Source organism: Aedes albopictus, chromosome 2 (assembly GCF_035046485.1).
Source record: "Aedes albopictus strain Foshan chromosome 2, AalbF5, whole genome shotgun sequence".
NCBI lineage: Eukaryota > Metazoa > Arthropoda > Insecta > Diptera > Culicidae > Aedes > Aedes albopictus.
In genome coordinates this window covers 278,613,863-278,672,373 of record NC_085137.1, presented here as the reverse complement: position 1 = coordinate 278,672,373, position 58,511 = coordinate 278,613,863, and the positions used below count along the sequence as shown (strand labels likewise).

General features: G+C 39.6%; 3 protein-coding genes across 3 annotated transcripts; 1 reads left to right on the top strand and 2 right to left on the bottom strand.

Moving 5' to 3' along the window:
- Nucleotides 1-8,467: 8,467 nt before the first annotated feature.
- On the bottom strand, nt 8,468-26,106 carry LOC109415842 (uncharacterized). The gene is made up of 4 exons (XM_062851866.1): nt 25,976-26,106; nt 11,428-11,904; nt 10,030-10,446; nt 8,468-9,974 (listed from the first exon to the last, which is right to left on the bottom strand). The coding sequence occupies exons 2-4, from the start codon at nt 11,648-11,650 to the stop codon at nt 9,886-9,888; spliced, it is 729 nt and encodes a 242-aa protein (XP_062707850.1). The 5' UTR covers nt 11,651-11,904; nt 25,976-26,106; the 3' UTR covers nt 8,468-9,885.
- Nucleotides 26,107-28,507: 2,401 nt separating this feature from the next.
- LOC134286586 (uncharacterized protein K02A2.6-like) lies at nt 28,508-30,361 on the bottom strand. The gene has a single exon (XM_062848220.1). It carries the CDS (start codon nt 30,359-30,361, stop codon nt 28,508-28,510), a length of 1,854 nt encoding a protein of 617 aa, XP_062704204.1.
- Nucleotides 30,362-32,129: 1,768 nt separating this feature from the next.
- Nucleotides 32,130-40,291, top strand: LOC134288116 (uncharacterized protein K02A2.6-like). Its single transcript, XM_062851865.1, has 2 exons — nt 32,130-34,419; nt 35,773-40,291. The coding sequence occupies exon 2, from the start codon at nt 35,773-35,775 to the stop codon at nt 37,756-37,758; it is 1,986 nt and encodes a 661-aa protein (XP_062707849.1). The 5' UTR covers nt 32,130-34,419; the 3' UTR covers nt 37,759-40,291.
- Nucleotides 40,292-58,511: the final 18,220 nt, after the last annotated feature.

Genomic DNA, 58,511 nt, shown 5'->3' with positions numbered 1-58,511 from the left:
ATTTTTTCCAACAAAAATTTTCGAACATACTACATTATAGAACTATGATAGAAAGACTGAAACTATTGTGCAATTTAACAGACAATCGCTTGCTGTCCGAACTCGCTAACGCTCGTCGGACTTAAAAAAGGGATAACATCTCTGTTCGCATTATACCGGGCAAATTCTTGGATCTGTGGATTGCCTAGAACCGAATCGACGCAGTTACGGCGCATCGGATTTCGGAAACATCGGCGGCCTTGTGCCGCCTCAGTTCCTCAATCCTCTATGCGGCTTCGCCGCATGGCTCAGCCGGTACTTTTACCTTGCCCATCAGTTCCTATTTATTGCTAAATTTTCAATTGCTTTTTTGATGTTTTTCAATTGGGAATTTTTAAATTATTTATGGAAAAATCAGATTTATTTATGGAAAATTTTAACTGTTTTGGTGGAAAAAATGTAGTTATTTATTGCAATTATTGAATTATTCGTGGAAATTTCGACGTTTTTTATTGCTCGAAAATCAATTATTTATGGGAAATTTTGATTTATTTATGCACTTTTTGATTTGTTTATGGAAATTTTATAGTTTATTATTGCTCCCACCCCTACTTCTTTATTGGCAATTTCTGATTTTGTTACGGAAAATGATCACTTTTTTATGAGTCGTTTATATTTTAGCCTATTATTAACGGCGAAGAACGTCCAGTTTTGTTTGCATCCAGTACCTTGTCTTCAGCTGAACAAAACTACTCCCAACTACATCGTGAAGCTCTTGCTATTATTTTTGCAGTAACTCGTTTCCATAAATACCTATATGGGAAGAAATTCAAACTTTGTTCCGATTCTGAAGCGCTCAAACAGATTTTTAATCCAACTAAAGGTACCTCAGTGGTGTCTGCTTCTAGACTACAAAGGTGGTCTGTGATATTGTCCATGTATAGTTATACCTTTCAACATCGTCCTGCAAAGCAATTGCGACATGTTGATGCACTTTCGAGAATGCCACTCCCTGAATCAACTGAAATTGATGATGAACCTATCAATCGCATAGGAAATGATTGTCCGTTGAATTTCGAAGAAGTAAAATTCGCTCAAAAAGTCGATGAGTTGGTGAGTACGTTGTTCGGTTTCGTTCACAGTGGTTGGCCAAAAAAGTTATCGATGACATTAAAATCCTATTATATACTTCGAAACGATTTTAGTATTGACAATGGGGCACTTTTCTATTGTGATCGAGTTGTCATCCCTAAGAAATTACAGGGTCAAGTGCTTGAAGTACTGCATGACACGCATACTGGTATTGTTCGCATGAAGATGTGTGCTAGATCCTATGTTTGGTGGAAGTCCATTAATCAAGACATTGAAAACTATGTTGCCTCTTGTTTACTGTGTCAAAAAACCCAGAACATCAGAAACGCGAAAGAAACAGTAGAATGGCCCAGTTGGCAACGACCGTTCGAACGAATTCATCTTGATTTCTTTCATTTTGAGAACCAATCGTTTCTAGTAATAGTTGAATCGTTTTCCAAATTCATAGATGTAAAACGTATGAACAAGACGAACGCAAAGAGCTTAATTACTTCGATGAGACAATTTTTCGCATACTTCGGACTACCAGATCAAATGGTGTCTGATAATGGGCCCCCCTTTGGATCAAAAGAGTTTGTTCAGTTCATGGAAATGAATGGAATAAAAATGATACGTATACCCCCTTACCACCCCCAAAGTAATGGGTTACCCGAGCAGAGGGGAATATCAAATTAATAACTACGAAATTACAAAACCTGTTTTTATATCTCGTTATGTTATTATTGTATTATCAAGGCATTACGCTTCTATAACATGTTATGTTGGACAATCTTATTTTGTTATGACCAAGCTATTGGTATACAGCCATTAAATAACATTTCAATATTACATTTTGTTGTAGAACAAATTTGGTTATTATTGTGTTATTGAAAGTGTACAATTACTATCAAAACTAAAACAAGTTTTGAAATAAATCCTACGTCATTCAACAACGTTATTTACAGTATTTCGCGAGCTGTAAGCATAGCTTACCGTATACGGTAGTTGTAGCTGAAAAGTTCCCAAAATATCAGCCACTGCCCAAGCGGCGCAGCACCCTACATACATCAAAACGAGGCAGACGATATTGAAGGTGGGGTTTGAAAGGGACGTTCCAGATTCCGCCTTTGACATGAGAATTTCAATGATAAAAATGTCAAACTTATTGAGTAAACGTGTTTGAACGAAGCTTATACAGACAGCTGAATCCAAAATTGTAGATGGTTTTGAATGGGATTTTTCAGAAATATTTAGTATTTTCACATGTTTTCCCTGTCGTTCCAGAGGATGAAGTCGGATCTACCTATTTGTGGTAAAAGATTACATGAATGTGTAGTTGAACATACGCATATGAGGGAAGAGAGAAACTGAAGTTCGCAATGATTGTTCCGCCATTCTCACATGCTGGTTTAAATATGTATAGCATTCTCAGCCAACACGAAGTCATATATGATGTAGAAAAGGATGCTAATGTGGAGGCCACATGCGTACATGCTTTCATTTAACCACGGATAAAGCGTATGCATATCGCCTCCACTTTAGCATCCTATTCAACAGCATGTGCGATTGTTTGATATCATAACTAATTTTGCTTTCGGAATGTTATCAATAACTCTTTAATATCAAAATTTGTTATGGAAATATTTCCCAAATTCACTGTTATTAAGTTGTTATTGACACTAACAAAACATGTTATTAAATTGATTTTCCAGGAACAAATTTTGGTTATGTGACTTGTTATTTTGCCGCTTATGACAGACAAGTTTATAACTCAATATGTTATGTTGATAACATAAAAATAACTAATTCCATTATGCAGTAATTTTGCCAAAATAACGCATTTTGTTATGCTGTTGTTATTCTCTTCTGCTCGGGTGATTATAAAGATTCATCATTCGATTTAAAGGACCAAATTTCGCATAATCTGTTCGATGACTGTTAAGAGCAAATAGATTACGACCTCTTAATGGTCTAACTGCAGTATAGAAATTGATGTTTGATAATAGATTAGCAGAGTCAATGCGATGAGATACTAAATCATTTAGAAATGATACCATGGATAATTCGCGACGCTCTTTCAAAGTTTGGATATCTATGAGCATGCATCGAGCCTCATAAGAAGGCAGTGGAAAAGTGGTCCAACCTAACTTTCGCAAAGCATATAGGAGGAACTGTTTTTGTATTGATTCGATTCGATCCTCGTGAGTTATCATGTAGGGAGACCATACAATGCTACAGTATTCTAGAACTGATCTTACATAAGCAACGTATAATGTTTTTATTGTGTATGGGTCCTGAAAGTTGTAGCCAAAACGCTTAATGAAGCCTAGTACATTAGTTGCTTTGTGAGTGATAGCGTTATAATGATCAGTGAAAGTTAGCTTCGAATCTAAGATAACTCCTAAATCTCTAATTCTATTACATTTTACAACTTCTTGATTTCCTAAAAATATAGTAATTGGTGGTGTGCTATGTTTTCTGCTGAAAGTTATTGAATTACATTTTTTCACGTTTAACTGCAGTAGGCTTTTTCTACACCATTGATCAAATATGCTTATTTCTCTTAAAAAACATTCTCTGTCTTCTACATTTTTTATTTCCATAAAAAGCTTGATATCGTCAGCATATATGACGATCTTGTAACTAGTGGGCGATCCCTGCCCAGCACTGGTGAGACCCCCTTCCTTCAACTGCCTCAGGGTCGGCGTACGCGCTTGACTATCGCGGCCAAGGAAAACACTTAAACACTTCACGTGACACAAAACCCACTTTATTCAACTTCTTGACACAAACAAGGTACCTTTATTGACTACTTTTCACCCACTTTCTTACTGTCTAGCTCCTACCTCACTTTTCCTTCTTCTTCTATGCAGTCGGCGGGGCCCCTTCTTCTCGCTCCGCTACTTCACCTTCTCCTTCGTATTTCCTTCGGTGTCCTTCGCTGTCGCTTTCCGTTGGGTTGGACGGCCGTTCGGTGCAGTCCGAGTCGCGACGGTTGGTTGAGCGCGTGAACTCCAGGACACGCTTCCAAAATGGCCGCGCCTCTATTGTGTGGCGTCTGAATGGCCAACGATGGTCTATTCGGTCGACGGAGTGGCGTTCTTGACGATTGGGCCAATCTCCGGACCACGATTGGTTCTCACAGGGTTCAGGCGTACTTACGGCAATCTTCCGGGTAAACTTGGAAGAATACGCGGGTAAGTAGGCACAGCGCTATTCGCAGGTAAGCACTGGCTTTTAAACTTTAGCACAGGTAAGTACTAGGCTTTCAAAACTTAAGCCCAGGGGTCCTATAGGGGGGGGGATTTTGGCGGTTAATGATGGGCTTGGTCGGAATTAATGTCGGCTTTGGGTTACCTGGATGCTTTTTCCTAATCGCTTCTTCCACTTGACTTATGTGACAAAATCACTTTCACGAACTTATTTTAAGAATCGTTTTAATTTTTGGCTTTTGCTTGGTTAGCTCACGTCTTGCTTTCTCGAGATTAGCAACGTTATTGCTGGATTAGCGATGGCGGTTCATGTTCCAAGCCTCCGACCGTGCTGTAATCCGCCCATCATTTTCGCCCCATCATGGCCCCCTTTACACCACCCATCATGGCCGCCCAACATGTCCTTCTGCGACGCCTGGTGGTGAGTAGCGGAACTATTTGCTACGTTACATCACAGTGGGTGTTGGGTAGTGTCCAGATGTAATATTTAAGCACTTCCTTGGATATATTTTACACAACAACGATACACAAAATCACGACAATCTCACAAATCTTGGACACTTCACACACCACTGGTTACAATCTTGATGTGCTTAAGAATATACGTGATATCGTTTACAAACAATATAAAAAGCAAAGGTCCTAAATGTGAGCCTTGAGGAACTCCCGATGATACTTTGATAGGTTTTGAATTTTTTCCATCAAATCTTACAATCTGTAAACGGTCAGTTAAATACGATTCGATCCATTTCAGAAATTTTGACTCGATTCCCATTTTATCAAGCTTGAAAATCAACATTGGAATGTCTAGTTTGTCGAACGCTTTACTAAAATCGGTGTAAAGTGATTCAACATAGTTACCTCCGTCCATTGCACATAAGGTGTAATTAACAAATTCTAACAAGTTTGTCGTAGTTGAACGACCTTTGAAAAATCCATGTTGCGCATTAGTTATTCTTTGTTTTATTTGATTAAACGCACTTTTGTTTATAATAGATTCGAATAGTTTTGGTATGCATGAGATAATAGCAATTCCACGATAATTACGAACGTTAGATTTTTTACCAGATTTATAGATGGGTATAAGGAAAGATTTTTTCCAACCTTGCGGAAACTTTCCACTTTCAAGCGACATATTGTAAAGCCAAAATAGTGGTGCCGCAAATTCAGTTGCCAAGTTTTTCAAAAGAACCGGTGGAATTCCATCTGGTCCTGGACCTTTGTTTGGATCTAAGCCTTTTAGACCACTTAGAATGTCCTGTAACATGATTTGATAGATTCCAATATTGTTGGTAAAATCAGGAAAATGAGAGAAGTATTCATAGTCACGATCAGAATCCAAAAATGTACCATAAGTTTCTTGGAAATAGGCCGCAAAAAGATTGCTAATTTCATCGGGATTTTCTCCTACTTCATCATCGAATGACATTTTTGATGGAAAATTGCTTGACTTTAACTTAGTTTTAGCATAAATAAAGAAATTTTTGGGGCACGATTTTATTTCATTTTCGGTTTTTATAATTTCACTTATGTTACTTACATAACTTGGTCTTAGACATAGTATAAAACCATGATAAATTTCTTCCGCAACAGTTCTGTTTGAGCTCCTGTGATAGTAGTTTTAGGTTAGAATGAGATTTTTCAATAACTTCTAACAACTTAAGCTTGGTTTCCAGCTCCCAAGTAGAGCGCTCAATTAAAATTCCTCCTTTTTCCGTAAGTAATTTTGACATTCGTTTAACTGACAGCATTTTAACGAAACGATGCTGTAAGAAGAATGTGAAAGAAAAGGGCACCAGGTTGTTTACGATTTGGACTTGAAGAAATTTCGTTCGTTTCCTCAGGAAATGTTATTGAAATTGAAATGTACTTTTCTGCGCGTTAAGGGAAAATGATTTAATTTATAACTTTTGGGTGGGCTTCTGGGAAAATCCGGACTACGGATTCGCACTACGGTGGGAGGAATTCTGCTGGGTCTCTGACGGTTACTTCATGGTGTTCTTGAAGAAATACTGGGACAAAGCTTCACAGGAAATTGAATGGAAATTTAATGAAGATCCACGAAGGATTCTTTGTGATGAATCTTCTGGCATTCCGTACGAAGGTTTTTCTTTGAGATTTCGCAGAAAATTCTCTTGAAATTTTTTCAGGTACTGCACCAGAAAATCCTCCAGTAATTCCTCCAGAAATTTCTCCGAGGATTCCTCCAGGAATTCCTTCGAGGATTCCTTCAGGAATTTCTCCGAAGATTCCTTCAGGAATTCCTCCGAGGATTCCTTCAGGAATTCTTCCGAGGAATCCTCCAGGAATTCCTCCGAGGATTCATCCAGGAATTCCTCCAAAAATTCCTCCCGGATTATCTCCGCCAATTTTTCCAGGAATTCCTCTGAGGATTCCTTCAGGAATTTCTTTTGGGATTCCTCCGGATTAACTTTGCTGATTTCTCCAGGAATTCTTCCGAAGTTTCCTCCAGGTACTCCTTCGAGGATTCCTCCAGGAATTCCTCCGGAGATCCCTCCAAAAAATATTCCGGAGATTACTCATTTGACTCCTCCGGAGATACCTCCAGAAATACCTCCTTGATTCCTCCAATAATTCCTCTAAAGATTCCTCGAGAATTTCCTACCGGAATTCCTCCAGAAATTCCTTCCGGAATTCCTCCGGAGATTTCTACAGGAATTCCACCGGAGATTCCTCCAGGAATTCCTCCGGAGATTCCTCCAGGAATTCCTCCGGAGATTCCTCCAGGAATTCCCCCAAAGATTCCTGCGGTAATTTCTGGAGGAATCTCCAGAGAAATTCCTGGAGGAATCCCCGGAGGAATTCCTAGAGGAATATCCGGAGGATTCCTGGAGAAATCTCCAGAGGAATTATTGGAGAAATCTCCGGAGGAATTATCGGAAAAATCTTAGAAGGATTTTTTGGTGATTTGCTCCAGAAGATCCTCTGGTGATTGCTCAAGAAATTGCATCGGGGATTTCTCCGGTAAATTTATCCAGGAATCCATCCGGGGATTCTCGGGGAAGTCCTGCAGGGATTCTGGAAGAATTGAACGAGAATTTCGGAGGAAGTCCTGGAAATTTTCCCGAAGAAGTCATGGTGGAATTATTGGTGAACTTCTGGTGGAATTACTGAGGTAATTTTAGATGAGTTCCTGGGAAACTCCTGGGGGAATTTCTTGGAAACTCATTGGGGAATTCCAGGGGATTTTCTGCAAGAATTCCCGGGGAACTCCTACAAAAATTCACGGGGAACTCTTGCTGAAATTCTCGAAAATCCCCTTGATGAATTTCCGAAGAACTCCTGGAAGAATTTCTGGGGAACTCCTGGATGTACTCCTTAAGAAATAAACGGGGAACTTCTGCAGGCATTCCCGGGAACTCTCGGAAGATTTATCGGGGATTTCCTAGAGGATTCACCTGGGAATTTCTGGTTGATTTCCTAGGAAATCCCTGGAGGAATTTTCGGAACACTCCTTGAGGAATTCTCGGGGAACTCCCTGGAGGAAAGGCCGGGGAACTTCTGGAGAAATTTCCAGATAGCTCCTGAAGGAACTCCCACGGGAATTCCCCGGGAAACTCCGGGGGAAATCCTGATAATCTTCTGGAGGAAGAACTGGAAGAGAACTTCTGGATGAATTCCCGTGAACTCCTCGGGGAGCATTTTGGAGGAATTATCGAGGAACTCTTGATAGAACTCTTTTAGGAATTGTCGAGAACTAGCCAGCTTGTTCTTGGAATTAAGAGCTATTTTCATGAGGAACTCAAAAACACCAGCTTTCCAAAACTCCCAGAGTCCCGAACTTTCATTTGAAATCATTAGCTTGTCTTGGACCGACAGCTTCTTTGAAGAACTTGAGGAGCTTCGCCGAATTATTAGGTTTTTTTGAATAGTATTTCCCGCTTCCTGCAGAATCTCGGACAATTGTCAATTGACAATTGACAATTAATACCCGGACTCCTATAAAATCATAACTTTCTTTTATGACAATGGAATTCTTGCAATTTCCTTTCGTATTAACTTCTTTATATCTCATGGATTGACCAGGTAGTTCGTTCTTAAAATCTTTGGATTTGTACAGCACTAATTTTCTCTCTATAACCCCATTACCGTCCCCAAGATCGTCCCACAATTACCACCGATAGAGCGAGACAGAGCAAGAGCAATGCTGCAGATTCGCACATAATTACTTTTTTCCAGGAAACAAACTAGTTCACCGAAGTGAAGTTGTTTTGAAATTAACCGCAGAAAATCCTCGCTCATTGCGTTTTGCCGCAGCGGCAGAGTTGCGGAATTTTTTTGTGTACATACCACAGTGCTTCCGCATTCCGTTGCACTTCAAACAGCCCGCATAGACAAATACAGTTTGTGGTCATCTCCATACAGTATGTCTCCTTTATATGTTACTGTTACTGTACCATGAACAGGTGCTTTTCTGTTGAAACTATGAAATTTGAAGCATTCGATCATCAAGAACCGTCTGCTTAACCCATACCAAACTATAACAATATGTCATACTGTGCAGAAATTGTCGAATTACATAGTGATACAAACTCAGAAGACATGGTGGCAATATAGAATGACCTTTTCTCATACGGTTTATGATTTTATTTGCGCAACACACTTACACATGTGCATTATACTGTATGCAACTTGAAATCAACAGTTTGCCAAATAGTAGCTTTCGTTAGTATCTGTACTGCCATCGAACTTTGCAGTTTGCATTTGAAAAAAAAAAAAACAAAACAAAATTTCCGCCCGCGACCTGATAGTCAATAACAAACGGAAAGCTTGCCTCGGTCAACAGTTCGAAGCGCTTGCAGCGGTCTGGATGAAACCTCGGATGAAACAAGGGTAAGTTTTGCTATTAAATTTGTTTTTTTGTGCTAGGTATATCTCAATGGATGCAAATTGTTTTACAGAATTCGCGAACCTAAAATCAACTGGAGGCTCGGCTGGAGGAACCTGATCCGGCCTGACTGCGACTGCGAGCAGTTCCGCACAAAAGGAGTAGCGAATTTTCCCGACTAGAGGAACATAACTAAATTATAACAAAATATGTTAGTATGTTATACCGACTTTATCTAACATATTTTGTTATAATTTAGATGCAGGATGTTGTTAAAATAACAAAAATTATAACTAAATATTATATGAATTCTATCAAAAACATAACAAAATGTGTTATGATTCTAACAAAAACATATTAAACTCCGTTATACGGTTTTGATACAATATATCAAAATTATATTACAGTTTTATATAGTATATATCTTAATTTTAACATACCGAGTTATATGCTTTTTGATATTTTAGATCAAAATTCTAACAAAGTATGATTTCATTCATAATACTGAATTTCTCGTTTGTGCAGACAAAAAAAGCAAAATAATTATGTTCAGAACAGTTTATTTTTAATATATATTAATATATATTATATATATATATATCCTTTGGAGTATCCCACACCAATAGAGATACTATTCACATAAAAGAAAACATTGGTATCAACCCATTAACTTCCGAGTTTTTAAACCTTTTAAAACAAACTTGAAATTTTCTTTGTAATTCAAAAACAAAACATGTATGCATCGAGTCATTTCTTTCCGTAGTAGACGAGAACTCATGCGATCAGTTCGCGGCACTGTCTAATTTTCACGCCAGCCACAGCCGCCGTATCGCCTTGGTAGCAGCGGTGCTCAACGAAACGCTCTGAAAAGAACAAAAGTATAAGTTTCAAGAAATGATTCATAGAATTAACATTTACCTTCGATATATTTAACTTTTGCAGGTTCGAGACGATCTTTTTCTGTTGACTCGTCAACATGAACCCGTTCGCCTCCTTTTCGTCCATTCGGGTTGTTGGTTACACGACCTGTGAGAGTCTTATTTTTCAGACCGTCCGGGAAGATGTCCAACAGCAGTAGTTTGACAAAAATGTAATCCCGACTACCGGCAACTTCAGAAAATTTCTTCAGCTTAATTTTATAAGGATATCCGTCCACCTCAGTGAAATTTTCATCGTGCGGTTTGCCCAATACTTTTGCGTACAGTGCATCCGTTAGGGTCAGGCATCGGTTTGTCATTTTTTCATTTGAACATTTCAATTTCTTATTTTCCGTAACCAACTTATCATTCTGCTGCTTAAGTTGGTCGATCTTAGGTTGCTGCCCGCATACACAAACTGTCAACAAATATAGAAAATATTTTATGCGATTAACATTTAAACTAAACATGGGTATGTGTCAAATATTGAGCATTGCAATGATTTCGCAACGATCGCGCGAATATTCAATCAATGAAAGAACAATGTTTATCCAACAACAAAGGAAACAGCGCGTAAACAAACCGATTATTCAAAACACCACTCCAAAATACGTACCCGCTGCTAAATTACTGTAGCGGCGACTGCAACCAATATATGCTGAAACCGGTGAGACAATTTTGTTTGCCTGTGCATCGTAATAGGCGCAAGATCGTCAATCACGCAGAAAAAAGCATGGTAAAATCAAAAATATTCCAGGTAAATTCAAATAAATTGTCAATTTGTTCTGGCAACAAAAATAAAACTGTTTGGAGCAAATCGAACGTCACATTTGAAGCAAATTCAATCCATTTTTGAAACAACCATGTATCTTCTGACTGGTTATGTTAGAAACAAATGTAAAAATTTTTGTTTTTTTGTGGCAGGTCGGCGGAAATATTTGTTTTCCAATTAAATTAACAAAATTATTTCCTTCTCTAGGAAAATCCACTTCCCGCGTGGCACTTTCAATGCCAACATCATGTAGATAACATACGCTCCCGAAATCAATGGGATTTCGTGGAAACTTTTGGTGAAACTTGCCTTTTTTTGCAAGAGGAAAACTTGTTTGGTGATGCAGCTGGAACTTGAGAGTTTTGTTTATGTTCTCGACGGCGGAACGGGGGGGCTCTTCAATGGGTATTGGAGAAATCAATATGTAATTGAGTTTGTTTTAAAAATTAATATTTTAGTTTTAAATATTTTATCAGTTTACTGAATAAACATGAATATTTTTGTTTCAAACGAACGAAATTTGTCTCCGTGTATGGAAGCCACAACTATGAAGATTTAAAATGATAGTTAAATCGTGGTCGATGAAAATTTCGTCTGTGACTCTATCATAGGAATATGTTTACTTACCTGAATGAGCGTTGTTTTCGGCTGCTGGTGTTGGTGACGATGTTCCGGCACGTGAAGGAGAAGCAGGATGCATTGCACGCGCATATGTCCTTTTGAGGGTAGATGATTTTCTGACAGTACTCAAGTTCAGATCATCTGTTGAATCAGATACAGATGTTGAACGCCCCTCTTCGTCGTATGGTGGTTCATAATCGATGTTGACGTTTTCATCCAAATCTTGCATATCCGCCAAGAAGTCCTCGTTAGTATCTCCTGTTTCTGACAACCAATCGTTGAGAATATCTGCTCTCACGTCTTCCAATCGTCCATCTGTTGGCAAATGTGCTTCGACGACATGTTGTTTCGCAAGTGGAACTGAAGAATTGGTTCGATGTAGGGTTGAATTTGCTGCCGGTACTTTTCGGTTGTGCTGTTGCTGTGGAACTGCTGTTGACTTCGACGGTTTATCCAAGTTTCGCTTTGGAACCGAAACCCAACCTGTACGTTTTTTTTTTAATTTGTTTGTTTTGTTTTTATAAATTTCTAGTTGAATTTTGTTAATTAGAATATAGGGAAATCAAATCGAAATTATTGTACCGGTGAGTCATTTGTCCCCAATCTCCCACCCCATTTGCACACATCGACGCAGCAACAGCAGCAGAAGAATCGTTTGCGGTGTGTGGCTGTTTTGTTTTGATTGGAGAAAAAGTGTCGAACCACGAAACGCGACGGACGCAAGTTTAACTCCGCGAAAGACGTGCCGGAACAATTAATTAGTGCCGTTTTCGCGTTGTCCGTAGGCTGGATGGTTGTGCCTAGCCTCGTCGGGAGTGAAAAGTTAATAGTATTCCCCCCGAACTTTTGTGCCGGCCCGTGGTTCGGGCACAGTGAAGTGCCAGTGAGTAGTGCTTCAGGGTATAGTGGATCGCCGCCATCGCGGGAAGCTAAACGTAAAGGAGACATTCGCTTCCCGGCGGTTTAGCAAAGTATCCCAAAACCCACCGTTCTCGCTACACGGGCTCAGCCAGTTGAGCCAGTCTCGCCCGTGTAGCTAACCGACAAGGAGAACGAAGACAGGTAGGTGAAAAGGGGCTCACCACCTGTGGTAGTACTTTGCGGAGACTACCAGGGCTAGTCACGGCAAGTGGCTTGCCCGGCGTATTTGCGCCACCGTCGCTAGGGGGATCCGACAAAGGAGCCCGCTCTTCCTCCTAGCTAAACGCAAAGGACGACTGCTCTGCAGTCTGAAAGTGCCCAAAGAAGAATAAATCGAAGAAGAAAGAAGAATAAGAAGAAGCTCCGCATAATCCGTGCGGGAGCGAAGCCAACGACGACCATCACCACCGCTGCTGTTCATCGAAGGGCCCCAACGAGTCGACCGAAGCCGAAGTGCCAAAGGGGAAAACGGGGTAAAAGGTCAGATTAGAATATAAGTATTTGAAATTGCACAATTATACAGGGTGTTAGGTTCATGAGTGCAAACTTTTTAAAGGGTGATAGAGGACCATAAATGGTGAAAAAAATTGTTCTACGCATATGGTCAAATCTCAACCGTTACGTAGTTATTGAACTCCCCATGTTTTTGGCTCTTATTGCCTTAACTGGCTATAACTTTAAAATGGTCAAACTTATCGCAGTTTTTTTACTCTTATTCGAAAGATTATTGAATTTTCTATCAAATGGCATCTTTGAACCGATTGATTTTGCTAAATAACTAAGTTTTCTAGAGCAAAATAGCTAAAAATAGCGTGTTTTTATTTGTTTATGTCCATTATCTTTAAAACATGCGTAATAAATTAAAATTCTTTCTTTGGGAAAGTTCTGGCCCCTGTTCCACTCTACAATTTGTTCTTTGACGCCAAACTTCTAACTCTTATCGTTTTCTTGCAATTTTTATTTTAATGTTCAGCACAGTGCGCAAAAAAGTGCTTACCATGAGGATTGCAAATTTCTGATCTGAAATGTGACGTTTAAATCAAAATTGCAAGGAAACGATAAGAGATAGAAGTTTGATGTCAAAGAACAAATTGTAGAGTAAAACAGGGACCACAACTTTGCCAAAGAGAGAATTTTAAGTTATTACGCATTTTTCAAAGATAATTGACAAAAACAAATTAAAACACTCAACTTTCAGGCTATTTGATCTAGAAAACAATCGGTTCAAAGATGCCATTTGATAGAAAATTCAATAATCTTTCGAATAAGGTTTGAAAAAGTGCGATAAGTTTGACCGTTTTAAAGTTATAGCCAGGTAATGCAATAAGAGTCAAAAACATGGGGAGTTCAATAACTACGTAACGGTTGAGATTTGACCATATGCGTAGAACAATTTTTTGCACCATTTATGGTCCTCTATCACCCTTTAAAAAGTTTGCACTCAGGAACCTAACACCCTGTATATTTTATCGATTAATTTCATCCGAAATCCAAGATTTAGTGGAGGTACCCTGCTTTAGCCGCCCTGCCGGGTAACAGCGGGTAAGGGCTGAAAGCCTCTCCTTACAAGTGCTTGGGGAATCCATAATATGCTCTAGCCCATATAACGGAGCTTCGTAGTCACCGTCCTTCGTTTTATGCTCCCGAGCCGACTGTGCTCCTCTTTCCGGGTTCCGCTGAATGGGTCCCTTTGGACGACTTGTGTAGTCTGACATCTCGTGACCGCCATTGTTCTTTTCATGAGTGTTCTTTGTTTGCACCTTCAAGTCCTGACGTTCGTTCGCCTGGTTATACCAAAGCAGCCGAATAACTGGTTTCCGGATGTCTGGTGGAGCAGGTACTTTCTTGTTCTCCTCAGTCCGAGCCAAAGAATCGCGAGTAATAAGGACTGACTTTTCTGTTGGCTGATTTCCATCGCGCTGTTTTACGGAATTACGGTTATGTGCCTCCGTACCGTGTTTTTTCTTCTGCAAAAGGAAAACCAGATTTTAGAAAAATCAATTGTTTTCAGTTCATGTGTGTACATTACCTCTTCGGGAACGAGCAAAAAGTCGAGATTTTTCGTTTTAGCTTCGATACGAACATTTTGATTTGTTTTTCTCGATTTTTTCTCGCCTTTCTTTGCTGTTTTAACCATTTTTATTGCACATAAATTAAAGATTTTTTTTCGGTTCAATTCAATACGAGCACGACAAATGACTTTTCAATACGCGCACGAGCAAATGACAGTTCAACGGTAGCCGGCTATAGACACTATAGGGCAGTGCATGAAATTATCACCTTCTCTTTCACTCTAACAGATATTTTGTAAACAACAAGGCCACGAAACGTCAAAATCCCATACAAAATCAAAACAGTGCAGTGCCCTATAGATATCATAGACTCGCGGAGGCGAAGACAAATGCAGCCAAACGAACAGCCAATCGAACATGACGTTACGATTTCAATATATTGCGCATTGCGCCGTTAAAAGTGTGACGAGAAAGTGCGGAATCTTAAATAAAAGTGCGATTTGGTGTCAGATCGTTTCGATGTCTTCACCGCACTTATTCTTTAGCTCATGATGAATAAGTGCGGTGAAGACACCAGAACGATTTGATGCAATATCGCACTTTTATTTAAGATTCCGCACTCTGTCGCAGTCCAGTTAGCAATGCAATAAACTATAAAAGTCCACAGCACGAATTTATGCTGACTTGCTTACTACTCTCACCAGACGCGCCAATTTGGTCAAATTATTGGGGGGGGGGGGGGCAAAGCCTGGTTTTTCGGATTTTATGTATGGGAAAATCGAAAAATCAATAAAAATCATCAAATATTGGGGGGGCAAAACCATGCTTGCCCCCCCTAAGTTGGCGCCTATGACTCTCACTGAAAATTTGTCGTTTTGGTGGTGCCGCAACGTAAAATTTCGTGTGAGAGTAAGCAGGCCAGTATTAATTCGTGCAGTAATCCATAGCGGCAATGGATTGCATAACGCCATATTCGCTCGGCAAACAGTAAAATTATATATCGCATTTAGTTCACCTCTTGACTAGCGCACGAGTTTTCAAGAGTGCGAAAACTTAAATAAAAGTGCGCGATAGCAACAAAACAACTCGGTGGCAGGGATGCCACATATACAGATTTTTCTGTAATCATGCAGATTTTCTAGCAGCTTTTCATACAGAATTCTGTATACCAATATTACAGATTTTTGGAAATGATACAGATTATACAGATTTTTCAGAAACTTACAGAGTTTTAAACAGATTTTTCGGGAAATAGGGTATGTGTACCATTCCTTGGCCTAATATGCCAGCCGCCTTGACAATTTTGACCATAACTCGTGAATTCATAGCACTAGAAATGATGTGTTGACCCTATCACACACTCTAGGCAGTGCATGTTTCTCCAACTGGAAGAATACTTACGTAAATATTCAAGAACTTACTTAATTACGTTGAAAAGATTCGATGCGATGGTATGCAACGTTGGTCTACGGTACAAAAATTGGCCTATTAGGGGATACAACGTTGGCCTATTGCTTTCCAAGCGCTAGAATCACATATTCTCTCATTTTTTAATAATTCAACTGAAGTATTATCACTGTTTGTTCACCAATCTAGCTTTCAAATTACATTTTCGGACCAAATTTTCAAATAACTATAAATAAACCACTTAAACTAAAGCTCTTTCCTAATTTAGTAACGAATAGAAAGCAATTTTATTATTGTGTTATATTTTTACAATCTCCGCACACAAAACCTTTCTTCCTGTTCGTTCTTTCTGCTTCATACGCAAGCAATGTTGTTGACGTCACTTTTTCGGTGTTGTTGACGTCTATGTACTGATGGGCCAAGATTTGGGTACATAGTGAAAAAAATGTCCTCAATATTCGGCCCACATTTAATTCGTAAAATAGTTATTTTTCGTTGAAAACAAATATACAAGTTCAAAATGGCGTCTTTGACCGTCGCATAAAATGTTCAGTTATCGATAAGTCAATTCGAAATATTCCAGAATCATGACATTTATGATCATGTGTATAGACTACCCACTAAGCCGAAAAATCATGGCGTCTACAAAAGCTAAACAAAGTTACATTTTCATTCAATTTTAATGCTCCAAAGTGCTAAAATTGAAACGAAATGTTGAAGTTGTTTGGCGCATTGCTTTTCCGATCTCCAGCTATGCGTGTTTGTTTTAGTTTTTGATTAACGTTAAGATAGGCCGAACGAGGGGACTATGCCAACGAAGCATCCCGATACCCTATTACAGATTTGATACAGATTTTTGACAAAAAATTGTGATACAGATTATAAAGATTTTTGAAAGGCAAAATACAGATTTAAATGTGGCAACACTGCTCGGTGGGTGTGTTAAGAGCACTTATCCAGTATAATTCAAAGAAATAGTGCGCCGAAGACACCAACTGGGTTTGATGCAATCGCGCACTTTTATTAACGTTTTCGCACTTATGAAGACTGAGTGCGCAGTCCAGTGCTGAACAGAATGCGCAATATTGTTCAACAATATCTGCGCATATCTATGGTATCTATAGGGCACTGCACTGTTTTGATTTTGTATGGGATTTTGACGTTTCGTGGCCTTGTTGTTTACAAAATTTCTCTAAGAGTGAAAAAGAAGGAGATAATTTCATGCACTGCCCTATAGTGTCTATACGATAACATCATGCAAATTTGCAGGGCTGTCACAATCACAAATCTTGAGCAATTTCAGGAAAGGGCTCAACATCATTGAAAACATGTTTTCAATGATGTTGAGTCCTTTCCTGAAATTGCTCAAGATTTCCATCAAGTCCATGGACATTTGACACCGTGCCACTCCTGGTGTTTTTGTTTACGAAAGTAAAAGGCGAAACTGAAATCACAACGTAAACACGGCGATAGTGAAAGGCGAATCTGAAATCAAAACATAAACACGGCGATAGTGAAAGGTGAAACTGAAATCAAAACGTAAACACAGCGAAAGCAAACGGCGAAATCCTGTCAAAATCAAAATCAAGGCGAATAGTAAAGGGCGATTCTGAAATTGATATCGATTCAAGGCGCATAGTATTGGGCGTATTTAGCATTATCTGGCATCAATTTGGGCGTAATTAAATAAATGCAAATTTTAGTGCAAAAATTAACAAATTCGTACTGTTTTATTAGAAAATCAAGAAAATGTGTCAGAATTGTGTCATTTAAGCTTGTTCATGTTGAATTAGTCTGAATTACTACTAAATAGGAATTGCAACTGTATCAGCAAAATTCGGTTGTTGTTTTCACAATGTTATTGCTTTGTCAGTTACGCCCTATTCGCGAATTATTCCGGAATTCGAATTGATTTGTTTGCCAACCCTTATTTCAATTGTCAAATTTAATTATGAGTGAATGCATGCGGAATTAGAGTAAGTTTTGTCTTATTTAATTTATAATATTTAGTGCGAAAAAAGAAACTTTGAGTTCGCCTCTAAAATGAGCGATAAGCGGAGGCCCAATCATTATTGGTTAATGAATCCGTGGTACAACCAGAAATACATAAAAAGGTATGTAATAGGGGAACTTACGTATTCTCGGCAGTTTTGTTCTCTTCATCATGCGGGGTTTTTTGAAACCTGTAGCTCTCCGAGTTGGCCTCAAATCCTTCCCAACTAAGCTGAGTTATATTCCCAAATTTCAGGCAATTTGGCCCACAAAAACTCCCCATGACGAAGCGAACAAACCTGCCGATAATACCCATCATCACCCTACATTAAATTTTCATTAAAAACAAATTGCTAATTGAACCATTTGTAGCGAATAAGAACAAACCAGTCCCAGGTCACCACTAACGAGATTGTTTGCTGCAAGGATGTCCATAATATTCGCGCTGAATCTTTGGAAAATGCTGAGACAGGTATAAATATGAAGAAAACAATACACGAAAAAAAATTTCCATATGGAATATATAAGAAAATGTTATACATTTTTGCCATTTCGTTTTCCTAATAAAGCTCATTTGAGTGCGTTATATGAAACATAACATACACCGAGTACAAAGTATAAGTTTTAACTTATGAATGCCATTTGCTCTTTGTAATAATTTATATTAGAATTTCCTCATAGTATGTATGCATCAAACCTAATAAAATATATTTCTGTATATTTTGTTTGAAATTCCTAATATTTTACTTTTTTCCTTATTTTTACTAAAACAATGAAATTTTTTTCTTCAGACTCTAGTTTGACTTAAAAACACTTCACTAATACTTCACTTTTGCAAAAGAAAATAAAAAATGAATAACTCTTTTAAAGAAAAACTAGAAAGGACGAGCAAATTCCTTTTAATTCTACTACTGTGCTTATCTTCGGACAGATATGCCTATTTCGTCTGTGACTTACAGACTTCTTCAGTGTCAAGTGCTCGACTAGTTCTACTAAAAGCTCTAAAGTAATAGTAAAATGAAATTTTGTTTACGCTTCGTACATAATTTATTTATTCATTTAATAAAATCAACAAGGCTACAGAGCATACTACAAACTATAGTATACTGTCAACTCAAGACCTCACTCAAAATCGAAAATGCCATCCGGAATCGCTGTTCCGGTAACGGGTTTCGCCACCTTTTGCCAGCCGGTACGCCGGCGGAGCCAACCAGAATTTCCGCTCCGGCAGGAAACAAGCGGGTTGCAGTGCCTAAGTTATTCAGAGTGTCGAAGGGCAGTGGAGCAAGCAGGGATCCTTGATCCGCCCTCGGTTCCGACAATGGGTGCTGCAGCCGGATCATCAAGGTGTAGCAGTGCCAGCTGCGCTCCGGCACCAAAGAAGCTATTGGCAGTGCTCTCAGTTTGCTGGAGTACAATTGAGGAGAAGCGGAATCAGCTAGGATCTCCTTTTCGGCAGCGCGTGACACCGCCCTTTGCCAGTTGGAACGCCGGGGAATAGTGAAACCTGAGCCGTAATCTGCACTCCGTGAAACAAGCCAGAATCTGCACTCCAGCTGCGACCAAGTGAGTGACTCCGTCGTTTGCCTGCCAGAGTGTTGGGGTATTGGCCGGGAGGGAATCTGTTAGCATTCTGGCTGAGGTTAGTCACGGCAATGGAACCTATCCTGTTGAAAATAAAAATGCCGATTAATCTATTAGCACAAAAAGTAAGTAGTAAAACACCTACCGTGATTTTCGAGCGTTGTTTCGCAGGTTTACAATACTTCTTTTTATTGCTAGTAATGTTGCTGGTGGCGAAATAAAACGTGTCACGATGGCCTACGTTGAATAATATCTGGCGCCGTTTTTTGTTTGTCTTTCAAAACAAAACCTTAGAGAAATTATTAGTTGAAATTTATACTTCTCTAGCCATAACACAAAACTTATACATGGTATAAGGAAATGTTATGGCTATTATTGGGTCATTGTATGAACACAATTAGTTGACTTTTTATATTCAATAAGGTCGTTTCTAATGAAAAACATAAATCAATCTTCATAAATAAAATCATTAAATTATTTTTCGTGTACTTACAGTATATACAAATATGCAGTTTTTTTTAAATAAACTATATTTTGTTCCATTGTTTCAGATACTATTCCAGATATTTCAGATGAAAACAATTTAGTTGATCCACCAGAAGAAGGCAACAGTTCCTATTCAGTAACATCATAAATGGAGCTCGAATTTCGGGATTATCAACTAAATGATTCCAATGAATGCTATGAAAACCCAGATTCGCAATCTGAGCATAGCTGTTCAATTGCATGTGATGCATCGGAAACCGCCATAGGTTTTGAAGATGAGAGCAATGAAAGAACGATGGAATGGGTAAGATGATTTAATTAAGCTGTTTTGTTTTGGTGTGAACGGCATTAACAACCGTCAGTGTCAAGGTTTTTGATAATCAAATATCCACTTATCCGCGATCGGTAATGGCGGCGGCGGGCATATCAAGCCGGTTCGGAATTTGACGTTTCTCGGGGGAAAATCAAAACAGTTTCATTCTCCTCCTCACCCCTTCACCCACCGATCGGTGGCGCCAACCGATTGCGATCCCCACGAAACGTCAAAATTCGAATCGGTTGGTTGTGCCCGCCGCCGCCATTACCGCTCGCGGATAAGCGGATAACATCATCATCAGTCGGTTAATCGAGTTTGGCCTGTTATATGATTACCTGCGTATTGATATTTGCTATCTTTTCTTTATTCTAGGAGCATATTGACGCAAACAGTGAATTTATCTAGTTCAAGAATGATATTCTAGTAAATGATGTGCTACTTATGATGCTTATCATTTACATTAAGTATAAACTACCACAGCAGGGAGTTGAGCATATTTTACGAATGTTCAATGTGATCTCCATGGATAAAACCTTTCCAGAGACCTTCGAGTCTTTTAAACGCATATTCCCAAATAATTATGAATTAGAGCGGATATGTTTTTGTAAAAATTGTCAATATGGGTAAGAATTTTTAATTTATGTATTATAAACATCACACAATTCATTTAAAATCTAATGCATTTCAGATACACTGGCACACCCAATGCAGGAACTCGGTGTCCAATAACAAATTGTAAATCTAACGAAAAAGACTTTTTTGTAGTCTTTTCTTTGGAGCAGTAAATTCGGGAAACGGTACTGAAATACTCCGAACAGATCAAATATTACGAGAAGCACGTTATTGACAATGATTTGCGTGATATCAACGGAGGACTTCTAGCGCAGGAAACGATGTCACGTCAAGAAGGCAAATTCATAACACTTTCGGCAAATGAGGACAGCGCGACACCATACAAGAGCACAACCAAAAAACCGTTATATCCTCTTTTCCTTACAATCAATAATCTGCCGCCTCGATTAAGATTTGACAAAAACAAAAAACAAATACACGGTCGGACAAATTTTTTGCCCAGCTCTAAATTTCACCTTTTCTGATTGCTCCCGACTAGAAACTCATAAATCCGAAGTTTTGACCCTCCCCCTCCTGGGAGAGGGGAGGGGCATTGATTTGAAATTTTGAAAAATCGAAAAATTTCGAGGTTTTTCGATCGCCATTTCGGCTAAATGCACGATGTCAAAAAAGGAAAAGGTTGACCACGGAGCTTTAGGGGTTGTACAACTATCAACAAAATTTCACGAAGATCCATCAAGCCATTCTCGAGAAACGGTGTTTTTACGAAATGATGTTTTAAAGATTTCTTATATTGCACTCAAAGAATCCAACTACTATATGGCACAATTGTTGATTTAACCATGTCGTTTAGCATCATAGTGTCTTCGAGGAAGTTTTTCACTACAATAACGTGCTTCTTTTAACCTGTTGGTAAAAATGATCAATCCCCCTGAAAGTGAGATAGAAAATTTACTTTTTTAATTTTTCAAGATACATGGTTGATGTCTTCACAAGAGTTGTAGAAAATGCTGTTCTGAATAACTTTGTCGAAGACGCCAAATTCGTAACTCCGTTAGTTTTCAAGATACGTTACGTTTTCATTACCGGCGGTCTTTTGAAAGTGTTTTTTCCTCAATAACTTTTTTCACTTTTGATTCCACAATTCTATTCTCACAGTCTCCAATAGGTCAATCATTTTGACTTTCTAAAGGAGACAATTACTTGTACTTTCGCATTTGTATGAGGTAATTTGCTTACTATTGCCTATAAAGTAGTGTGGAGCAAAAGTTCGCACCTAACAGTCTCCACGAAATAACGGAAAGACAATAATTTCGTTTTTCATTGCTTAACGATTCCCTAAAAAAGCGCTAGATTTTATCGAGATCTTTCTGTAGCTCTAGTAATAAAACTTTTAATGCAAGTACTTCAATGCGAACATTTGCCCCATACTTGGGGTAAAAGTTCGCACATGATAAAAGATAGTTTGATGGTACAAAGTTCCAAGTTAATTCATGTTTATCCTTTCACTATAGCCACGAAATGTGTTTATTTCTATTTATAGCATTACATCCCAACAGGAATACGGCTTGGTTCTCAGTTTTTGTATACAATGTATTTAATGAATACTTCCAAATACTATAATATAATAGTTGTTACCCAGACAACCAGTCATCGTATAAGATGTTGCATCATAAGGTGATAAAGTGGAGGCCATATACGTGCATGTCTCCATTTTTTTTTTTCCTTCTAAACCATAGGGGGATAAATCTGCTCATCAGACACCCTAAAAGGAAGGTTAGGGTAGTGTGGGGTTAAGGCCGTCTTTTACAACGCCAGTAGCAGCCAGGACTACTCTCTCCTCGACCCACTAAAACACATTCCTATGGTCGCCAAACCCTACGTCTCTCCGGAACCACCAAGAAGGTATTGCTTCAGAGAGGGGCTAGTGCATATCGCACCCTCAAGGTTAGCTGCCGTAGCCTAGCAGCAACGAACATCGATGACTCAATCAATGCATGTCTCCATTTAGGTACATGTAAAATGTACGCATATCGCCTCCATTTCAACATCTTATACGATGACTGGTTGACTGGGTAATAACCCTAGTGTGGCCAACATGGTCCTGGCTAGCTTTTTCGACTTCAATTTTCAATTTTTTTTTTTTTGACGGTTAATCTAAAAACACGTGAATATATACTAGAGTGCTTGACCAAATATCAAAGCGAGGAGGTGCGGGAAAAGAGGTATTCTAAACATAATACCCTACATATCATACCCATTGACACATGGGCCGGGACGCACAGCTAGACTTTCCTTCCAAAGTAAGACGTGATAAGAAATTTTTGTCTCACCGACTGAGGTGAGAGGTAACCAATCATGCTCACCCCTATACGCGACGGCCAAATGATAAGTTTTTAATTCATGCAAGAATGTAGAAGTTTCTTCAAATTTTTAATGCTTTTTTTAATATTGGAGGTCTAAGTTTTTCTTAAGATCAAATTATCAACTTGTTATTTTTTTATATAAAGCAATGAATGTCCACAAATCTCTGAATGCTTTTTTTACTTGTAATATCATACATTTGTGTTTAAGACTAAAATCTCGTATCCTTTTATTTTTTCGTAATTATGGCCGTTTTTATATGAAAATACCATATTTTCAAAATTTACTTAATCACCTTAAACAAAAAACCCGATTTAATCCACCTATGGTGAACAGAACCCTTCCTACACTTATTAAAAATATTATTGTATTATGCGTATTAAGCAAATTTATTTTGTGTGATTGACCAAAAGCTCTAGAAAATATTGTGAATTTGACATCTAGTGAATTGGTTCCCAAAATAGCATCAGACCATGGACTAAAATAAATTCCCATAGACTGGTGAAAAACTAATGCAAGATAACAAGTGAATATAATAATAAAAAAGAATTTATTGAAATACTCTTCGTAAGATATCTCAGTAATCAAATGTCGAATCGTAATAAAATTTCAGGGCCTTATACAAGGATATTGTAGCTTTCATTTGGTGCTTAGAGAACCCGAATCGGTTGACAGATGGCTGAGATATTTATTATGGTACCCTCGGTCCAAAATCTTTCAAAAAGTTAACCTGTATTACTCCCAAGTACTCTTTGAAAGATATCTCTGTAACCAAATGTCCAATCGAAATAAAATTTCTGGGTGATCTACTAGGATGCTGTAGCTTTCATTTGGTGCCAAGAGAACTTAAATCGATTGACAAACGGCCGAAATATTTATTATGATACACTTGGTGAAAAATCTTAAAAAGTTTAGAAGTATGACTCATAAGTACTCTTCGAGAGATATCTCGGTAACCAAACGTCCAATCGAAAAAAAAATTCAATTGCGTTCTACTAGGATGTATGTAGTAGCTTTCATTTGCTTCCAAGAGAACTCAAATCGGTTGGCAGACGGCTGAGAAACGTGCGTGACTTTTTTTGTAACGCACATACACACACACATACACACATACACACACACACACATACAGACATTTGCTCAGTTCGTCGAGCTGAGTTCATTGGTATATGAGACTCGGCCCTCCGGGCCTCGGATCGAAAGTCGGTTTTTCGAGCGATATTTATACCCTTCTTATGGGTGTAAGAAGGGTAAAAAACATTTTTTAGTTTCTTCGTCATTAAAAAATGAAAATTAGAAATTTTGAACAATACTAATAAATTGAAAATCAACTAGAACCATCATAAGATAAGAAGTGCCAAAAAGAAGAAACCCAAGGATAACTTTCTTAAATTGGATAATTAAAAACTCTTCAATTTTACATAATATTGACAACATAGCTAAATCTAATAGTTTAGATGTAAAGCTTTTAGTTAAGGTATAGATACGGCACTGAACCATTGTGTAGTGGTTCATTGTTTCATGGTAAAAAAGAAGAAGAATGTGGATTAATGCACGTGTTCAATCGATTGACCTTTGTGCGGAGCCGTGTTATCTAGGTGGCCATGAAAACAAGTACATTCTGTGTAAACATGGCACCGCCCAATTGCCAAATAAGTGAACTTGTGCAAAAGTTCATATTTTTTTTGAAATTCAGCCATTTCATAGGAAACCACGTGGACGTGATATTTGATGGGTTTGTCGTTCTTTGGAAAATATTGGATCATATTTTATTTTTATGTTGACATAACAGTTATTAATTTCAACCCTTAGGTTAGGGAACATTTTTGTACTTTAGCCATTAGCCTAGGATTGTTTAGCATATCTGAAAATAATTTGTAATGTCTTCTGAAGCGTATTTCTTTTTTTATCATCTAAAAAATTATGTTTTCGCGACCTCTCAGCCCAACAAACATTTTTGCTCTACAAACCACTTTTAAGTGAACTTTGGCTTAAGAAACTGTTATTCAGCTAGCATTGTTTCTTGGGAGATGTAATTGTTTCTTTTGTATTAAATAGCGACTATTTACATGTAACAAAATTTTCCCCAACCATTTTATCATCGTAAAATAGTTTTGCGGAATTGAACACTAGCATTATTTTTCCAAAAGTAATATGAAAAATGAAATTTTCCTGAAGAATTTTTAAAAACCAAAACATTTCAATAGTAATCACAAAAACTCAAAATGTTTTTGACTCGAACAATGAGAACTTAAATTGGCTTTAAGCAAAAATATAGTAGTGTACGGATGTTAAAAAAATAGAAAAAAGGGAAATTCATAAAATCACGAATTAAAAAGTATTTTCAACCAAAATCACGTTTAAGTCGATTTAGAAAGACGAATAATGATGTTGAGATCCAAATAAAAAAACACATTCCGTTGCTGTAGTGAAAGGATAAACATGAATCAACTTGAAATAAATGGACTTTGTACCATTAAACTATCTTTTATCATGTGCGAACTTTTTCCCCAAGTATGGGGCAAATGTTCGCATTGAAGTACTTGCATTAAAAGTTTTATTACTAGAGCTACAGAAAGATCTCGATAAAATGCAGTGCTATTTTTTAAAGGTTACATGATAGGAAATCGTTAAGCAATGAAAAGCGAAATTATTGTCTTTCCGCTCAATAGTTATTTTGTGGAAACTGTTAGGTGCGATCTTTTGCCCCGCACTACTTTATAGGCAAATGTAAGCAAATTACCTCATACAAATGCGAAAGTACAAGTAATTGTCTCCTTTAGAAAGTCGAAATGATTAACCTATTGGAAACTGTGAGAATAGAATTGTGGGATCAAAAGTGAAAAAAGTTATTGAGGAAAAAACACTTTCAAGAGACCGCCGGTAATGAAAACGTAACTGTAGGGTTTTCTCTTGGGGGTTTCGGTATTGGTTTGGGTATTTGAAGCTTCCGCTCCGGCAATGGCTGATACACTTTTCGGCTTGGTGACGCACAAGATTACTCGCACGCGGACGCACAACGAACACACCGTTCACCACAATGGTCGCACAACTTCTGAGCTACGGTTCTCACTCAACTGAATACCGTTCGCAGTCCAGTCGTCGTCGCCGTCGTTCGTGCAGTTAAACAAGGTAAATATAGAACAAGGTTTTTACATTTCTCTCCAGACCCTACATCCCACCTCTTCTTTATTTGATCGCATAAGCAATTCCTTAACATCAATATGTAACATAATCTTTAAGTAACTTCGATTCCGTCCTGACTCTTTTTGAAGCCCTAGCTACCTCATCAGTTGAAGCACCCTCCCTAAGAAGTGGTCCTCCAGATTGCTCTACATTTTCTTCAACATGTCCACTTGGCCTTGGAGACTGATCAACAGTATTGTTTGTATTCGCCGGTATGACTTTCAAATGAGCAGCACTTCTCCTATACTCCTTTCCCGATTCAGTCGACCGAATCACTACCTCAGTACCCTTCTTGTGAATTACACTAAATTCTTCAGGACTAAATTCAGAACTCAGTTTATTGTCCTTTTTCATCCGTTTTGATAGCACATGATCCCCCACTTCGATAGAACTAGGCTTCGCTCTACGTTGATTATCCGCATACACCCTACCCTTTTCTTTTTCCAACTTGTCTCGATCACTAACTTCATCTGCATCTATTGTTGTCGCCGGAACATAGGGTAGTTTTGTTCGCATTTTGCGGCCAAACATCAGATCCGCCGGAGCTTTTCCGGTAGTTGTATGGCTAGATGAGTGGTACATCATCAGATACTTCCGTAGTTCCTGTCTCCAATCCTGGCCAAGCTCTTGAGCTATGCGCAATCGCTTCAAAATAGATCGGTTTTGGCGTTCCACCTCTCCATTCATCTGCGGCCAGTAAGGAATAGTGTTCTCCAAGTGAATACCAAACTCATCGCAAAAATTTCGGAATTCTTCCGAAGAGAACTGTGGTCCGTTGTCAGCACGAAGGATTTCGGGTATTCCGTATCGCGAAAAAATAGTCAGTAATTCTCTGATAGTAGTTGAGGTCGATATTTCTAGTATTTCTACTACCTCGAGATATCTGCTGTAGTAGTCCACACAAACCAACAAATTCTCTCCGTCTGGTAGCGGACCAAGAAAATCCACCGCAATGTGCTCCCATACTCTCGATGGTAGTTCCTTTCTCCTCATTGGTTCCGGTACGCTCGGCGCTGATACCAAAGCACACCCTCGACACGCCTTAACGAATCGTTCAACATCAAGGTCCATTTTCGGCCACCAAACGTTTGCCCGTAGATTTGCCTTCATAATCCTAATACCCGGATGACCTTCGTGGGCCAGCTGCAGAACTCTTCCACGTAGATTATTGGGAACCACAATTTTATCACCCCGCAATAGGACGTCGCTCACCATACACAGCTCAGAAGAAATGACTTTGTACGCCAACGGCAAATCTTCCAAATTACCCGAGCTTAACGCATTACTAATCTCCGAAATTTCGGGGTCATCAAGGCTCTTGTTTTTTATTTCCTCCCACTTGAGAGCAATCATCTTCGCAGCCGCTGTGACTATTTCGTTTACCATTAATTCCTCTGTTTCATCAAACGGTGTCGGAACAAACGTCGATAGGCGAGATAGAACGTCTGCAATATTAGTATGTCCTGCAATGTGTACGATTTTGTACTGAAAGCTTTGGAGACGTAGGACCCATCGTTCGATACGTGCACAAGGGCGAGACAAAGGTGTAAATAGAAAAGTCAAAGCTTTACAATCCGTTACCAGATCAAATTCTTTGCCGATCAGATATACTTGGAATCTTTCTACGCTCCAGACAAGTGCCAACGCTTCCTTTTCTGTCTGACAGTACCGTCTCTCCGTATCTGTCAGTGACTTGGAAGCATAGCAGATGACACGTGAATTCCCGTTGACATCTGTTTGGATGAGCACGCCACCTAGAGCATATGGACTCGCATCGGCTATGACAGATGTTCTGTCCATTTGCTTATAAAATCCCAACCTTTGAGCATTTGCCAAACTCTGTTTTACGACACGGAACGCGGATTCCTCTTCCTCGCCCCAATGGAACTTCACACCTTTCTTAGTTAGTCGCCTCAGAGGTTCATCTAAGGCTGCCAAATTCTGTACAAACTTCGCCATGTAGTTGGCTAGTCCGAGGAAACTTCGAACCTCACTTTCGTTTCGTGGTTGACGAAACGACATGATCGCATCCCGTTTTGAGTCCGAAGGCATAATTCCTTGTTGATTGATATTATATCCAAGGAACTCGAAATCCGTTACGCGGATCTTACACTTTTCCCAGTTGAGAATTACGCCTTTTTCCTCAAACCTGTCTAGAACCTAAATCGATATTTAAAAAAATAAAACAATAAATATAAGAAAACAGTCATTAGTTGTAAAAATCATTCTTTATTTCACGCCTTCGTTAAACAAATACCTTCTTGAGTCGCAAATCATGCTCTGCAACAGAGCTTCCTTCTACGCCGACATCGTCCAAATACCAATATGTGCCCTCGCAATCAGCCAGAATCTCATCCATTTTTCGCTGAAATATTTCCGGAGCCGTTACGAGACCAAACGGTAGACGTTTGAATCGATACAGCCCACGATGCGTAATAAAGGTTACAATGTCTCTCGATTCTTCTTCTAATTCCAATAAAAAGAACGCATCCTTAATGTCAAGGACACTCCAGACCTTTCCTTTACCGATTTTGGCCAAAACATCATCAATAACTGGCATAGGATGTCTTTCGCGGATAACAGCTTGGTTGACCCGACGTAGATCAACACACAATCGAATTGTCCCGTTCGTTTTGTTCGCCACCACCAAAGGCGACACCCACGTTGCTGGTCCGCATTTTGGTTCGATGATGTCTCTGCGCAGCAGTTCATCTAGTTTATCATTAACTGCTCCCTCCAGAGGGATTGGTATACGTCGTAGTGGCTGGAACACTGGAGTAATCGTTGGGTCCATAGAAATGCGAACTTTTGTACCGGATATCTTGGAAAACGGTGAGAATTTCCCTTCATCATCTGTTACTCGGTTTGTCTCTAGTCCAATCTTCAAAATCCCCAGCTGCTTCGAAGTCGTATCGCCTAGCAAGTTCCGCTGTCCATTGAGAATCACCAGAAACTCTGCTTCGATGGATCGTTGGCCGAGCTCAATCAGCGCTTGGAAGGTCCCCAAAATTGTCAGAGGTTGGCTTGACGCATACGCCTTCAAAATCTTGCTGCTTCCTTTCTCGCATTTGGTTACGTCAACTTTTTCGGCCTTAAGTTTTTTCCAGGTCTCCGATGTTATTAAGTTGACATCCGATCCGGAATCGACGAATACCTCGGTCTTCACTCCCCCAATCGTACAACCAAAAACATTCGTTTCGCTCCCAGCATAAAAGGTATAGTACACCTTCCTTTCAGCTGCAGTGCGATGGGGTACCGGTTGCGATGCTGGTTGCGATGCTGGTCGTGGTACTGGTTGAGGTTCCAGCTGCATAGGACCGGAAATGCCATTGTGCATGTCTTCTACTATTTGCACTTTCCTCGGAGGAATTGAAGAACTCGAATCGGAAGGATGTTTACGACAGACATTCTCGAAATGCCCTAGCTTCTTGCATGGTCGACAGACCTGATCTTTCGCAGGACACAAAGGCGATCTTGACAAGTGACCCTGTCGACCACAAGCAAAACACATCCTCATGTCCTTGCTCACATTCGCAGCAACTGACGGAAATCGGTTAACGATTCGCTCCTCTCGACGCTTCTTTCTTGATTTCATCATGTTTTGCACTTTAGAAACTTCGCCATATCCTGATTCATTTCCTTTCCTCTCAATCTTGAACTCCTGCTCTTGAACACGAACGCTCTCAATAGATTCTCCGAGTGCTTCGATATCGCACAACGATTGATCCTTTTCAAGAATTTTTCGTCGCAGCTCGTGGGAAATACAGCCTTCTACAATAACGTCAACCAACATTGTTTCCTCCAACACACTCCTAACTTCCTGAGAGTACTTCTCCAGTCCACAGTCCTTTAATTGCTGGCGCAAACGAAGCACATAATGCGCAAAACGTTCGGTAGGCCCCTGTTTCATGCTTCTAAGTCGATGCCTTTCTAGAACGTCTTGTTTGCGTGGTTTGAAATATGCATCCAAACGCTCCACTGCAACATCGTACCAACGCTTCTCCAGCAATACTAATGGGAAATCTTCGGTGCCCTCGAGTGTACTGAAAACCTTCTGTAGCTGTGGCCCACCCAGATGCAGCATCTTGGAACGCATCATTCTCTGATCACGTACTTGGCACGCCTCAAAGTAATATTCTAATGAGCTCTTCCACTCTTGCCATTCTTTGGCAAGTTTGCCACCTTCGATTTGTTCACATCTGAACATAGGGATTGGCCGGCTTTCTTCCATCTAAAAAGATAAAAGAAAAATGCGGAATCCACATTAATGTTGATAATCAACTTTTACAATTTCAAAATGCATCTTGTGATGAGAATAAATCATCATTAAAATAGATTTATCTCTTCTCTAACTTTGAAGCAGTCGTCATTAAAAGTCATACTATTCTTTGACCGTTCTTTGCAAAACAAACATCATACAGTCGTCAGAATCATTCCCAGCCCAAATCTCAGATATTCCTCCCCTAGATCCTCGTAGGCATTCCCGAATTTATTATCAGTCACTTTTAGCATATACATTCAACTTGCGATCTTAGTTCGCTTCTACAATTGACTCGCATAAGCTGATCCCCTGAGTGCACTGCCGCAATAACCTTCTCAAACTTCTTGATATCAACCGCTCAAACTGGGAACCCTTCCACAGTTTACTTCCAGGCCCTTCTGGTGCAAGGCTTCGTGGAACTTCAATCGGGCACCCTGCCACGATTAATTTCCTCAACTATTAGGACACTAGAAGCTCAAGCTGGCATTTTAGCTCAGCGCTCTATTCTAGACCCAATACTATCGTCTTGATTCTAAGAAATAAACTGGGAACCCTTCCACAGTCCATTTCTCAGGCCCTCTGACGCTAGTTTTATTAATCGGGCACCCTACCGCGGCTCACATCTTCAGGCCCCCTGGCACTGATGACTCCAAATCGAGCACCCTGCTGCGATTAATTTTCTTATCTCTTAAGGTGACTTGGTGCATCACAGAATTTTCATAGGAATCATTGACTTTTCAATTTTCAATGATTGTTTGCCTCGCGTTTTTGAAATGATAAAAACCGGGCAATTCTGCAACCACGCAGCAGAAAAAGTATCACCACACTCACCACGAGTGAGCATATGGGATGATACATTTTCATACAAATATGCACATTGGTGACTGAGTTTTATCACTTTGAAATTTTAAGCGAAATTTCAATGATGCTGATGACGCACTACGCGTCCTTAAAACACTAGAAGCTCAAGCTGGTATTATACCTAAGCGCTCTATTCTAGGCCTACTCCGGGCATTCCGCCATGCCAACGATCCAGATCCCATGATACTAGAAGCTCCAGTTAGTCACACTACAACCCTGTTCTAGGCCCCCTAGCACTAGCAACATTAACTCGAAATTCATCACAGTTTGCTCTTGATAAGGCCTCATAGCCGCCCGGTAGTCAGTAACAGATATTTTCACTACTTTCACCATTATTGTATATCTTCCTGTGCAGCTTCAACAATTGCACCAAATATAGTCCATCTGCAACGCGAATTGTACAGAAAAATCATGTTCTTTTTACACGAATGAACCAGGCATTCTGCTTCATGCAACGTAGAAACAAAAGCTGCATAAAATCTCAAGAGAAATTAGCCGGAAATTGCGCATAAATTATACCACTTTTCATTTCATTCAAGTTTTTTATACTTAACAATGGCCGACCTCGTGGCCGACACCCAACACGGTCCAAAACAATGACGCAATCACTGCACGCGGTAATTCAGCCATCTTGTTTTCCAGAAAAAAACTTATCCCCGACATTTACCAATCATAAATGTTTTTGAAATATTCTCACTATATCATGATATATCTTATAAATACCTTCTTTTCGTTCGCCGCCAAATGTAGGGTTTTCTCTTGGGGGTTTCGGTATTGATTTGGGTATTTGAAGCTTCCGCTCCGGCAATGGCTGATACACTTTTCGGCTTGGTGACGCACAAGATTACTCGCACGCGGACGCACAACGAACACACCGTTCACCACAATGGTCGCACAACTTCTGAGCTACGGTTCTCACTCAACTGAATACCGTTCGCAGTCCAGTCGTCGTCGCCGTCGTTCGTGCAGTTAAACAAGGTAAATATAGAACAAGGTTTTTACATTTCTCTCCAGACCCTACAGTAACGTATCTTGAAAACTAACGGAGTTACGAATTTGGCGTCTTCGACAAAGTTATTCAGAACAGCATTTTCTACAACTCTTGTGAAGACATCAACCATGTATCTTGAAAAATTAAAAAAGTAAATTTTCTATCTCACTTTTAGGGGGATTGATCATTTTTACCAACAGGTTAAAAGAAGCACGTTATTGTAGTGAAAAACTTCCTCGAAGACACTATGATGCTAAACGACATGGTTAAATCAACAATTGTGCCATATAGTAGTTGGATTCTTTGCGTGCAATATAAGAAATCTTTAAAACATCATTTCGTAAAAACACCGTTTCTCGAGAATGGCTTGATGGATCTTCGTTAAATTTTGTTGATAGTTGCACAACCCCTAAAGCTCCGTGGTCAACCTTTTCCTTTTTTGACATCGTGCATTTAGACGAAATGGCGATCGAAAAACCTCGAAATTTTTTGATTTTTCAAAATTTCAAATCAATGCCCCTCCCCTCTCTCAGGAGGGGGAGGGTCAAAACTTCGGATTTATGAGTTTCTAGTCGGGAGCAATCAGAAGAAGTGAAATTTAGAGCTGCGCAGAACAAAAGTTAATTTTTTGTCGGACCGTGTTATTGCTGCCTTATGGTTTAACATAGGTAAACCTGATATGGCATTGTTCCATAAAAAAATCATTCAACAAACACGGCGCCTTCGTGAGGGAATCGAAATTGGTTCTGAGCAGTACAAGGTGGTAGTTCTGCAAAACTGTTTGGACTCGGTAGGCAGATGCGAAGTTTTGTGTTCGAAGCAGTTTAATGGGAAATATGGCTGTACTGCATGTCTTCATCCGGGAAAATCCGTTAATAATCAGATCCGGTATCCTTACCAACCCTCTAAATTAAGAGATGATAAGTTAACAAGGAAGCTCATGCTGGAGGTTCATAACTCTGAAACACCAAAAGCAGTGCTTGGCATCAAAGGCTTAAGCGTTCTAACTGGCATTCCAGATTTTGATATAATCAGAGGATTGCCTCCTGATTATATGCATCTTGTGAATTTGGGCCTCATGAAGCTGATATGGGAGTTACTTCTAGAAGGCGACGCAGTGAACAAGTCCGAGTGAACAGGTCCGACAAAAAATCAACTTTTGTTCTACCCAGCTCTAAATTTCACTTTTTCTGATTGCTCCCGACTAGAAACTCATAAATCCGAAGTTTTGACCCTCCCCCTCCTGGGAGAGGGGAGGGGCATTGATTTGAAATTTTGAAAAATCAAAAAAATTCGAGGTTTTTCGATCGCCATTTCGTCTAAATGCACGATGTCAAAAAAGGAAAAGGTTGACCACGGAGCTTTAGGGGTTGTGCAACTATCAACAAAATTTAACGAAGATCCATCAAGCCATTCTCGAGAAACGGTGTTTTTACGAAATGATGTTTTAAAGATTTCTTATATTGCACGCAAAGAATCCAACTACTATATGGCACAATTGTTGATTTAACCATGTCGTTTAGCATCATAGTGTCTTCGAGGAAGTTTTTCACTACAATAACGTGCTTCTTTTAACCTGTTGGTAAAAATGATCAATCCCCCTAAAAGTGAGATAGAAAATTTACTTTTTTAATTTTTCAAGATACATGGTTGATGTCTTCACAAGAGTTGTAGAAAATGCTGTTCTGAATAACTTTGTCGAAGACGCCAAATTCGTAACTCCGTTAGTTTTCAAGATACGTTACTGTAGGGTCTGGAGAGAAATGTAAAAACCTTGTTCTATATTTACCTTGTTTAACTGCACGAACGACGGCGACGACGACTGGACTGCGAACGGTATTCAGTTGAGTGAGAACCGTAGCTCAGAAGTTGTGCGACCATTGTGGTGAACGGTGTGTTCGTTGTGCGTCCGCGTGCGAGTAATCTTGTGCGTCACCAAGCCGAAAAGTGTATCAGCCATTGCCGGAGCGGAAGCTTCAAATACCCAAATCAATACCGAAACCCCCAAGAGAAAACCCTACATTTGGCGGCGAGCGAAAAGAAGGTATTTATAAGATATATCATGATATAGTGAGAATATTTCAAAAACATTTATGATTGGTAAATGTCGGGGATAAGTTTTTTTCTGGAAAACAAGATGGCTGAATTACCGCGTGCAGTGATTGCGTCATTGTTTTGGACCGTGTTGGGTGTCGGCCACGAGGTCGGCCATTGTTAAGTATAAAAAACTTGAATGAAATGAAAAGTGGGATAATTTATGCGCAATTTCCGGCTAATTTCTCTTGAGATTTTATGCAGCTTTTGTTTCTACGTTGCATGAAGCAGAATGCCTGGTTCTTTCGTGTAAAAAGAACATGATTTTTCTGTACAATTCGCGTTGCAGATGGACTATATTTGGTGCAATTGTTGAAGCTGCACAGGAAGATATACAATAATGGTGAAAGTAGTGAAAATATCTGTTACTGACTACCGGGCGGCTATGAGGCCTTATCAAGAGCAAACTGTGATGAATTTCGAGTTAATGTTGCTAGTGCTAGGGGGCCTAGAACAGGGTTGTAGTGTGACTAACTGGAGCTTCTAGTATCATGGGATCTGGATCGTTGGCATGGCGGAATGCCCGGAGTAGGCCTAGAATAGAGCGCTTAGGTATAATACCAGCTTGAGCTTCTAGTGTTTTAAGAGATAAGAAAATTAATCGCAGCAGGGTGCTCGATTTGGAGTCATCAGTGCCAGGGGGCCTGAAGATGTGAGCCGCGGTAGGGTGCCCGATTAATAAAACTAGCGTCAGAGGGCCTGAGAAATGGACTGTGGAAGGGTTCCCAGTTTATTTCTTAGAATCAAGACGATAGTATTGGGTCTAGAATAGAGCGCTGAGCTAAAATGCCAGCTTGAGCTTCTAGTGTCCTAATAGTTGAGGAAATTAATCGTGGCAGGGTGCCCGATTGAAGTTCCACGAAGCCTTGCACCAGAAGGGCCTGGAAGTAAACTGTGGAAGGGTTCCCAGTTTGAGCGGTTGATATCAAGAAGTTTGAGAAGGTTATTGCGGCAGTGCACTCAGGGGATCAGCTTATGCGAGTCAATTGTAGAAGCGAACTAAGATCGCAAGTTGAATGTATATGCTAAAAGTGACTGATTATAAATTCGGGAATGCCTACGAGGATCTAGGGGAGGAATATCTGAGATTTGGGCTGGGAATGATTCTGACGACTGTATGATGTTTGTTTTGCAAAGAACGGTCAAAGAATAGTATGACTTTTAATGACGACTGCTTCAAAGTTAGAGAAGAGATAAATCTATTTTAATGATGATTTATTCTCATCACAAGATGCATTTTGAAATTGTAAAAGTTGATTATCAACATTAATGTGGATTCCGCATTTTTCTTTTATCTTTTTAGATGGAAGAAAGCCGGCCAATCCCTATGTTCAGATGTGAACAAATCGAAGGTGGCAAACTTGCCAAAGAATGGCAAGAGTGGAAGAGCTCATTAGAATATTACTTTGAGGCGTGCCAAGTACGTGATCAGAGAATGATGCGTTCCAAGATGCTGCATCTGGGTGGGCCACAGCTACAGAAGGTTTTCAGTACACTCGAGGGCACCGAAGATTTCCCATTAGTATTGCTGGAGAAGCGTTGGTACGATGTTGCAGTGGAGCGTTTGGATGCATATTTCAAACCACGCAAACAAGACGTTCTAGAAAGGCATCGACTTAGAAGCATGAAACAGGGGCCTACCGAACGTTTTGCGCATTATGTGCTTCGTTTGCGCCAGCAATTAAAGGACTGTGGACTGGAGAAGTACTCTCAGGAAGTTAGGAGTGTGTTGGAGGAAACAATGTTGGTTGACGTTATTGTAGAAGGCTGTATTTCCCACGAGCTGCGACGAAAAATTCTTGAAAAGGATCAATCGTTGTGCGATATCGAAGCACTCGGAGAATCTATTGAGAGCGTTCGTGTTCAAGAGCAGAAGTTCAAGATTGAGAGGAAAGGAAATGAATCAGGATATGGCGAAGTTTCTAAAGTGCAAAACATGATGAAATCAAGAAAGGAGCGTCGAGAGGAGCGAATCGTTAACCGATTTCCGTCAGTTGCTGCGAATGTGAGCAAGGACATGAGGATGTGTTTTGCTTGTGGTCGACAGGGTCACTTGTCAAGATCGCCTTTGTGTCCTGCGAAAGATCAGGTCTGTCGACCATGCAAGAAGCTAGGGCATTTCGAGAATGTCTGTCGTAAACATCCTTCCGATTCGAGTTCTTCAATTCCTCCGAGGAAAGTGCAAATAGTAGAAGACATGCACAATGGCATTTCCGGTCCTATGCAGCTGGAACCTCAACCAGTACCACGACCAGCATCGCAACCAGCATCGCAACCGGTACCCCATCGCACTGCAGCTGAAAGGAAGGTGTACTATACCTTTTATGCTGGGAGCGAAACGAATGTTTTTGGTTGTACGATTGGGGGAGTGAAGACCGAGGTATTCGTCGATTCCGGATCGGATGTCAACTTAATAACATCGGAGACCTGGGAAAAACTTAAGGCCGAAAAAGTTGACGTAACCAAATGCGAGAAAGGAAGCAGCAAGATTTTGAAGGCGTATGCGTCAAGCCAACCTCTGACAATTTTGGGGACCTTCCAAGCGCTGATTGAGCTCGGCCAACGATCCATCGAAGCAGAGTTTCTGGTGATTCTCAATGGACAGCGGAACTTGCTAGGCGATACGACTTCGAAGCAGCTGGGGATTTTGAAGATTGGACTAGAGACAAACCGAGTAACAGATGATGAAGGGAAATTCTCACCGTTTTCCAAGATATCCGGTACAAAAGTTCGCATTTCTATGGACCCAACGATTACTCCAGTGTTCCAGCCACTACGACGTATACCAATCCCTCTGGAGGGAGCAGTTAATGATAAACTAGATGAACTGCTGCGCAGAGACATCATCGAACCAAAATGCGGACCAGCAACGTGGGTGTCGCCTTTGGTGGTGGCGAACAAAACGAACGGGACAATTCGATTGTGTGTTGATCTACGTCGGGTCAACCAAGCTGTTATCCGCGAAAGACATCCTATGCCAGTTATTGATGATGTTTTGGCCAAAATCGGTAAAGGAAAGGTCTGGAGTGTCCTTGACATTAAGGATGCGTTCTTTTTATTGGAATTAGAAGAAGAATCGAGAGACATTGTAACCTTTATTACGCATCGTGGGCTGTATCGATTCAAACGTCTACCGTTTGGTCTCGTAACGGCTCCGGAAATATTTCAGCGAAAAATGGATGAGATTCTGGCTGATTGCGAGGGCACATATTGGTATTTGGACGATGTCGGCGTAGAAGGAAGCTCTGTTGCAGAGCATGATTTGCGACTCAAGAAGGTATTTGTTTAACGAAGGCGTGAAATAAAGAATGATTTTTACAACTAATGACTGTTTTCTTATATTTATTGTTTTATTTTTTTAAATATCGATTTAGGTTCTAGACAGGTTTGAGGAAAAAGGCGTAATTCTCAACTGGGAAAAGTGTAAGATCCGCGTAACGGATTTCGAGTTCCTTGGATATAATATCAATCAACAAGGAATTATGCCTTCGGACTCAAAACGGGATGCGATCATGTCGTTTCGTCAACCACGAAACGAAAGTGAGGTTCGAAGTTTCCTCGGACTAGCCAACTACATGGCGAAGTTTGTACAGAATTTGGCAGCCTTAGATGAACCTCTGAGGCGACTAACTAAGAAAGGTGTGAAGTTCCATTGGGGCGAGGAAGAGGAATCCGCGTTCCGTGTCGTAAAACAGAGTTTGGCAAATGCTCAAAGGTTGGGATTTTATAAGCAAATGGACAGAACATCTGTCATAGCCGATGCGAGTCCATATGCTCTAGGTGGCGTGCTCATCCAAACAGATGTCAACGGGAATTCACGTGTCATCTGCTATGCTTCCAAGTCACTGACAGATACGGAGAGACGGTACTGTCAGACAGAAAAGGAAGCGTTGGCACTTGTCTGGAGCGTAGAAAGATTCCAAGTATATCTGATCGGCAAAGAATTTGATCTGGTAACGGATTGTAAAGCTTTGACTTTTCTATTTACACCTTTGTCTCGCCCTTGTGCACGTATCGAACGATGGGTCCTACGTCTCCAAAGCTTTCAGTACAAAATCGTACACATTGCAGGACATACTAATATTGCAGACGTTCTATCTCGCCTATCGACGTTTGTTCCGACACCGTTTGATGAAACAGAGGAATTAATGGTAAACGAAATAGTCACAGCGGCTGCGAAGATGATTGCTCTCAAGTGGGAGGAAATAAAAAACAAGAGCCTTGATGACCCCGAAATTTCGGAGATTAGTAATGCGTTAAGCTCGGGTAATTTGGAAGATTTGCCGTTGGCGTACAAAGTCATTTCTTCTGAGCTGTGTATGGTGAGCGACGTCCTATTGCGGGGTGATAAAATTGTGGTTCCCAATAATCTACGTGGAAGAGTTCTGCAGCTGGCCCACGAAGGTCATCCGGGTATTAGGATTATGAAGGCAAATCTACGGGCAAACGTTTGGTGGCCGAAAATGGACCTTGATGTTGAACGATTCGTTAAGGCGTGTCGAGGGTGTGCTTTGGTATCAGCGCCGAGCGTACCGGAACCAATGAGGAGAAAGGAACTACCATCGAGAGTATGGGAGCACATTGCGGTGGATTTTCTTGGTCCGCTACCAGACGGAGAGAATTTGTTGGTTTGTGTGGACTACTACAGCAGATATCTCGAGGTAGTAGAAATACTAGAAATATCGACCTCAACTACTATCAGAGAATTACTGACTATTTTTTCGCGATACGGAATACCCGAAATCCTTCGTGCTGACAACGGACCACAGTTCTCTTCGGAAGAATTCCGAAATTTTTGCGATGAGTTTGGTATTCACTTGGAGAACACTATTCCTTACTGGCCGCAGATGAATGGAGAGGTGGAACGCCAAAACCGATCTATTTTGAAGCGATTGCGCATAGCTCAAGAGCTTGGCCAGGATTGGAGACAGGAACTACGGAAGTATCTGATGATGTACCACTCATCTAGCCATACAACTACCGGAAAAGCTCCGGCGGATCTGATGTTTGGCCGCAAAATGCGAACAAAACTACCCTATGTTCCGGCGACAACAATAGATGCAGATGAAGTTAGTGATCGAGACAAGTTGGAAAAAGAAAAGGGTAGGGTGTATGCGGATAATCAACGTAGAGCGAAGCCTAGTTCTATCGAAGTGGGGGATCATGTGCTATCAAAACGGATGAAAAAGGACAATAAACTGAGTTCTGAATTTAGCCCTGAAGAATTTAGTGTAATTCACAAGAAGGGTACTGAGGTAGTGATTCGGTCGACTGAATCGGGAAAGGAGTATAGGAGAAGTGCTGCTCATTTGAAAGTCATACCGGCGAATACAAACAATACTGTTGATCAGTCTCCAAGGCCAAGTGGACATGTTGAAGAAACTGTAGAGCAATCTGGAGGACCACTTCTTAGGGAGGGTGCTTCAACTGATGAGGTAGCTAGGGCTTCAAAAAGAGTCAGGACGGAATCGAAGTTACTTAAAGATTATGTTACATATTGATGTTAAGGAATTGCTTATGCGATCAAATAAAGAAGAGGTGGGATGTAGGGTCTGGAGAGAAATGTAAAAACCTTGTTCTATATTTACCTTGTTTAACTGCACGAACGACGGCGACGACGACTGGACTGCGAACGGTATTCAGTTGAGTGAGAACCGTAGCTCAGAAGTTGTGCGACCATTGTGGTGAACGGTGTGTTCGTTGTGCGTCCGCGTGCGAGTAATCTTGTGCGTCACCAAGCCGAAAAGTGTATCAGCCATTGCCGGAGCGGAAGCTTCAAATACCCAAACCAATACCGAAACCCCCAAGAGAAAACCCTACAGTTACGTTTTCATTACCGGCGGTCTCTTGAAAGTGTTTTTTCCTCAATAACTTTTTTCACTTTTGATCCCACAATTCTATTCTCACAGTCTCCAATAGGTTAATCATTTTGACTTTCTAAAGGAGACAATTACTTGTACTTTCGCATTTGTATGAGGTAATTTGCTTACATTTGCCTATAAAGTAGTGCGGGGCAAAAGATCGCACCTAACAGTTTCCACAAAATAACTATTGAGCGGAAAGACAATAATTTCGCTTTTCATTGCTTAACGATTTCCTATCATGTAACCTTTAAAAAATAGCACTGCATTTTATCGAGATCTTTCTGTAGCTCTAGTAATAAAACTTTTAATGCAAGTACTTCAATGCGAACATTTGCCCCATACTTGGGGAAAAAGTTCGCACATGATAAAAGATAGTTTAATGGTACAAAGTCCATTTATTTCAAGTTAATTCATGTTTATCCTTTCACTACAGCAACGGAATGTGTTTTTTTTATTTGGATCTCAACATCATTATTCGTCTTTCTAAATCGACTTAAACGTGATTTTGGTTGAAAATATTTTTTAATTCGTGATTTTATGAATTTCCCTTTTTTCTATTTTTTTAACATCCGTACACTACTATATTTTTGCTTAAAGCCAATTTAAGTTCTCATTGTTCGAGTCAAAAACATTTTGAGTTTTTGTGATTACTATTGAAATGTTTTGGTTTTTAAAAATTCTTCAGGAAAATTTCATTTTTCATATTACTTTTGGAAAAATAATGCTAGTGTTCAATTCCGCAAAACTATTTTACGATGATAAAATGGTTGGGGAAAATTTTGTTACATGTAAATAGTCGCTATTTAATACAAAAGAAACAATTACATCTCCCAAGAAACAATGCTAGCTGAATAACAGTTTCTTAAGCCAAAGTTCACTTAAAAGTGGTTTGTAGAGCAAAAATGTTTGTTGGGCTGAGAGGTCGCGAAAACATAATTTTTTAGATGATAAAAAAAGAAATACGCTTCAGAAGACATTACAAATTATTTTCAGATATGCTAAACAATCCTAGGCTAATGGCTAAAGTACAAAAATGTTCCCTAACCTAAGGGTTGAAATTAATAACTGTTATGTCAACATAAAAATAAAATATGATCCAATATTTTCCAAAGAACGACAAACCCATCAAATATCACGTCCACGTGGTTTCCTATGAAATGGCTGAATTTCAAAAAAAATATGAACTTTTGCACAAGTTCACTTATTTGGCAATTGGGCGGTGCCATGTTTACACAGAATGTACTTGTTTTCATGGCCACCTAGATAACACGGCTCCGCACAAAGGTCAATCGATTGAACACGTGCATTAATCCACATTCTTCTTCTTTTTTACCATGGAACAATGAACCACTACACAATGGTTCAGTGCCGTATCTATACCTTAACTAAAAGCTTTACATCTAAACTATTAGATTTAGCTATGTTGTCAATATTATGTAAAATTGAAGAGTTTTTAATTATCCAATTTAAGAAAGTTATCCTTGGATTTCTTCTTTTTGGCACTTCTTATCTTATGATGGTTCTAGTTGATTTTCAATTTATTAGTATTGTTCAAAATTTCTAATTTTCATTTTTTAATGACGAAGAAACTAAAAAATGTTTTTTACCCTTCTTACACCCATAAGAAGGGTATAAATATCGCTCGAAAAACCGACTTTCGATCCGAGGCCCGGAGGGCCGAGTCTCATATACCAATGAACTCAGCTCGACGAACTGAGCAAATGTCTGTATGTGTGTGTGTGTGTGTGTGTATGTGTGTATGTGTGTGTGTATGTGCGTTACAAAAAAAAGTCACGCACGTTTCTCAGCCGTCTGCCAACCGATTTGAGTTCTCTTGGAAGCAAATGAAAGCTACTACATACATCCTAGTAGAACGCAATTGAATTTTTTTTTCGATTGGACGTTTGGTTACCGAGATATCTCTCGAAGAGTACTTATGAGTCATACTTCTAAACTTTTTAAGATTTTTCACCAAGTGTATCATAATAAATATTTCGGCCGTTTGTCAATCGATTTAAGTTCTCTTGGCACCAAATGAAAGCTACAGCATCCTAGTAGATCACCCAGAAATTTTATTTCGATTGGACATTTGGTTACAGAGATATCTTTCAAAGAGTACTTGGGAGTAATACAGGTTAACTTTTTGAAAGATTTTGGACCGAGGGTACCATAATAAATATCTCAGCCATCTGTCAACCGATTTGGGTTCTCTAAGCACCAAATGAAAGCTACAATATCCTTGTATAAGGCCCTGAAATTTTATTACGATTCGACATTTGATTACTGAGATATCTTACGAAGAGTATTTCAATAAATTCTTTTTTATTATTATATTCACTTGTTATCTTGCATTAGTTTTTCACCAGTTTATGGGAATTTATTTTAGTCCATGGTCTGATGCTATTTTGGGAACCAATTCACTAGATGTCAAATTCACAATATTTTCTAGAGCTTTTGGTCAATCACACAAAATAAATTTGCTTAATACGCATAATACAATAATATTTTTAATAAGTGTAGGAAGGGTTCTGTTCACCATAGGTGGATTAAATCGGGTTTTTTGTTTAAGGTGATTAAGTAAATTTTGAAAATATGGTATTTTCATATAAAAACGGCCATAATTACGAAAAAATAAAAGGATACGAGATTTTAGTCTTAAACACAAATGTATGATATTACAAGTAAAAAAAGCATTCAGAGATTTGTGGACATTCATTGCTTTATATAAAAAAATAACAAGTTGATAATTTGATCTTAAGAAAAACTTAGACCTCCAATATTAAAAAAAGAATTAAAAATTTGAAGAAACTTCTACATTCTTGCATGAATTAAAAACTTATAATTTGGCCGTCGCGTATAGGGGTGAGCATGATTGGTTACCTCTCACCTCAGTCGGTGAGACAAAAATTTCTTATCACGTCTTACTTTGGAAGGAAAGTCTAGCTGTGCGTCCCGGCCCATGTGTCAATGGGTATGATATGTAGGGTATTATGTTTAGAATACCTCTTTTCCAGCACCTCCTCGCTTTGATATTTGGTCAAGCACTCTAGTATATATTCACGTGTTTTTAGATTAACCGTCAAAAAAAAAATTGAAAATTGAAGTCGAAAAAGCTAGCCAGGACCATGTTGGCCACACTAGGGTTATTACCCAGTCAACCAGTCATCGTATAAGATGTTGAAATGGAGGCGATATGCGTACATTTTACATGTACCTAAATGGAGACATGCATTGATTGAGTCATCGATGTTCGTTGCTGCTAGGCTACGGCAGCTAACCTTGAGGGTGCGATATGCACTAGCCCCTCTCTGAAGCAATACCTTCTTGGTGGTTCCGGAGAGACGTAGGGTTTGGCGACCATAGGAATGTGTTTTAGTGGGTCGAGGAGAGAGTAGTCCTGGCTTCTACTGGCGTTGTAAAAGACGGCCTTAACCCCACACTACCCTAACCTTCCTTTTAGGGTGTCTGATGAGCAGATTTATCCCCCTATGGTTTAGAAGGAAAAAAAATGGAGACATGCACGCATATGGCCTCCACTTTATCACCTTATGATGCAACATCTTATACGATGACTGGTTGTCTGGGTAACAACTATTATATTATAGTATTTGGAAGTATTCATTAAATACATTGTATACAAAAACTGAGAACCAAGCCGTATTCCTGTTGAGATGTAATGCTATAAATAGAAATAAACACATTTCGTGGCTATAGTGAAAGGATAAACATGAATTAACTTGGAACTTTGTACCATCAAACTATCTTTTATCATGTGCGAACTTTTACCCCAAGTATGGGGCAAATGTTCGCATTGAAGTACTTGCATTAAAAGTTTTATTACTAGAGCTACAGAAAGATCTCGATAAAATCTAGCGCTTTTTTAGGGAATCATTAAGCAATGAAAAACGAAATTATTGTCTTTCCGTTATTTCGTGGAGACTGTTAGGTGCGAACTTTTGCTCCACACTACTTTATAGGCAATAGTAAGCAAATTACCTCATACAAATGCGAAAGTACAAGTAATTGTCTCCTTTAGAAAGTCAAAATGATTGACCTATTGGAGACTGTGAGAATAGAATTGTGGGATCAAAAGTGAAAAAAGTTATTGAGGAAAAACACTTTCAAAAGACCGCCGGTAATGAAAACGTAACGTATCTTGAAAACTAACGGAGTTACGAATTTGGCGTCTTCGACAAAGTTATTCAGAACAGCATTTTCTACAACTCTTGTGAAGACATCAACCATGTATCTTGAAAAATTAAAAAAGTAAATTTTCTATCTCACTTTTAGGGGGATTGATCATTTTTACCAACAGGTTAAATGAAGCACGTTATTGTAGTGAAAAACTTCCTCGAAGACACTATGATGCTAAACGACATGGTTAAATCAACAATTGTGCCATATAGTAGTTGGATTCTTTGAGTGCAATATAAGAAATCTTTAAAACATCATTTCGTAAAAACACCGTTTCTCGAGAATGGCTTGATGGATCTTCGTGAAATTTTGTTGATAGTTGTACAACCCCTAAAGCTCCGTGGTCAACCTTTTCCTTTTTTGACATCGTGCATTTAGCCGAAATGGCGATCGAAAAACCTCGAAATTTTTCGATTTTTCAAAATTTCAAATCAATGCCCCTCCCCTCTCCCAGGAGGGGGAGGGTCAAAACTTCGGATTTATGAGTTTCTAGTCGGGAGCAATCAGAAAAGGTGAAATTTAGAGCTGGGCAAAAAATTTGTCCGACCGTGTGATCTGCCAACCAAGTATATGAGTCATTTAATGCTTTTGAGCACTTGTATTTTTCAACTTCTCGAATTTAATATATCCAGAAACACTCTTTCCACTTGCGAGAAAAAACTGAATCTTTTCGTAAAAGATTTTGAAAAATATTATGGCACAAAGAATATGGTTTACAATGTACATTTAACGACACATCTCGTACAAACTGTTCGAAATCTGGGTGCTCTTTGGAATTCTTCATTGTATCCATATGAAAATGGCAATAGTATGCTTATCCAGCTTTTTACGCTAAGGCGAGGAGTGATTCGAATATGACGTTTCTTGCCGACGACTGAATTTCAGTTCAATGATGCCTTAGTAGTCTGTTTTAAGAGTTTGTTGATTGAAGTGTCAACATTTTTCACCTAATTGCACCAACAGGAATATTTTCAAATGATGTTTTATATTTATTTTGCTGGAGTAATTAATATATTGTTTGTTTCTTTTAGGCAGACTCTTGGGCAAACTACGAGCAGGTTCAGTATAAGTTAATAAAGGAGCGCTGAAAATAGTTAAATTTACCCAGGACAGTTCTGAAAAATCTCGCATTTCAGTGTCAGCCGTTTTTCAGTTGAAGTTATCGAATGTAGCGTTCAAAAACTATTTCGCAAAAGAACCATTATTTATTTTGTTGTAATATACTTCCAGACCAACAATTGAAAAGGCCGCATCAACATTTTGTAAACAAACATGTTTCTGCCGACTTGAGGCCTTTTGAACTCCACCCACACACCTCACCACCACTAATAGAAAGCGCAAACATCAAGCTTTCTGTTAATGGTGGTGAGATGCGTGGGTGGATCACAGAAGGCCCTAAGTCGACAGAAACGTGTTTGTTTACGCAATAAGACGGGCTTGGTGGTCTAGTGGCTACCGCTTCTGATTCGTATGCAGAAGGTCATGGGTTCAATCCCTGGCCCGTCCCTTTCATCCTACTTTGTATCTTTCTATTCACTTCCTCTTTCTCTCTCTCTTCTCTACATATACAACTCATGTATATTCATATGTTCATAGCCATCGCTAGAACCAGAAACGAATTGGAAAAAAGTCGTTTCCCTCCCTTCCAATTTCCACTCACAGCACAGTGTATATAACGCCTACAAGTTATGGGGCTGTCCATTAATTACGTAAGGGTTTATAGGGGGAGGGGGGGTTTGAAAAATCTTACGAGCCATATAAAAAAATTTGGGCTCTCATACAAAAAATCTTACAAGGGGGGGTGGGGGTGTCGGAAAATCGTAAAAAATCCCTTACGTAATTAATGGACAGCCCCTATGCAACCAAAGCGTGCTGTGCCGCTTGACCTTATTCACCTCATTTCACCACACAATCTATCACCTTACGAACACTATAAATAACCCCCTATCCATGGATCGCATCACCGACCCAACGGTGACTCCCAGATCTCCCATCCTTTCCGTCTAACAAATACCCCAGTCCGTGCTGGTTGTGGGGATGCAGAGGTGATCTCGGTCTTTAGTAGCAACAACCAACACACTCTAACATTCCTCTCCCTTCCCAACTGACTATAAGGACGTGGCCGGCGCCGTTATTGATCCAAAATGTATGAGCTGCTAGAATTGCACTTTGAGAATAAGTGGAGTGTCCCAGCCCTTATTCATTTGGATCTCAGTGCAATTGGTACCAGCTCAGATCAATCACGGAGTAGCAACCATTGACATGTATAGTCAGATTTGATCGTTTGATCGTTTTTGATGAGAAACGTGTTTGTTTACGCAATGTTGATGTGGCCTTTTCAATTGTTGGTCTTGACTTATTACATTCGGATAAATTATTAAAAATTTGACAACATTGCTTTATCATGGGGATCATGGGGAATGACATATCCTTCAATAGGCTCCTAAAGTCCTATCGGGAACCTTGTTTTAAACCACAATATATGGTTCAAAAGTACATATTTACTCACTTTTTGTCGTTTTTATTAACCGTAGCTGAAAATATATAATTTTTATTTTTTTAGCCTTTTTTCTCGTCCCTAGCTTATAACACCTACTTTGAGTGATTTTTTTTCACCGTGTATGTCAGATAGGAATACTTTTGAAATCCCAGTGCGAAAAATGTCGAGCTCAGTCACACAAGGTTGACCTCAAATGTCAAAGTAGAACTATTTACCATTTTACTTATTTCGAATTTTCTCATTATTCCTTTGTTTTTCAAGTTCGAGTAAAGTACAATTCCGATTAGAATACCATGCTTGATCGTATTATTCAATATAAGCGAGATTTCGTCTTTAATTTTAGGACTCTATTACCGAAAAAAATCCGCATTTATCCGTTGCTAACCGTTGTTACCGCGACTAACTGCGCTGCTCAGATAGCGGTTAGCGACGGTTAGGAACGAATAAATGCGGATTTTCCGGTTAGAAAAGGATATGTCATTCCCCTTGATGGGGATTTTAAAAGCATTCTGATATTCTGTTCTATCTGAAATCATTAGAGCAAAACCCATAGTTTGGACTCTTATTCATTGAACACCGCAAAATGGAAGGTGCAGCATAGCGGCTAAATTAACTCTTCAAGAGAGTCATGAGGCCATATAAACATATTTTTCATCAATATGCATTATAATCCTTTTTGTAGTTGACCTAAAGAGAACGAAAAAGTAGATAAATTGCTCCAGCAGAATAAATATGACAGGTCATTTTAAAATACGTGATGATCGTTGTTGGTGTGAAAAAAAATTGAGTGAAAAATGTTGACACTTCAATCAACAAACTCTACTACAGTCTACTAGGATAGCATTGAACTGAAATTCGGTTGTCGGCAAGAAACGTCATATTCGTATCACCCCTCGCGTTAGCGTAAAAAGCTGGATAGGATTCCAAACATCGAAAAAAAATCCTGTACTTCAGGTGTCTCAAAAATTCTTATTAAATAGGATATGTCGTTTTACGGAAGCAAAAGATTTACCCATAAGGAATTGGATTTCCAAGGTCTGGTGTCCCATGCGCCACAACGTAGACTTTAATAAAACAAATCTATTTGCTTTGCCAGAAAACTTAAATGTTAGCGAAGAACTAAAAAAACTTGATTTTTGTGAAGTCGGAAAGTACTACTATAAAGGCATAAAAATCTGCACAAAAGACTTGTGTAAAAACTTTAACAGGGTGTCTACTACCTGGAAAAACCTGGAAAACCTGGAATTATCAGGGAATTTTACTCGACCTGGAAAAATCCTGGAATTCTCAGGCAATTCTGGTGACAATCAGGGAATTTCTGTGTTTTTCATTTTAATACAAATTTTCAGTTAGAAATGTCTCAAAGCGAATAAAAATTTCAGCTTCGCCGCTACCCGCTCGTTAAATATTATTTTATCAGATATTCATTACCCTTGACGTTTAAAGTAACTTGTACTTTTTTCACAGCCATCTCCTATTTTATGTTTTACCTATTTCGGAAAACTGAGTCGACATGCTATTATTGTTAGGATTTTAAATAATAATTATTCTCAAATCTTTCAATCTATTGCAGCGTTAAATGGCTTAGTGACTTAAATTGTAGAATTTATTGAAGTTTGCTTAACAAATTCGCAATCGCCTGTAGGTGTTAAAAATATCTGAAGGAACTTGAAGATACTCAAGAGAAACTATTTTCGATGAACATAATGCAATAGTTTTGGAACATGGTTGACAACTTATTAGTATACTCTAGTTGCCAATAGGGTTCTAAAATTAAAGACGAAATCTCGCTTATATTGAATAATACGATCAAGCATGGTATTCTAATCGAAATTGTACTTTACTCGAACTTGAAAAACAAAGGAATAATGAGAAAATTCGAAATAAGTAAAATGGTAAATAGTTCTACTTTGACATTTGAGGTCTACCTTGTGTGACTGAGCTCGACATTTTTCGCACTGGGATTTCAAAAATGTTCCTATCTGACATACACGGTGAAAAAAAATTACTCAAAGTATGTGTTATAAGCTAGGGACGAGACAAAAGGCTAAAAAAATAAAAATTATATATTTTCAACTACGGTTAATAAAAACGTCAAAAATTGAGTAAATATGTACTCTTGAACCATATATTGTGGTTTAAAACAAGAAACTCGATAGGACTTTAGGAGCCTATTACTTGTTTCAAGAGTGAATCTGTTGACAACCAAAACTATTGAATTACAACATTGTTTTCTATTAATTTTGAAAATAGTTCATCTGTAACAATATTTGTTCATATACTTTTGATCTTTTGAAACTCTGAAAGGATTTTCTGACTGAAGTCCTATAAGCATATCTAACATTGTTGCTAGCAATAGGGTCCTAAAATGAAAAATATTTTCCCAATTTTGCTGCATAACACGAAGGAGCTTGCTTTTCTGATCCCAATGGTATTTTTTCCGAACTTAAACAATGGCAGAATAGTTAGTAAACTTGAGAATGAGCAGGTCTTGTTTGACTTCCGAGGTCAACCTTGACGTAACGAAAGTGAAACGACGGGTTGCAAAAGACATCACATTGGCTCACTTTTGACAACAAATGTTCCTGTTTGACATACACGGTAAACAACATTTATCCAAAATTGAATGCTAAACAAGGAGTGTTGCAAAATTTTTTAAAATTTTTGAAAATAAATTTTATGGGCTTTACCTAATAGGAAAACTTTAAAAAATGAGTAAACATGTCGTTTTAATCAATGTTTGATCGAATTATGCAGAAATTGAGATAGGCCTTTAGGAGCCTATGAGCATGAGCATGAGCATGATTGACCGCCCGCGGTTGCTCCTCTGTTATTGCAAGGACATTTGCATTTACACAAAGAATTAACAGATAGTGCTTGGGACTAGCCTTCTCCTCATTGTGTAAATGCTGGCATCCCAATACTTTTTTAAAAAGCAATACCAGCGCCGGCCGCGTCCGAATGCAGGTCAATTGAGGATAGGGAAGGAAATGATGACGTGATTCTCGCTTATGCCAATAACCGAGGAATTCTCTGCGTTACTACGAGAGATCACTAGGAGTTTGGATAAGGGAAGGGAACATTAAGCATTTTGTCTTGGTGAACAAATCGCTACACTTACCGGACCGATTTTTGTTTTGCTATGAACGATGCACTCGCGAAAAATTCTGTTTGAATTCGTCCCCACATACGCGTCATTTTCAGGAATCATTAACAGAGTTTAAGGGGTTACATACTTTGCAGGGGTAACGAAAAACCGAATTTTTAACGCATTTTCCAGATTCATGACAATCCCAACAGTGACGGACCACACAAACTATATTGAAAGTACTTTATCAGACCTACGCAACAAAATAGTGTGGCCAACACCGTACGGTGGCAGACTGTACAAAAATACAACGAAATTGTATCAAAAGAAAATAAAATTATTAAAAATTTGGGCCGATACTAGAAGTGACGAACTTCGCAGTTAGTTATTGTTTTGTAAATATATAAAGGAGACCGAATATCACAGAATATATTTTTCGCCACACACACACGCAAAGCGATTATATTTTCCGGTACTGATTTCGGATTTCACAACTACTCTCCTATAAGCCCATCGCGAAAAACGATGCGAACGCGCGTCACTATTTCCCGACACTGATTCCGGATTTCACACTCCAGCAAGAAAATATACACTAAATTCTGTTTCTACGCGATTGATGCGTTCGCGCAAAAAAAGATCGTGTAAAAAAGTTCGCGTAACTTTGAGAAATCGCGCAAAAAAAATCCAAAGGAAATTTTTTTTACGCGATTTGTTCTCCGCAAATGACCAAAATCGCGTAAAAAAAATCGCGTAATTTCGAGAAAATCGCGTAAAAAAAGTCGTGCAAAAAAAAATCGCGTAAAAAAAGTCGTGTAAAAAAAGAATTCAGTGTATAATACTAAACACTAAAACATCCGCGCATCTATAGTTTTTGTTTCCTCTTGAGAACAATGCCACACGCGAATCGTTATGTAAAACTGAATCAGAGTAAAATTTATATGGTCACTTTAATAATACAGAAGAAAAACAGAAAACTTAGCTTTATTTGGTCGCTGCCGCTCCGGTCATTGATGATGATTTTGGCCTGGACAAGCTGCCTTCAGGGATCCCCACCTGTACATCGCTCCGATTGTTACCCACGGACGCGGACACTACGAACGCAAAAAAGTTACAACTCCTTTCATTGATAAACATTTCACAGTCTTCGAATCACTTCACATCTTCAATCACTCATTAGAATACCTAATTCTATTAGCTAAACAAATTTTCTTAGTCCAAATCGAAAATTCCGCGGACACGCGTTAAACCCAAGGTTAAACCGTGACAGTAAAACATTTTCACGCCCACACGCGCGCACGGTTTGCTGCGATCCAATCATAGGCCTTAAGGAGCCTATTTCCATAAAAGAAGGAATCGCTAGAACAAAAAATCCGACGAAATTCCTGAAAAATACATTTTTGAGCGATTCTTTTGCGAAACCAACGAAGGTTTTCGTGCGCAATAACTTAAGCTCTGCGTGAAGCGTTTCTTAAAGGATTTTTTTAAAAGCGTTAGCTGCATTTTTTTTTATTTCCGGCAATATTTAAGAATGTTTGCTCAGGATCTACTCGGAAGATTTTCTGCTGGAACAGCCAAGCTTAACTTTTATAAAAATATTGTGTAATTTCTTGTTGTTTTTCTTGCTAAATTCCTTCAGAAAATTAGAAACAAAATTTTCATTTAATTATGCAGAAAATTCTCCTAAAGTGTCGTCAGGATTGTATTAAGAATTCCATCAGAAAATTATCTCGTGCTTCCGTCCTAAATGCTGGTCGAATGTTCTCATAAAATGTCATTATAGCTGGGCGTTTTCACGGATGTCTAGAAATCTGAAAACATGTTTAGTGTAGTCGATTTGTTAAAGATTCTTAAACCTGGAAATATTTTCAAAAACCTTGGAAAATCCGGGAAATATCAGGGAATTTCATTTTCATAATTGAATAGACACCCTGTTTGAATACAACGGTTCGTTCATACATTGTAATGGTAATTTTTTTGAGCATTGATCGGTTACTCATCTGTTCAAACAAAAAATGTTATGTCCTAGGAACAGCTTTAAAAACAAACAAATTATATGAAAATATGTTTTTATATGAGCCATCAGATCTTCAAAAAATATGTTGCATAAACGACACTCTTCGTTTATGCGTCAGTGCAGAAATTTTAGGCAATGATCCCGACTAGATGGACATTACAAAATTATAACAAGCTGTGTTATTTTGTTACAATAAATTTTATAACAAGGGTTGTTATAAAACATGTACCGTTAGTAGTTAAAATAACAAAAAATCTATCAAAATTCCCACTGAAAAGAACAAAAATGTAATAACTTGTGTTATGATCATAACAAAAATATTGCAAAACTTGTTCCATGAAATATGATAGAATATAACAAAATTATAACAAATTGTGTAATAATTCCTTTGACACCAATTAGGGTAAAAATTAATTTTTATACTCATTTTTGGGTAAATATTTTTAAGTGTGTTATTCTATTTTTAGAAAAAAGTAAGTAACATAAAAAATAGTTTCTAGAACGTAATAAAATTTTTGGGTCTGAACGGGATTTGAACCAAGACGCCTACCTTCGGTAGAAATCTGGCGCCTCTGCCAATGAGGCCATCACAGCTCTTGAGGAGAGCGGTGATAAAAGCTTTACTGGTTCTACGTATTGCCAGCTCCGTCATTCAAATCCTTGTTTGTCAGGCGTACACGAGAGCGGTAGTATGACATCACATAGAGCTCGTTGACACATAATAGACTTGATTTGTCGATGGAGATCTTGTTTTAATCGATCACAATTATATCATAGACAGATATGATAACAACTTTATTTATTTACATAAAGTCAACAGGTAATACAAATCACCCCAATGACACTTAACTAACATTTACAGACTGCCGTGGTACCTTACATAATTCACGTTTAAAACTACACTTATTTGCCTTGCGTGAAACATTAAAATCAAAAACAAAATAACATTTATTAAACACACGGGACATGCTACGAATCGGTTTGTGTTGACCGTAATTAGTCCTAGCTGAAGAAAGACGTAAAAATGAGTGTGTTCGAAGATTCCGGCGTCGTGCGTTGATGTTCAGCATGCTCAAGAGTGATGGGCAGTCAATATTGCCCTGCAGGAGGTCTCCGACAAAACATGCTTGAGCAACATTTCGCCTTGCAGCGAGAGATTCCAAATGTATTGTGGATTTACCGGCTACTTGTATTCTACCGGTCGCTTCAGTATGGCCTCCAAAGTGGCCGTTTTATAAAAAGAGTAACTTAAAAATGTTTTTTAACATTTGTATTGTATGCGCTATTCCTCGTTGCCACTAGCTATTCAGCGACATTCATTTTTTGACAATCAAGTTGATATTTATATGAAAACGGCTACTTTGTAACGGCTACTTAAGTAACCGGTAGAATACAAGTAGCCGGTAAATCCACAATATAAGTAGGCAACGGCTCTCATAACTTGGTAGGTCGTGCTGATTCCTCCACCTGAGGTGGCGTAAGGCAAAACGAATAAACTTTCGCTGGATACGCTCAATTCGTTGTACGCTGTTATCATAGTAGGGGGCCCAAACAACTGCCGAATATTCCAGGATAGGACGTACGATTGAGCAGTATAGCGATTTCATGCAGTAAACGTCCTTGAACTTCTTGGAAAAGCGGAAGAGGAAGCCGAGCAGCGACGATGCTTTCCCAACGACATAAGCAACATGGTCCTTGAATGACATTTTGGAGTCAAGGAGAATCCCCAGGTCCTTCACTGTCGATACACGATGTAATTGCACTCCTGCCAAAGCGTAATCGTAGCGGAAGGTTGTTTTCTTGCGGCTAAACGAAATGACAGAGCACTTCGACACATTCAGGGACATTCGGTTAACAGAACACCAAGTAGCAAAGGCTTCTAATTGTTGCTGGAGAAAAACGGCATCACGAGGTTCCCTAATCGTGGAATACAGCTTCAAATCGTCGGCATATGACAGCTTCATGCAGTTGAGGATCGAATTGACATCATTCATATAAAGCAAAAACAAAAATGGACCGAGGTGACTGCCTTGCGGTACGCCAGATGATACTGGAAACGGGGAAGAAACATGATCGCCAAGTTTCACCTGCATACTACGACCGAATAAATAGGAACGGAGCCAGATAAGGAAGCTGCTGTTCATTCCCAATTTCTCGTATTTGGCGAGTGCGATTTGGTGGTTCATTTTGTCGAAAGCGGCGGATAGATCTGTGTAGATTGCGTCCACTTGATGCCCACTTTCTATTTGACGTATCAAATACGAAGTGAAACACGTCAAGTTTGTGGTCGTTGATCGTTTGGGCATGAATCCGTGCTGGTCCAGCGAGATATGATGGGAGAAACACTGAACCAACCTTTGAAGAACTATCTTCTCCATGAGCTTAGAGATGACACTCAACGAAGCAATTCCCCGGTAGTTTGAGACAGTCCTCTTGCAGCCTTTCTTAAAAACTGGAAAAACAAATGACTGCTTCCAGCAATCCGGAAAAACGCCAGTAGAGATGGAAAGATTGAACACGCAGGTCAATGGAGTAGCAAGCGAGTCCACACAACGTTTGATGACTATCGGAGGAATACCATCCGGACCGCATCCCGTAGATGATTTCAGCTCTTTACCAGCAGTAATGACCGCATCGTTAGTGATATCAAAACGCAGAGCGGCTGAAGGAAGGCTTGGAACGTTTCGGGTAGCGTCGTCTATGTCCTGCAGGTTAAGCTGTTCATCAACGAACACCCTACTGAATTGGGAGCGGAACAAATCGGCAATTGAGGCGGTAGTATCGGCTTCATGTAATCCATCAGTCATCGTAGAGGGCAATCCAGTTTCCTTCCGCTGATCGTTTACGTGTCGCCAAAAACTCTTAGGGTTCGATACGAGGTTGTTTTGTAGGCGAACTAGGTGAGCATTGTAGAGGCGATCATTAAGTTGCTTATAAGCCGTGTTCGCTTCTAGATAACATGTTCTAGTAGAATCCGTGCGATATTTGCTGTGACGTCTCAGGGCTGCCTGTTTCACTCTTTTCAGGTTTTTGAGGTCGGCATTTGACCAAGCGGGCTTTGACGGTTCACGTTTAGACTTTTTGGGAACAAACTGGTCAATAGCATATAGCAACACACTAGACAATGTGCTAGCAGCGAGGTTTACGTCCGAATTACTCAAAATTCCGTTCCAATCGACACGAGCAAGGAAACCATCCATTTCGTCGAATTTTGCTCGGCTGAAATCATACGTGATGCTTTCCGAAGTGTCGTGGAAGCAACGATGTGGTTTCTTTTCCAAATTGATCAACAGTGGGAGGTGATGCCTCCCGATTTTAACGAGCGGCGCAGGGGCTTGCGTAACCATACAGTCGACGGTCAGCTCGTTGCTCACAAAGCATAAATCAAGTGACCGATTATTCTCGTTTTCCACACCAACCATCTGTTTGAGCCCTGCAGTACAATATGCATCAAGCAGCTCGCGTGAAGGTTCGCCAAGTGAAGACCGGGAAGAACATGGAAAGAAAGCTCCGCGGGGATCACGCTGCCAGGAAATCGTGCTCATGTTAAAATCGCCGAGGATGACCACGTTATCTCTGGGAGCCATTTGCGATACAACCCAGTTGAGCGAATCGATGTGACTCTCTATCAAAGATATGACATTCACACGATCGGGAGGAATGTACACAATGCAAACATAAATTTCTGCGTCGACAGTAGAAATTGCGACCCACAGCTGTTCAACCGACGAGCAATTCGGAGGGTTGATCAATCGGGACCTGAACCCAGAGCGCACCGCCAGTAACACACCGCCCCCGATGCTCTTGTTGCTATTTGACGGCGATCGGTCCTGTCGGTATACGACGAAAGAGTCGTCGAACAGCTGATTAGAGATGGTATCATCGTTCAGCCATGTTTCGGTGAGGGCGTAGACATCGTAGCTCCCGTCACTAAGAGCCAGCTGATACTCGGCGATAGAGCTGTTGATACCACCAACATTTTGGTAATACCAAACGACGTTAGAGGAAGCAGCTGCCACATTAGCATCACGGGGCGAGGACCTACGAATCGAAGAATCTTCAGGACGAGAATTGCTGCTATGGATGTTATACATGCCTTGGTTGGCAGATTGGAAGACCCCATCTCCAGCACTAGACTCAGGGCCGGGACGACTTGGATGGCAGGAACGAGTAGACAGCGGCATGTTATCGTCGACAGCAAAAGGCGCGACTGAGCTAGGTGGATCCGGGGCTTCCGTACTGCTTAGTGTCGTGCGTCCCGGGTCAAGTGGCGGTATGCTTGAGGAATAGTGCGTCGGCGAAGTGATGTGCGTTGGACACGACGATGACTTTCTACGAGCGATAATGCCCGCCGAAGAATACAAACTGGAAACGGAATGGCGATCAGGTACAGAGAGGTTTGCGTATTGAAGGTACTTGCCTGTGGAAGGAGGTTGGAGGACCTCGACTGCAGACTCAACAACAGGACCACGACGGCTTCGATGTTCGCTGGCAGCAGAAGGCAGGACTGAGTCGAGCTGCAGCGGGTCCCCCATAGTGCTTTCTAACAGGCGTCGTGGTGTCCTTGGTCCATCACGCTGGATTCCTCCATGGCAGAGAAACCGCTGGTTGAAGGGTTGGCTACTCTCGCATCGGTTCGAATCGGTGTCGGTTGTGGTTTCCAAAAATTTTCATTCGTTCGTGTGTCCTGGAACTCGCGAAAAACAATTCCTCTCGGCCAGGTTGAAGAAGACAAAGCTTTCTGCTTGACATTCTCGCACAGCCCAACTTTAAATGAGATGAACGATAAAGTGCTCACGTCACGGCCTTTAGCTACGAGGCGGACAACATCGACGTCATCCGTACCCAATTGACGAGACGCCAAAGCTTTCACTTGTTCCGTAGTCACATCGCGGGAAATGCGGGAGAGATAGAGCCAGAATTTTTGACTGGGTGGTCTTACAGCAAAATTATCGAAAGACGGTGACAGAGAATCTGACGTTCCGGGCAAGGCGGCTGGCGGCTGCGGTCTATCAGACTTTCCAAACAGTCGACGGCGTCTAGTAGAGATGACAGCCGAAGCGGAAAACTTCGATGATCTAGGGGTCATAGAGCTGGAATTGATGAGCTTCGAAAAATTCGAATTTATTTCGTTTTTCAATTCCATCAATATCTCCTGCTTCAAGCTTGCGACGATTTCATTGTGAGCAGTAAGCACACTCTTTTGACCCGATTCATAAGCCACGCGAACAGAATCTCTCATACGGATGTCATTCATTAGAATTGAGCACGCCTTGCACATCCAAAACACCTGGTCATTTGTCATCACCTCAGTGAAAGCAGGCGAGTCGATGCTGCAGCAAGCAGGATGAAACTTTTCTTTGCAAAAACCACGGCATGTAACATGCGCGTCGGTGATTTCTGTGGCACAAGAGTTGCAGATCGAAGGCATACTTAATTGCGCGCAGCGGTGGTGAATTCACTTTGAGATTCGCCTGCGGGTATGCAGTAGTGGAGGTCGACGAGTCGTATGCAAGAAATTCTTACGCAAGCGGCAGTACGGTCGTATAGGGCGAGGGGCGTTGAGGTAGCAGAACGGGATAATGTTGTTGTACCGGAGAAATATGATGAAAGCCGTACAAATAAATATATATCACTGTGTAAATCTAAAACTCAAATTGATTAACGTGTTACCAATAATTGATACTGACAACTAAACAGCTAAAAAATTACGGAAATTAGAAAAATTGTAAATAATTTAAGGAGACAAAAAATATAACACATTTTGATATAACATCGTTAGAAATATACATGAAATTGAAATAACATAATTTGTTAGATTTTTGTTTGAATATTTTTTGAGAGCAATGATCCCTATCAAAATTGTATCAAAATACGATATGTGTAACATATTATGATATAATTTTGTTATTTTCTTGTTGTGCTCTTCTAGTCGGGTTTGCCCTGCTGCGGGTGGGAAATGAGGTCTCTTGCGATTGGAAATTCGCCCCCACCGGAGGAAGATCCACAGCTAGTTTTAATCGTCAGACGTACTACCAAGCCCAGCATAGGGGGCTGAATTTGTGAATAAAAAAAAATGAAAGCCAAATCGCTTTTTTTATTTTTAAACGGTTCAAATATAGCAGAACCATATATCATAAGCCTCAAACCACCATGAAAACACCATAAATCAATAATATCCCATACAGTGCACGGTTTTCTTCTAGATTTATTGTAAAACTGCTGTCCAACCATTTGCAATGCAGTAAATTGTCCGAAAAACAGGATAATATCTTGACCACATCGTTTACTGTATTGCGTAAAATTTGTTCGGGAAAATGAGCAATTTTTTATGGTAACCAATCTTAACCGCCTATTCCACATACTGTAATTTGGCGGATTA

Coding starts and splice junctions, on each gene's coding strand:
- LOC134288116 (XM_062851865.1), top strand. CDS start 35,773: ATGGAAGAAAGCCGGCCAATCCCTATGTTCAGATGTGAACAAATCGAA.
- LOC109415842 (XM_062851866.1), bottom strand. CDS start 11,650: ATGCAAGATTTGGATGAAAACGTCAACATCGATTATGAACCACCATAC. Junction 10,447..11,427: donor CGAAAACAACGCTCATTCAG/GTAAGTAAACAT, acceptor ATTTGTTGACAG/TTTGTGTATGCGGGCAGCAA. Junction 9,975..10,029: donor AAAAGTTAAATATATCGAAG/GTAAATGTTAAT, acceptor TGTTCTTTTCAG/AGCGTTTCGTTGAGCACCGC.
- LOC134286586 (XM_062848220.1), bottom strand. CDS start 30,361: ATGATGCGTTCCAAGATGCTGCATCTGGGTGGGCCACAGCTACAGAAG.